The sequence below is a fragment of the Dasypus novemcinctus genome, chromosome 8 (genome assembly GCF_030445035.2).
Source record: "Dasypus novemcinctus isolate mDasNov1 chromosome 8, mDasNov1.1.hap2, whole genome shotgun sequence".
In the NCBI taxonomy this organism is placed as follows: domain Eukaryota; kingdom Metazoa; phylum Chordata; class Mammalia; order Cingulata; family Dasypodidae; genus Dasypus; species Dasypus novemcinctus.
In genome coordinates this window covers 88,936,447-88,994,195 of record NC_080680.1, presented here as the reverse complement: position 1 = coordinate 88,994,195, position 57,749 = coordinate 88,936,447, and the positions used below count along the sequence as shown (strand labels likewise).

The following is a 57,749-nucleotide window of genomic DNA, read 5'->3' as shown; positions in this document are numbered from 1 at the left end:
AGCGAGACAACTGCACACACACTACAGTGATGAAAATTAAAAACCAGCAACTCCAAAGGGTGACGATAGGAAGCAACCAGAACTACTCGTGTACTGCCGGTGGGGAAGTAAAGTGTTAAAACATTTTGGAGAACTGTTTGGCAATTTCCACCCCCAAATGAAAACTTGCCTATAAAAAACTTGTACCTGGTTCACAGCAGCTTTATTCATAATAGCCCAAAAACTGGGAACATGTCCACAACAGGTGAATGATGCTACTCAGGAGTAAAAGGTACTGGCAACAATGTGGAAGAATCTAAAAAACACACTGAGCAAAAGAAACCGGACACAAAAAAGTGTTCTAGGTAAATTATACCTACACCAGGTAAAACCAATCAGTGATGAAAGAAACCGGAATAGTGCTTGACTCAAGAAAGAGGGAAAATGGGAATTGGGAAGAAGCAATAGGCATTTGTCAAAGCTCATTCAACTGTACTTTTTAGGTGCCATGTATTTCACAGTATGTAAATTATACCTGAATAAAAATAGGGGGTAAAAAAAAATGGGGGGAGGCAGAAAACAACCTTCCAGTATCTCCCTTCCCCCCCGGAGACAAAAAGTCCCCATCCTGACCCCGTGTGATCTGCCCACTTCCCTGTGCAGAAACGGGTTTGCCAGGAAGCTCACCAGGCTTGCTCTCAGGCCCCCGCCCCCACCTCCCGCTGGGGCCTGTGTGCAGAGCGCTGCTGGGAGCTGCGGGGCCTCTGAGCCGGGGGAGGAAGCCGTCCTGCCAAAGTGCGGGGACAGAAAACGGCCCGTCTCCAGGGCTCTGGCAGATGTCCAATTTCTTTTCTCATTTTCTTCAGTATTCATTTCCTCACCTAATTTTACGGTCCTCCTTGGTTTGGTTTGGTTTTCTTAAGGCCTCAAAAATGCTATTAGCTTCAGGCTTCAAAAAACCTGGACCCACCCTTGACCTGCCTCCCCTGTCCCTCGCCATGCCCCCTCCAGCCACACTGGCAGCCCGTGGCCCCCCAGCCCAGGCCTGTGCCCTGCCCTCCTCCTGCCTGCGTGCCCTGCCCTACTGCCTGCGTGCCCTGTGCCTGACTTGCTTCCCCACTTCCTCGGGTCCCCACCCAGGTATCAGCCCCTCGGAAGCCGATGTACAGATAGGCACCCTACCCCTCTCAAGCCTCCTGCCTTATTCTGGCAGGCACGTCACCACCTGACATTCTTTATCTGCTTTCTGCCTGTCCCCCAGGACAGGTGCACCAAGTGCTCAATAAAATTTTCAATGACTAACTGCAGAAAGAACCATCCACACCGCAGGCCCCAGCTCTCCCGGGCGCCGTAGTTCTGGGACTCGGGCCACAGCATGTGGACCCACGTGTGAAACTGGCCTGTACCCCTTGCCTCGGTTCGGCTCTTGGCAAAGTGGTCCTCCCCCAACCCCACCATCACCAGGGCACCCGCCCAGGCCCTCGGTCCCTCCGGCTGGGAGCAGGGGCTTCTCGGGAGGAAGTTAACACTGGGGCTGCTTTGAGGTGGGTGAAGCAAGGAGCCTGACCAAGCAAACTGCCCTCAGGGCTGTCTCCTCTTGTCCCTGGATCCCCCCTTCTGGCCTTTACTTCTTGTCACCGCCTTAGTGAGGCCCCACCCCGGACCACTCTATTTAAAATTGGAGCCCCCAGCCCAGCCTATTTTTCTCCCTAGCACTTTTCACCACCAAATGTACTAGTCAGTGGCATTCTGACTTGTCTGTTTCCCCCATGTGAATGTCAACAGCACGAGGGCTTGTCCACGTCCCTATCCTAGGGCCTGGAGCAGTGCCTGGCACCTGGCAGGTGCTGAGTGACCTGTTGCTGGTTGAATGAAGCCCATCCACCTGTCCCTGGGGTGGTAGAGTGACATCCACGTCCCAATCCCCAGAATCAGTGACTATGTTAGGTTACCTGGCAAAGGGGACTTGAGGTTGCAAGTGGAATTAAGGATGCTCATCAGCTGGCCTTAAAATAGATTATTCTGGATTCTCCAGGTGGGCCCAGTGTGATCACAAGGGTCCTTCAGTGTTGAAGATGGAGGCAGAAGAGAGAAGCAGAGCCAAGGCTTTGACGGTGGAGGAAACTTAGAGGCTTAAATAACACAAATTTATGATCTTACGTTTCTGGAGGTGAGAAGTCCAAAAATGGGCCTCATGAGCTAAAACCCAGTGTCGGCTGGACTGTGTTCCTGCTGAAAGCTCGAGGGGAGAATGCTTCCTTGCCTGTCCCAGCTTCTAGAGAGCACCCGCATTCCTGGCTTGCTCTGGCGCGCTGCTCCTGTTGGGAGCACTAAGAGGTGACAAGGAGTAAAGACCAGTTCACGGCCACCGACCAACCTGGTGGCAGTTCTAGGATGCACCTAGCCCCGGATCCGTCTGAGGAGGGGGTTGCAACTGCAGCTCCAGCAGAGCCCTGTAAGCAGCTGGACAGACCCTCCTCTTCCTCTAGGAAGCCCAAGGTCTGTGGGTTCCCTCAGTTGCTCAGGTTTTTGGGCGCAGCATCATAGTGCCTGTCTCTGGAGGCCAGAAGAGTGCCACTCCCTGGTCTAGGGATTGGGAGCCAGGAGAGATGCAGAAAACCGATCTGGCTCCCCCCCTTGGACAGGTGCTGTGATTGTGGAAATCCTTGCTCCGCTATTTTCAAGCTGTGTGACCTTGGGCAAGTCACACCACCTCTCTGAGCCTGTTTGCTTGTCCATTAAGTGAGGAGAATAAGACTTACCTTGGAGGGCTGTTGGAAAGTTTACCTGGGATAGGAAATGGGAAGTAGCTGGTCCTTAATAAACATAGCTTTATCGCCCTGCTCCCCTCCCCCACTCAGAATTCCAAACACACAATTTCTCCCGTGAATCCTTTTCATCCCAGCCTCCCGAGTAAGGAGACTCACGAGAGCATCCGAGAGGAAATCTGAAGCCAGCCTGGTGGGCTGCTTGTGCTGGACTGTCTGCTCGGATCCTCCTTGTGCCTCCTTCCCAAAGCCAGGCCCCTGCCTCTTCTAAGAGTGCCATCTACTGAGTGCACTTAACCCCTCGACAATTCTTGGAAGTGGTGCTGCGGCCACATCCCCACCTGACACGTGAAGAAGCTAAGGTTATGGGAGGGGAAGGGACTTGCCCAAGGTCTCGCTGTCAGTGCCGGGCCTTGAACAGGGTTCCATGGCCCCAAGCTGTTGGGCTGCGTGCATGGAGGTGAAAATAGGGTGGCCTCTGGGAGTGCCAGGGCCACCTTTGGGGACCTTCACCAAGTTGGACATACCCAAGGGACAGGCCCTTCTTGCCTGTCTCAGGCAGGTGACATCTGTTTCCTGGCTGCCTCCCCCAGGTCTGGGAAGCCACGGAGGACCCAGGAAATGTTGCACAGGACTGTCTGCATCCTGGCTCCTGGCCATGTGATCTTGGGCAAGTCTGAGCCTCAGTTTCGTCACTAGTAAGATGGGCACAATACCTTCCTGACACTCAAGGGGCAGGGACCTGCCCGGCTCGCACAGAGGGGAGGGTGGAGCTGAGATTCAAACCGCCTTTGCTGACTCTGAAGGGATGATCTCAACCTGCCTGCGCACCGGATTCCACTGGTGCCAGTGGGGTGGGATGCAGGGGAAGGGTGAGGGGGGTGGCGCCCAGGGTGATGGGCCCAGAGGCCCAGGTGTGGACTTTGGTCCAGACCTCAAGGGCTGAGCAGGAAGCAGGTGCAGCCCAGGTGGCCCCCGGAGGCGGGGCCAGAGAGGCTGGCCAGGGCTGGAAGGGAAGGGCCAGCGGGAGGGGGTGGCGGCGGGGGCCGGCACGGGGCCAGGAAGGGCGCCCCTGCCCTGCAGAGGAGTAAACTGAGGCCAGGGAGAGCCAGAGGACTGCCGCAGTGCTGCCGAGGGGCCAAGACAAGCCGAGGCCTTCTGCCCGTGGTTTCCCAGCACGCAGAGGCTGGCTCAGGCAACCGTCAGACTCGGAGCCCTGGCCCCTGAGGAGCGCTCGCTCTGGTTGTCTTTGTCCGCACGGCCCAGGAGGAGCCCTTACCGCTCCACAGCAGACTGAGGCTGCTGAGACAGAGGAAGCTGGCCCACCCGCGCCAGCGGGGCAGGGGCGAGGGCTCCCCTGGCTGAGCCAAAGAGCCCAATCCTCCACCCTTTCACTTTACGGAAGAGCAAACTGACATCCAGACAGGGCAAGGGGTTTGCGCAAGGCGGCGAGGCTCGCCTCGCTGCACTCCGCTTATGCCACTGTGCTAGTTTCCCACGGCTGCCGACGCCAATCTCCACAAACGCGGGAGCCAACCACACAAACGCGTGCTCTTCAGTCCTGACGGTGGCGAGTCTGAAATCAGTTTCACCGGGTTAACGTCAAGCCTCCTTCGGGAGGCTCCAGGGGAGGACCGTTTTCCCGCCTTTTCTAGCTGCTGGGGGGCCCCTGCCTGTCTCGGCCGGTGAAGCCCTCCTCGCATCGCTCCAGGCTCTGGCTCCCACCGTCACTCGGCCTTCTCCTCGCCTGTAGTCAGATCTCCCTGTTTCCCTCTTCTCTAAGCTTAGAACCCTGGGACTACATTTAGGGCGCACCCGGATAACTGAGGATCATCTATCCATCTCAAGCCGTCAGGACATCTGCAAAGTCCCCTTTACCGCGTCAGGTCACAGTCGCAGGTCCCAGGCTCCCTGGGCGTGGCTGGGGGCCGCTGTTCAGCCTGCCACGCTGTCCCGTTAGGCATGTCCGCCCATCGGAATCCTTCCCATCGACCTGGGAATTGTCCTGAACGACATCACGACGACAGATACAGGCCATTATGTATTCTGCCATAGCCTACAGAGTTGAGTGGGGGAGAGCGTAAACTACAATCTAAACTGTAATCCATGCTTAGCGGCACTGCTCCAAAACGCGCTCATCAATTGCAATGAATGTACCAGGCATTAATGAAGGACGTTGTTAATGGGGGCAAATGTGGGTGATGTGGGGAGCAGGGCATATGGGAATCCCCTATATTTTTTATGTAACATTTATGTAATCTAAGTATCTTTTTTAAAAATTACAAATTAAAAAAAAAAATCCTTCCTATCCGAACAGCTAACAAATTTTGGAACAGGCCTACAGTGGAACACAGCATACTGTGAAACACTATGCCATCACTAAAAACAGTGAGGGAGAACAGTTACTGACCTGGAATATTTCATGATGGAGGAGCTACTGTATGATCTGAATTGTATTTTTAAAAAGCAAAAAAAAGAAAAACCTATCTGAAGAGAGTGGGGCAATATAACATCAGGATTAAGAACACAGACTCTGAAAAAAATAAAAAAATAAAAAAATAAAAAAATAAAAAAGAACACAGACTCTGGAGCCGGGCGTTCCAGGTTCAAATGCTGGCTCTGCCACTGACGAGGTGTGCAACACTGAGCAAGACACTCAACCTTTCTGGTGCCTCAGTTTCCTCATCTGCAAAACGGGAATAATGTTTGTACCTACCTCATAGGGATGTTGTAATGATTAAATGAGGTAACATATGTAAAGTGCTTAAAACAGTGCCTGCCACAAAGCAGGCACCATCTAATGTTATCAATTTTAATATGGACATATTTAAATATAAATATTGTATATACATATATAAACACTATAGACTACATAGAAAAATAAGCTAGAAGGCTGTACTCCAAAAATGTTAAAAGTGGTAGGACTGTGAATAATTTGTATCATCTTTTTGTTTATCTGTAATTTCCATTCATCCACAAAAACATTCCTTATTTACATAAAGTGAAATTTTAAAAACTTAATGACTTGACCAAAGAAAACAAAAGCAAAAAATGGAAGCCTTCCCATCCTTGAAGTCCAGCTCTGGCCCGCCCTCCCCAGGGAGCCTTCCCTGACTCCCAGGGAGGAAGGCTCTCACTGTTCTCACGACTCCCTTTCACTCTGACTTCCTGGTGCTCTTGACCTTGGGCTCTGGAAGCCAAGTGGCGAACACAGCAGGAAGTACTGAAAAGAGCAAGCAGACCCCTCACGGCTGTATAAAAACGCCCCTCACATGTCCACTGTTACACCATCCAAAACAGCTTCTCACTCCTCACCTCACCAACCAACACACCTGTTAAACAGCCACCTCCCAAGGTTTCCTACTGCTGCTTCGCAGGATGGATGGGGTTTGCCCCAGATCACAGCTGGCAGTGGTAGAGTCCTGAACCCAGGCTCTGCCACCATCAAGTCCACAGGGGATGTGCCGTGATCCGAGCATGACAAGGATGGGGCAGGGTTCCTGGCTTGGGGCCCTTTCCCCTGAGAGGCATGGCTTTTCCTACCCACCCATTTTCAGACCCTTACAGACACCTTACAGACACCTTACAGACCTTTTACAGACACCCAGAGAAGGTACATTCCCAGACATGGCCACAAGGAGGCAGCATCAGACCTCATATCCATCCCCTACAGGGCATCGCAGACTATACCACCCTCTGGTGATTGTGGCGAGGCCAGGAGCATTTGGGGAAACTGCAGCATGACTGTCACCTCTGGGGAAGGGAATCCTGGGAGAAGCCAGGCCCAGGAGGTGTCCTGTGGTGGCCTCGGTTTGACGGGCCATTCTCCAGCCCCAGTCACAGGGCATGGGCCTGGCAGGCTCAGTCCTTGCACTTTGCGTGGCGGTGCCCACTCAGTGGAGGTGGGCACAGAGCCCCCCGGCCCCCAGCAGCCCCAGAGAAAGAGCCCCAGTCAGGAGTCAGGCCCCTGTTCCAGGCGCAGCTCAGCCTCCAATTGCATGGCCTTCTGTGAAATGAGGGGAGAAGAAAACATTACCTCTGAAAATGGGGAGGGGAGACGACTGGTGGCTGGGACCTGCCCGTGCTGACCTCCTCAGTGAGGCCAGGCCTCAGGGGGCTGAGGCTGGAGCACTGGGCTGGGCAGGAGTGGAAAGGGCAGGGGGCACAGGGTGGCACTGGGACTCTCGCCAGCCGTGGTGTCTGGGAGAAAGGGCACACACCTGTCCCAAGCCGGGCACATCAGGTGCTCCTTCTGGGGAACTGGGGGTTGAGGCAGAGAAGAGCCAGCCTCCTTGTGGGACTGAAAAGGTACCAAGTAACCCCAGGTGAGGAACGTGGGTGCCCTGTCCTCCCCTTCATGAGGGGTGGCAGGAAAAACCTGTGAAGGGAGAGGAATGTGAGGGGGGGGAGCAGGGGTGCAGGCGCCCAATGGCGCTCCTGGCCTTGTGCCTGCTCTGCAGAGAGGGTCCCTGGAGCCAAGGTTCCTGGACTTGAGGCCTGACCAATGAAGAACATTCTGGACGTAGCGGCAGCTCTGGTGACCTCAGCACCCGTTGGCCCCTCGGGGGCTGCCTCCGCAACTCCTCGTGCCAGACGGGCAGCCGCAGGCACGGCGTCTGTGGGCCTCGCGCTCGACACTCCCAGAAGGCACATGCAGAGGCACACGCGAGGCCTGGCTCAGCACTCGGAGGCGCGAAGGAGCCAGCGCGCCACGTGCTGACGAGGAGAGACGCCCCGACGTGAGTGGGAGCAAAGCGGCAGGCCAGCCCCGTGAGGGGGGCCGGGGCTGCTGACTCCAAGCCTCTCTGCCTCCAGAGCACAGGGCACACACTTCCTCTCTGAATCTTTGTTAGGACAAGGAGCAGGTATTACTGTCCTCAAAAAAGAGGGAAGTGGATGTGGCTCGAGTGATTGGGCTCCTGTTGACCAGATGGGAGGTCCACGGTTCGATTCCCAGGGCCTCCTGATGAAGGCAAGGTGGCCCACATGGAGAGCTGGCCCATGTGGAGAGCTGGCCCATGCGGAGAGCTGGCCTGAGGGGAGAACTGGCCCACGCAGAGAGCTGGTGCGGTAATATGAGACAACAAAAAAAGACACAGATGAGAGACAGTAAGAGACACAGAAGACTGGGGAGCTGAGGTAGCACAAGAAATTGAGCGCCTTTCTCCCATTCTGGAAGGTCCCAGGCTCAGTTCCTGGTTCTGCCTAAAGAGAAGACAAGCAGACACAGACCACACAGCAGATGGACACAAAAAAGAGACAATGACAGGGCAGGGGAGAAATAAATAAATAAATCTTTAAAAAATAAATATTTAAAAAAAATTTTTAATTAAAAATAAAATAATTAAAACAACATAAAAATTTTCCAAGAGATGGTGTGATGGTGTTGCCTGGTCACCCTCCCAGTAGGGAGGGCCCGGGGGGCAGCCCAGCCCCTGGAGGGCCTCCTCGGCAAGGCACCTCCTTCCCATCTGCTGAGAACAGGCAAACAGGGACCCCGACTCAGGGTGCTCTGCCTGGAAGGGGGCTCCTTCCCAGACCCCTGTCCCAGCATCCACCCCACGTAAGGACGAGGCCCAGGCCTGGGACTAAAGCCCAGAGCAGCCGCCTGCTGCCAGAAGGACCCTGTGCAAGGTGCTGTGCTCTCTGAACCTCGGTCTCCTCGTCTGTAAAGCAGCGACTTGAACGACCCTGATCTCTGGCCCAGGAGCCAGCTCTGGGCTGGGCATTGTTCTACTCCTTGGCAAGGCTTGACCCGCTGCTGGTCATTTGTCCCTCACAGCTTTCCCACACGGTGGATACTATCAATATGCCCAGTTGACAGATGAAGAAGCCAAGGCTTAGAGAGGGGCGGTCACTGCCCAGAGTCCCAGTCAGTAGGCGGAAGAACTGGACCCAAACCCAGGGCCATGCTGAGCGTCCCTGCTGGGTGCCCCACAGTGTTGACCCAGGGACTGTGTGACACAGGCCTGCTAAGCCTTCACCCCAAGCCTGGACTGGCCACAGCTCCCAGGGCTGGGTGCAGCCTTCTGACGCTCTCCTTGACCCAGAGCCACACCCCGGCACGCGGCACGCAGCCCCCGTTACAAACCCCACCACGAGGAAGGCAACAAACCGTGTCTTTATTATGACCTAGACAGGAAGGTCTGCAGGGGGCTTGGGAAGAGCAGGAGCGGGGGAGTCGGGATGGGGTGCTCCCCAAAGCAGAGCCTGCCACTTCTCTCGTCCAGGGCTGGAGCCCGGCCTGATTCCCACCCATGGGGCACAGCCACAGAGCAGCCCTGAGCGCTCCAGAAGGGCTGCGGGGCAGGGCGGCCCAGGGCAGGGCAGGGGGCGTCAGCTCCCCTGGGGCTGGGCAAGGGGAGAGGTAGCCCCTCGGTGACCCTCAGGGCTGTGAACGGAAACTGAGCTTGAGCCTTGTCCTCCAGCATCCCAGGGCCCTAGCAGGTGTTCAGTGTTAGAAGAGGGCTGGGGTGGGGTGGCCTCAGATATCAACCTAAGGGGGAGGGGCACACCATTAGGAGAATGATCCCCCCACCCCCACCCCACTCAAGCAGTCACACTGCCAGGGGTGGGCCCAGCGGCCCTGGCACCCGCAGCGGGCGTCTTCCACTGCCCACCTCCTGGTGGGATGCTCAGTGCACCAGGGGGGCGCCGGCGATGGCCTCCTCCACCCGCAGGTACCAGGGCTGGATGCGTGAGTGGCGCATCAGGTCGTCAAAGGCCTCCAGGCCCTCCATCACGCGCAGCACGCCATACACCGCCTGCGCGGGGGACAAGGTGGTGGGGCGGGCACAGTGTCGGGGGGCACGGAGGCCACAGAGGGGGTCTCCAGCCTGCCCCAGGCCCACTGAAGGGCCAACGGTGACTCAGGCTGTGGGGTGCTGTCATTTCACCTCCCCTGCACCCCGACACCCTTTCTGGGCAGCAACCTGCCCCCTGCCTTTTCTTTGGGAGAATACCCTCCGCCACGCTTGGGGTCTGGGGTTTGGGGAGAGGGAACCCCATCTCCTAGCTGCAAGACTCAGGCGTATTCCACCCACGGCTGCAGGACTGCTTCGAGGACAGACATCCAAGCCAGGCCAGGAGGATGCTGTCCCAGGACTTCTGCTGGGTGGACACCTGGACCCCCGGGGCCAGACTTGCCTCAGGCTGAGAGCTGGTGACGGAGCCCGCGCCCTGGTAATGCCACTTGGTCCCCAGAATCCAGCCAGGCCTGAAGCCACCTCCTACCCCTGAACGTCTCAGTTACGGGAACCAAGACGGTGCCCTGCAGTTTGTTTCCCCTGAAGCCACTCTTAAGGGGGTTTCTACCTCTGACGACAGATGACGCCAGGTTCCTCTGGGGGGCAGGGGCTGCGAGAGATCATTACTGTCTCCGCTTTCCCAGCCCTCAGCCAGGGCTCTTCCCGCCACCCCCTCACTCACCAGATCAGCAAGGTTAGGCTTCTGGCCCCCCATGAAGGGCCGGTCTTGGCCCACAGCTGCCACCCACTTGTCGGCAGCCTCGTAGAGGTCCACGCGCACATCGTCCCGGAGGTGGTGCCTGGGCCGGGGAGCAGGGAAAAGGCTTTGGGGAGAGCAGAAAGACCTGGGGCCAGGTTCCCACTGTTGCACCCAGATGGGGGTATCGCACCAGCAGAGCCCGAGAGGGCTCAGTGAGGGGGAGACTGTGGCTCAGGAAGGCACGACTGAGTAAACCCTCCTTCCCCTGGGGTTGGGGAGGCGATCAGGAGTTCTGGGTTCGAGTCCTGGCTCTGCTGTGTGATCTGCCCTGAGCTCCTTGCCCTCTCTGGGCCTCAGTCTCCCATCGACCCCCTGAGGGGTTTGTTGGGAGCGTCTTTAGGACTGAGGATCCGCAGCCCTTGAACCTGGGGCAGGAGCAGTGGGCCCCCAGACGCACGTGCACTCACATGCACACACACGTGCGCACCATCACCTGCTCTTGAGCCGCTTGCTGATGAGATACATGGCCGCTGCGCCCACGTACTTGGCCATGGCGCCCTCCAAGGCCCCAAATTTGCCCTCGTGCACGATGTAGTCAAAGGAGGCCAGGGCCTCTGTGGGCGTGCGGTACACGTTAGGGGAGATGAGGTGCACCAGCCAGTCGTCCGCCCACTGCCGCCACTTCATCTCCTCTCTGCGGGTACAGGACGGAGGGGCGCGGCGGGGAGGGTGAGCCGCCGGCCCTGCCCTGCCGGCCCACCCTCCCAAGCCCTCTGCTGGGCGGTAAGCAAGGCGGGCTTCCAAGGCACGAAATCCAGACCAGCCAGCGCGAGGCCTGGACAGGAAGTCCCGGGCTTCAGGGTGCCGCTGGCCCAGCTCTCGTGGCCGCCCACGCTCCCCCCCTCGCAGTGACCCACGGGGCCGGGCTCCACTCTGGGGAAGACCCCGCCCTCACCTCCTCCCCCCACTGACCCCAGCCCCACTCACGTCCTTGCCTCCTTCCCACCGTAGAGCCACTGGGCCTCCTTCTCGTCCAGCATGAGCCAGTACTTGTTGCAGAATTCAGTCACCTCCTTGCCCTGCTCGTTCTGGGCCTTCATGGGTGGGTAGTAGGTGGCGATCTCTTCCAGGGGCTGCCTTCGGGAGACATCCAGAGCCTCACCCCACACCTTCCTTGAGCAGACTGAGCCCGCACTCCCCCCCCCACACCTGGCCTACTGGCCCCGAGGTGGAGCCAGGACTGACGCACAGAGGCTTTCTGCCCCTTCTAGGGGTGACACAGAAGGCCCTGCAGCAAGAGGAATTTGGGCTAGACACCAGAAGCACTTCCCTGACAAAGGGAGAGGTTTGGGGTTAAGGGAACGTTTCAGAGTAGGACGCCCAGGGAAGTCTAAGCAGCGATCCCACCCCGCTCCTATGCAGGCAACTCAGGTGCGGCCCCCTGGAGACAGGAGAGGGGATGAAACACAGCCTGCACCTCTGAGGGGCTCCTTACCCTGACACCAGGTGGGTCTGCAGGGCGCTGATGATGACGGAGGAGTCGTTCAGCTGTTGCTGGAAGAGAAGAGGCGGGTTTAGATGCAGGGACTGGCCGCCGCAGGCCCACGGGGAGCTCGTGAACAGTACCGACGCCCAGGGACCCCGAGGCCACTGACCGGATGGCGCTGGCTGTTGTTTAGCCACCCCCAGGGGTCCAGCCCTGAAAGTGATGCAGCTGTCCTGGGTAAAGGAGACCCAGGTGTGGAATGAAGAGGGCGTGAGCGGACCTGGGGCCCCGGCCCGCTCCCCAGCCAGGCCTCCCAGGCACTGAGAGGTAGGGCAGGCTCCAAGAAACCACCTACTAGGTGCTGAGCGCCATGCCAGGCAGGCTGTGGCTGCTGTCCCTGTAACCCAGAGGTTTTGCTTCCCTGTTATTAAAGAGCCAGGCCTGGAACCCAGACTGTCCTGACTTCAGAACCATGTTCTCAAGCTCTGCGGTGCTCTCCCTCCCTTAGACCCGGCTGGTGTTGGCATTGGTGGGGAAGGAAGGGAGATGGCATTTATTGAGCACCTACAGTACACTAGCTAATTTCCCCTCATAACTCTGTTGAGGTCTAGAGAACCCAATTTCCTTCTGGGGCTGCAGAGCAGGGCCAGACTCAGGGAAGCTGAGGCAAGCCTGTGGCTTTCCTGGGCTCCAGGATGGTCCTGGGACAGGAGAGGGGTGGTCCCCGAGCTCACCAAACAGTCTCCTTCCTGTACCAGCAGGATGGGCACCTTCCGGTAGGAGGAGAACTTGAGCTCGGTCTTGCGCACAGGGTTTACCTCCACCACCCGGTAGGGCAGGGCGTGGAAATCCAGGAAGGCGCGGACCTTGCTGCAGAAGGGACATGTCTTGTACTGGTACAGGGTCAGCTGCAGGCTGCCGGGTAGGTAGAGCTGGGTAGGGAGCAGAGGGAGGGGCTTCTGAGGGCCCGGTGTCCCCAGGCCCAGGCTCTGTCCCCACCAGCAAACATGTTTCCCAGGGGAGGCTTCTCAGATGACTCTGAGCACATGGAAAGGAACGGGGTAGGTGGCCTCCTGGGAGGTGGGGAGCGCAGCCCAAGCAGCGCACAGTCCAGCTTCCAGCCTCCGCCTCCATCCAGCACCCTCCCCAGGGCAGGCCAAGCAAGCGCTGGGGCTCTGTGCTGAAGGAGTGTCTGCTTGTCTGTACAACAGTGGATACCACCTCTCTCCCTCCAGGCCCAAGAGGACACCAGACAGCCCGTGCAGGGGCCCCTGCCAGAGGCAGAACAGCTGCTTCACTTGGCCTCCTGCCTCCCCCCAACCCTATCCCCTAATCCCAGCTACCCCCGGGCGGGAGGTGCGGAGCTGGGCTGTCATTTTCCAGAGTGGGATCTACCTCAGATCTTCAAGGGGGCAGAGGTGTCTCTGGGTCGAGGAACGAGTCTGCATTTTTGGCAAGAAAGCCCCAGGTGAGCTTGCTATTCAGACACATTCCTGTTTGAAAGCCACAGCTGTGGGCCACCTCCCTCAAGGTGCAGATGGGAAACTGAGGCCCAAACCTCCTAGGTGGGCAGAGAGATACAGCGCCGTCCTCTCCTCCTCCACCCACCCCTCTTTTCCTGGGTCCAGAAAAAGAATGCTGGTGGGCAGGCAGTGGGGGCAGAGCAGAGGGGCAGTGATGTCCCAGGGGCAGCAAGGCCACAGCTGGCGGGACACCTCCCTGACTTAGGACTTGGATTCTAAGCATCCTCAGTACCATGAAAAGACTAGTAATTACACAATTTTAGGACCTGAGGCAATGGGGACACACACACACACACACACACACACACACAATGTTTAAAGTGATAAACTGTGGAAGCTGCTTTCCCTTCTCCTAATCTTTCAATCAAAAAAGTCTTCCTAAAACACGTTAGATAAACGATTTTAAGAGAAGGACAATTCTGGTAAGCAGGAATCCGTGTGCGCCCCCATTTTACAGAAAAGAAAGCTGCGGGCTTCAAACCAAGTCTCTCGCCCAAGGTCACGATCAGGCGGAGGGAGCGGGAGCCGATTCCATGGGTCCCCAGGGGTCCCGGGGTTCCGCGCTGTCGGATCCCAGCGCTCCCAACCGCGGTCCGGTCCCGCCCGGCGCGGCCCGCCAGCCCTTACCTGCGCAGTCGCGCTCTCGGCGTGGAGGTCCTGGGAGCGCAGGTGCCGCCGCAACGCGTGGTACAGCCCCAGGGCGCCCCCCAGGGTCAGCGCCGCTGCGCCCAGCAACCCCGGGCTCCCCCGGCGGGCGGTGGCGGGGCCGGGGCCGCCCGCTGTCCCCGCGAGGCCAGCCCGGCTCTGCGCCGGGACCGCGGGCCCGGGGCGGCCGCCCAGCCTCCAGGCCAGAGAGCGTCCCCCGGGCCACAGCGTCCTCACCGCCCGGGTCACCAGAGCCATGTTCGCGCTGCCGGAGCGGCGTGCCCCGCGGGCGGGCGCGTGAAACGCACCTCGTAAAATGCAGGCTCAGCTTAAAGGAGGCGGGTCTTCAGCGCCCGCGGGTTGCCCGGAGCTACGGACGCCGGGGGCGGAGGCGGGGAGGGACAGCGGAAGGAGGAACCGGCCTGGGACCTGGCGTGCGTGTGCCCGCGCCCGGGTTCGGAGCATCTTTCACGGCCGCAGGGATGCCTGGAAGTCGCTAGATGCCTACGGCTTCTGTGCCTGTCTATATGTCTATGTAACGGGAGTCTTTGGTGACCCCGGGCTGAATGCAGGGACCATCGGGTGGGGGCGCTAGCCCCAGCTCTGTCACTTGGCTTGCTATGTTGCTTTTGAGCTCCAGCGTCTTCGTCTGCAATGTGTAGCTAGTAGTTTCTACCTCTTGCACCCCTTCGGAAGAAATTGTGCCCTTCACGGCGCCAGGGAAAGGCCACAGATTCCGGCCAATGAAGGCCGCGGAAAAGGCCCGATTCTGCTCACAAGTGGGTGAGCGAAAGTGACTCTGGCTTATTTCTGCCCTCCCGCACCACTGCACCCTTCCTTCTGTGGCTCCAACCATAAAATTTTCCCGGAACTGTAGGGGGCCTTGGAAACCACGTGTCTCCGATTTTGTCCGAGCGGAGGGTTCCGTTCGCACACCCGTAAGTTCCCAGCGGACAGAAAAGGGTAGAGTAGACGTCCCAGGCTACCCTCGCCCCTCTGGTGGGCTCGGGCCTCCACTGTCTAGGCTTCTCCGCGGGCAGCCCGGGACTGACCCCGATCCGGAGCAGGGAGCGGGCGGGCCTGGAGGGGCAGGAGGGGCCGGAGGCTCGCGGGCCGAGCGGCGTAGGGACAGAGTGTGGGCGGGGCGGGCACCGACCAGTCTCTGGGTGTCCGGCGGGCGGCGGCGGGGCGTGAGTCTCCCGGCAGCGTTTAGGTCCCGCGGTAGACTCTTCCGGTTCCGCCTTCCACCTGCTCCCTCCATGTTCCCACCCACCCCGGTATCGGTGCTAAGTAAGCGACCCACCGTCCTGCCGCCCCGGCTTCGAGGAAGCAGATGACCGAGGGGGGCCGCTGAAGCAACCCTTGCCCTTCTAGCTTTTCTCCTGGGGCGGGGAATCGGGGCCTGGGTCAGGGCTTGGAAGGAGCCAAAGCGCCCTACTCTCAAAGTGTCTGCATTGAGACACTGCATTGAGATGTATCAGGATTAAATGGGAAAATGAATGTGGGCAGTGAAGCGGCGGCTTTGGAGACCCATATTTCTGTGCCTCACCCAGCAGGGGGTGACTCAACCCTTGCCAAATTTAGGAAGTAATATGGGGACCTGATGTGGCTCAGCGGTTAAGTGTCAGCTTCCCACATACAAGGTCCCCGATGCAGTCCCCGCCCCTGGTACCTCGGGAAAAAAAAGAAGCAATATCAACACACAATTGTTTATTATGAGCCCAGAAGGGCATTGCATGTGTTTTACGCAAAATCTAGTTGTCCAGCTCAGGGAGGGCCCTTCAGACTTCCCAGACTGCTTTCTCCCCAGGCTTCTTCCCAAGGTCCACTCATCTCAAGAAGCACACAACCGTCTGCCCTCAGACGGTGGCAGCCCCTCCCCTGCAGCCTTCTCCTCTCCACTGTCCAGCAGGAGCCCGTCCAGGCCCTTACGTTTAGAAATGTCTTGGCAAGATCTGACCCTAGTCCACAAGCTCCAAGGTCAGAAGTCTGCCTGCTGGTGCTCTGAAATGTCGATCACTTGGCAGGAAGTACCTCCCTCCCTCCCCCTGCTCTCAAGGACTTGCTTTCTAGTAGGGATAATGAAGAGATAGAAGAGGAGGGGTTCTGGCCCAGGAAAAGAGGAAGCCTTGAGACCCCTGGGTACCAGACAAGGCCTTCTCAGTGGCCTCCTCTTTCCTACTGTGCTTAATCTCCCAGCACCCTCTGGGGGAGCCCTGGGGGACGTGAGCATTTGGACCCTATACAAACCTTTAGCCATGTGGGAAGGGAAGAGCAGGGAGCAGAAAGAGGAGGAAACAGTGGCAGAAGGACTAGGGGCATCTCCCATCCTACAGCCACAGCCCCTGCCAGGGTACCCAGGCCCCCAGCCTGGGACAGAGCTGAGCCCTGAAGCTCTTTGGTCAGGGAAGCCAGGGTTCTATGCAGCCCAGCTGCAGCTCCCTATACCAGCTAGGCCACCCACTGCCAAAGGCCCCTCCTGAGATGAACTCACGTGCCTTGTGAGCAGCCCAGGACTGGGGGACCTGGCATGAGGGAAGAGGTGACCCAGGACACGGGTGTCAGGAGTGTGGGTAGAAACCAAGGAGCCACGAGCCACTCCTGTCCTGGCAGAACCAGACTGAGCTCCCAGGGAGGGAAACTTGGGGCTGCACAGACTCTGGGGGGGGGGGAGATATTGCCCATCCAAGTCCTCAGAGGCTTCTGGGGTACTCTCGGGCCCAGAGGGAGGCACCCAGACCCTGTGTCCTGTGTCCTGCCCAGGGTTAGGGTTAGGCCTACCTGCTCATCCACCTCTTCAGAGGGGTTTCCACCCGAGGAATGATTCTGAGAGTCAGGGAAAGGGGCAGTGGGGGTATGGCTATCCTCCCAGACCCCTGACCTGGGCCTCTGAGAATTGGACTGCAGAGAGACAGAGGCCATGCAGAGGCCAAGGTCTTACTGCTGGGATCATCGCCTCTTGCCCTTCTTGCCCCAGATCCACTTTGCATTCCACTTCTTCTTTTCCTTTGCTTCCCGCACCACCTCCCTCCCCCTGCGCCCCACTCTTTACCAACCCTGCTGGGCCTTCCTCTCCGTGAAGGTGGACACCACTCAGCCTTTGAAGCCTGACCTGTCCTCAATGCCTGTCACAGCCCACGGGTGGAGGCTCAACCAGGGCTGTGCCCTCGACCTACCAGCCATCACTCTGGAATAAACCCTTGGTGCCCAGGAAGAGCCAGGACCCAGACCCTCCTCAACCACTGGGCTGAATGGTGAGGGGGGCCGCAGGGCTGCAGGCCTGGCCCTCAGGCCAGGCCAGGGGGGCAGCTCCCCAGTTCCCCGGACCATGGCTGGGATTCAGATTCAGGCAGGAACCTGAGCACCATGTTTCTGGAGCCAAGAGAGCTCCTCTGGGATGCTTATTCTCATTTAACCCTTCCCGTACCCCCTGCTAGGCAATCTTCCAGCCTGTCCTGGGTCCTTAGAGCACAAAGGTGAACCGTCCTTTTGGAAGAGCCAGACCCGTCTTCTCACCCAAGGCTGACTTCAGTGGCATCCAAAAGAGACCTGGCCAAGGGCCTGGGGAGCAGGGAGCATGGGGGTGGCCGAGGAGAGGCTGAGGTGAAGAGGCCCTTCCTCAGAGCCTCCTGGGGTCCTGAGGCCACAGCAGGAGGGATGCAGTTGGGAGGGGCAGAGGTCTTGTCCAGTGCCAGGGCCATGCCAGGCAGAAGCCTATGACAGAAGTGGCTTTTGTCCAACCCTACAGGGGCCCAGTGCCCACCTACCCTCACGGCTGACTGGGAGCAGTGGCTCCCAATCCTCCTGCCCCCCTGTGGTCATCTTGGGCCTGTCACCTCCAAGGAATTCCAGTTCTTGTGAAAGCTGGAGTGACAATCTCAGGGGCATGCGTGGGCCAGGCATCCGAGGACAAGGACCGGCAGGCGGCCCTCGACCCAGGCCCCATGTGGCAGGGCCTGCTTCACCCTGCCCGGTGGGACCCCAAGGGCCTCCCCAGCTGGAGGAAGCCAGTGGGTGCAGTGGGGGGAGGAGGGGTGTTGGGAGGGGCTGCTTCAGAGTTCCGCCATAGGCAGGGTCCCTGTAGGTGGGAGAGGCAGGAACCAGGAGACCCTGGAGACACCCTGGGTGGATCATGGCACAAGAGAGGGGGTGCGTGGGTTAGAAAGCTGCTTCTGGGAACAGGAGACCAAAGGCCTTGGAAGCACAAGCACCTCATTCCTGGAAGTCCTTCCCTCCCAGGCCAAGGGTGGGGAGGAGCCCAGCCCGGCCTTACAGTGATCAAGGAGGGCCCATCTGTGGATGTCACGCGTCTCTTGCTGCCACAACTGGGCCTCCCAGGGGCATCTTGCCTGTAGGCTCTTCCCAGGGCTGGCTCTTGCCTCCCGGATGCCTGTCTCGACCCCACCTCTCTGGTGATCTCTTGTCTAGCCTCCAGACAGGTGAGAGAGGGACACCATTGTGGCTCATTTCGTGTGTCAACCTGGTTGAGTTCCGGTGTCCACTTGTTTGGTCAGACGCTGGCCTGGATGTCGCTGTGAAAGTATCTTGTGGGTGTGATTAGCATCTCCAGCCAGTTGGCTTTTAGTCAAGGAGATCACCCTCAGTAATATGGGCGGGCCTCAGCCAGTCAGCGAAGGCCTTTAGAGCAAGGCAACCGAGGTTTCACAGACAAGAAGGAATTCTGCCTCTAGACGGCTGCATCACCTCCTCGCTGGCCTTCCAGCCTGCCGGCCTGCCTTGCAGTTTTCAGCCTTGCCAGCACACCCCAGTCTTGTGAGCCAGTTCCTTAAAATAAATCTGTTTGTTCTGTTTCTCTGGAGACCCCTGACTGATACAGGTACTTTAGCCCCAACCACCCGTGACTGGGCTGGCCATGGCTCAGGAACTTCTGGAAGCCAGTAGGGGCTCAGACTGGATTTTCCTGCTATGCAGGCACCTCCAGGAAGTGTCTCCCACGTGGGCAGGCAGGCAGGCCATTGTGGCCTCTGGGGAGCTGCCCACTAGGGACAGTGGGGTGGTCTTGAGCAGTTCAGGTGGGGGAGAGAAGACCGTCAGCTGTGATGTGGAGGGGGGCAGGCAGGCGCCTCCTTCTCCTTGCTTCTTGCTACAGAGGTTTTTAAGTGCTGTGGACTGCCAACCCCAAGCAGGACTGGAAAGGCCCAGCCCTGGCTTCTCCCAGGTGGGGCTTAGCCCAAAGCTGCTTCCTGGCTTGTTGAGGCTTAGCTCCTGCAGTTCCCTACAGAGCAGGGGAGGCTGGGTGCAGTGGCCAAGCTCCCGGCCACCCAGCTGGCCGAATCCCAGGACCCTGCAGGGTCAGCCCCGGCCGCCTCCTGCAGGCACCACGGTGGAAACCAACAGGGGGCCAAGAGGGCCTGGGCCAGTGCCTGCTCTTGGCTCCCCGATGCCTGTCTCGGGAGGCGTCCCGAGATACTGTGTGGTACAGACAATTCCAGGAACTCTGAGCCTGGGCAGAGGGAACCCTCCAGTCCCTTCCTTGGCCAGGGGCCCAGGGTCAGGGGGAGGAGGTGGGTAAAGAGTGGGGACCTCCAGTGTCCTGTCCACCCCGGCATCCTTGGAGCTAGCCAGGAGTCTGAACGTGCAGTCTGCCATGGCCCTCCCCCAGCCCTCCTGGCGCTGAATCTCCCAGCCTGTGAGAGGTGTGCACGCGCATGTGCCTTGTGGGTTCAGCCGTCCACCCTCCTCCACAGCCCTTCCAGACTCTGAAAAGGGTCAGCCCAACTTTTCACCTTTATCTCCTACCATGCCTGCTGGACTCCTCCCTCCCTAAGGCAGAATGCTGCAAGGGCTCCCAGCTGATCCCCTGCCCACCCTAGTCTAGCCTCTGCCCCAGCCATGGCCGTGACTGTCCCTGGACCCCCACAATGTCTGGCTGGGATACTGCACATCTGAGATTCAAATCCCCAGAAGGGTCTCGTCTTCTTCACTCGTACCTCTCCCTCGATTCCTGGACCAGCCCAACCTCCCAGGAGGTGGCAGGTGAGGAAGGGGTGATGAGATGGTGGTCACCAGGTATCAGCAAAGGCAAAGACCAACGCAGAAACGGAGGCAGAGACAAGGCTAGTGGGTCTGAGTGTCCTGGAGCCAGTGCAGAGAGAATGGGCCCTGCATGGGTTCAGAGAAACTGAGGCAATCCTGTGTGGAAACACCAAAGTCCTGGGTTCTTGGCTGCACATGGCTTCTTTAAATCCACAGACAGCTCTCTTAATTCAGGGGTGTCAGGGTGGGGCGGGAGGGGCTGGGGATGAGCCAGGATTCAGGCTGGAGACCCTGCGCTGAGCTCTCGCCTCCTGCAGCCAGCTCTGGTTTTCTCATGCTCCAGACCCAGCTCCCCATGCCCTGCTCCTGCTCCTGCCCCACTTTGTGCCCTGAACCCTACACAGGGAGCTCTAACTCTGCCCCTGACTTTCAGAGTCTGGAATATTCTGTCCATCAGCTCCTTGCTCATCTACGACACTGCCTCGCCCCTACTTAAGGTTCTTTGGGGCTCCATCTGTCGGCCTCCCCCACATCCAACAGCCACGGCAGACTCAAATACACCTTTTAAGGTCAAAGACAGGAGTATCTGTGAGCGGGGGTGGAGCTTCTGAGACCTTGGGGCCAGGGCAGCTGCTGGCCCCACTGGAGGTGGGCAGGCGGGTTTTAGTGGCAACATCATTCTTCCCCAGCTTTGCCCATCTTCACTTCCTGCCCTTTCGTCACCCCCACGGCAGGCAAGCAGGGCCTGGGAGGTGGGTGGAGGTCCAGTGGGGGCCATTCCCGGCCTCGGGGAGGCTGAGGCTGTGCTCTACCTGCCAGCTTAGACTCCCTCTAAAGCCCCTTCCCTCCGCCCCACTGCCCCAGAGCCCTGGCGGGGGGAAGCTGCTTCCCATTCAGCAGTTGGGTAGAGCTGAGGAGGTCCCTATTGGTCGCATTGAGGCAAGCCAACTATTAGGTCAGCGAGAGGCCACCAGGCATCCAGGACAGCCTCGGCTCTAGTAGGTGAGCCATGTCTGGGAGACCCTCCCTGATGGCTGTGACCTGTCAACTGCCTCCTGAGAACACTGACCAGGTCCCCAGTGAGGAAACTGCTCCCCTCCGAGACAGGGCTGGGATCAGCCATTTCATGGACAATTCTGGGAGCCCAGGCCTGGGCCACTGAGCATCAAAGTCCAGGCTTATTGCCAATCTACCCGGACCAGAGACAGGGGGATGGTTTCAATGACCTCTCCAGGACGAGACCAAGCCCTTGCTCTCCCTGTGAGTGAAAGCAACTGGTGTCCAGAGCAGCAGGGTGGTGTGCCCACCTTCCCACACGCACCCACCAGGCAAAAGCTGTGTCTGCCCTCACCGAGACAGGTGTGCACCCCTCATCCTCCCCACGCCTGGCCTCAAAGGTGGTCCAGTGGGAACTGCAGCCTCACTGCTCTGCTTGCCAAGCAGCCACATCTGTAGCTAGTGTTCCGGCTCGGGGTCTCTGCCCACTGGCCCCACGAGAGTCCTGGGGTCAGCTGCCCAGGGTGCTGCAAACTGGGCAAGGAGGAGGGGAGGGCTGACACAAGGCAAGGAGCTCTCCCGAAGTCAGCGAGCACCCGAGGTCTCTCTGGCATCTCACCCTGTACTGGGGCCTGGTGAAGGGCTCCCAGGAGAGCCAGGATCTCGGCTCAGTGGGCTCAGAAAGGACGCCCTGACCTTCCCTGCCGGGAGGGTTCACTGTCAGCTGCCACATGCTCCTCTGTCCCTTGTGAGAACCAGGAAGCAGCACATGGTCAGCTGGGTGAGGTATTCTCTGCTTTCAGCAGGTGCGGGCAGAAGCGCTCACCACACACGCCCCACCTGGGCTGGGGTCCAAGCAGGAACCCCTGGAGGTCAGAAGTGATGGCTAGTCCAGCTAGATCTCCGCTGATCCCCACATAGAGCCAAACTCGGAGCGAAGGGGAAGGGTGCAGAGAGCCTGCAGAGGGAGGTGAGGGATCTGGAGACTCCCCTCCCACCACCCTTCCCCCAACCCTGCCCCTCCATCTTGCACAATATTGACCAGCGGGAGAAAGGGGCAGAAATCTTGCCAAGTGTTTCAGCAGGAGTTGCTGGCAATTGCCTCACTTCCTGGATTTGGCAAAGGCTGAATCACACCCCACCCAGAGCTGGGTTGGCAGACAGGTGGGCCCATAAATAGAGTCCCGCAGGCGAACCCCTCACTTGCCTCCTCCACCACCCGCCAGGCCCAGCATCTGCCTCGAGCTCCGGCTTCCTCAGCCCTGCAATCATGTCCCCAGGCCTGTGGCTGGGCCTCACCCTGCTGGGGGCCCTGCACGCCCAAGCCCACGCCTCCACCCCAGGCCTGATCCCGGCCCCATCTCTGCTCAGGGTCCCTCTGCAGCCAAACTTCCAGGACGACCAGGTGAGGGGCCTGGAGGGGCAGCTGCAAGGAGGGCCTGGGAGGAGCAGGCGCAGAGGGGAGAGGAGACAGAGTCCTTGTGGTAGGGCAGGGACAAGCCTTCTCGGGAGTCCAGCCGTGCCCTCGCGGCCCCTGGTGGAGCCCCCACCCCCGCCGGAGCAGACTTCCCAGGGCTACACACCCTCCCCCGCAACTCCCATGAGGCCATTTGAGATATCTTCAGCCCCTCAGCACAGAGGAAACTGAGGCTCAGGAAGGCCAACAGGCCACTTGTCTCGGGTCACCTCATCCCTGCCAGACTTAGGGGTGCCTCCTTGTCCCAGCCCAGAGCTCCCTCCCTGGCCTGGGGGACTCCAGCTCCCCCATTATTCAGCTTCATCAGTGCAGGTCCAGCTCAGGCTTGAATGCCCAGCTTGGGCTCTGCTGCTCACTTAGAGGGTCTCCTGGCTCCAGCCGGGCTGCCCAGAGGTGCTGGCAGGGACAGGACAGGAAGGGTGGCTCCTGGGACCATGCCCGGGCTCTGCCCATCGCCGGCCCTCCTGCAGTTCCAGGGGAAGTGGTACGTCCTGGGCCTGGCGGGAAATGCAATAAAGAAAGAAGAGCAAGGCCGGTTTAAGATGTACACCACCACCTACGAGCTGAAAGAAGACGGCAGCTACAATGCCACCTCCACCCTGCTCAGGTGGGAGCCGGCTCCCCCTGGGGGAGCTGGAAGGGCTGTCCCCGGGGTCTGAGAGGCAGACAGCTGTCACAGCCAAGGCATGACCAAAGCTGAGGGACACTTGTTCATTCATTCATTTGGCTAACATTTTTTGGTCACTTTAGTGCAGGCACGCGCAAGGTACTAGAGGGGAATGGACACAACAGGCCTTAGAAAATAAGACGGAAGTCGCACGCCATCCTGCAGCGGGAGGAGGGGTGCTGGATCTGGCCTGGAACCCCATCCCGTGCTTTCATGGGAGGCTTCAGGGAGGTGGCCTCAGAGCGGGTCCCTGAAGGCGCCCTGGAAGGTGCGCGGCGCTGGCAGCAGGGGGCAGTGGCCACCCAGTCAGAGAGCGCGGCTCCTTCCGGAAGCCGGAAGCACCGCCACCTGGAGGGGCGGGTGGCTGTTCTGACACGGTCCCTCCAATGAGTGGGCTTGATGGGGTCCCTCTGGCTGCAGTTGGGGTGGAAAGTGGCGGGGATGCAGATGAGGGTCCCTGAGACAAGTGACAGTGAAGCTGGTCAGTCACACAGGTGGGAAGGTACGCAGGGAAGGCCCCTGGGTGCAGGGCAGCCTCGGGGAGGGAAGGATCGTGGGTGCTGGAGGGAGGACCAGATCAGGGCCAGGGGACCCAGGTTGGGCCACAGCCCCAGTCCCCACCTTGTCCAGCCCGGGGGCCCATGCCGACATCCTCTCCACCCTCACCCACGCGCCCATCTCTTGCTCCCACAGGGATGGGCGCTGTGACTACTGGATCAGAACTTTCGTCCCAGGTTCCCGGCCCGGCCAGTTCCACCTGGGCAACATTAAGAGTGAGTTCTGGGGAGCGGATGAGGCTCAAGCGGTTGAGCATCTGCTTCCCACATGGGAGGTCTCGGGTTCGGTCCCCGGTGTCTCCTACAAACAAACAAACAAGATACGACAAGCAAACAAATGAAAAAACCAACTCGGGAGCTGATGTGGCTCAGTGGTTGAGTGCCAGCTTCCCACATTTGAGGTCTGGGGGGTACCTCAAAAAAAAAAACAAAACAGAAAAACCCCCAGTGAGTCCTGCGCCAGGTGGGGGTACAGGGATCGGGCCCCTGGGCCCTTCTGGCCAGGGCACAGACGTCTCTGGCCCTCTACGAGATGCTGCTGTGTTGGGGGAGGCCCACGCTGGCAGGGTGGGGGGCAAGGGGGCGGCCCCCTCAGCCCCGCCCGCTGCACAGGCTTCCCCGCGCTGCGGAGCTACACCGTGCGGGTGGTGGCAACCGACTACAGACGCTTTGCCATGGTGTTCTTCAAGAAGGTTTCCGAAAAGGAGTACTTCAAGACCACCCTCTACGGTGCGCCCTCGCCCCCCTCCCTCCAGGGACCCAGCTCCTGGTCCCACGCGGGGAGAGGAGAAGCCCACCCCCCGTGACCGCAAGGGGGGGAGGGAGAAACCTCTCTGCAGCTCCTCCCTGGGGATGGGGCCCAGGGCTGGCTGATGCACTCAACAGTGCTTACGGACGGGCCACCCGCTGGCCTTCTGGCCGCAGGGAGAACCAAGGAGCTGACCCCCGACCTGAAGGAGAACTTCGTCCGCTTCGCCAAATCGCTGGGCCTCACTGATGACCACATCCTCTTTCCCATTCCAATCAGTAAGGGCCGGTCAGGGGGAGGAGGGGGCATGAGGATTGTGGGCATTGGCTGCCGCCCCGCCAGGGAGGTGGCACTCGTGGTCCACTCGTGGGGGTCTGAGAGGGGGCTGGGCCAGGAGCCCCACGCGTTTAGGAAGGGCCTGCCCCACCCCCCGGGGTCTGTGGGGACCCTGGGCATCCAGCCCACGTGCTGCTCCCTGACAGCTGAGCCAGAGGCTGCCCAGCTGCAAGTTTAGGCCCATGTCCAAGGGTCCCGTCTCACTGCCCTGCTCCCCAGCCCCAACCTGTGTCCTGCTGTCCTGGGCCACCTCCCCTCTCCCCTCGGGGCTGGCTCACCTGTGACTTGGGGGGTGGCCCGGCCCGGGCAGCAGCTCCTGCCAGCCCACTCAGAGAGCCGCCAGGCTCAGCAGGGTCAACAGGCAGGAGGCCTGGCTGCCCAGCCTCCCAGGTCAGCCCTTCCTCAGGCCTGTCTCCCACATCTTCCTCCTCTCCCTGCCTCTGGCCCCCAGCATCGGGCCCTCTCCCGCCCCATCCCCGAAGGCAACCCCCCAACCCCCAGATCTGCTGCTGCTAGGCCAGGCTGGAGCCTGGGGCAGCCCCGGGGCAGTGCAGAGGCCCCAGAAGTCCAGGGGTGTACACACACACACACACACACACACTGGCCAAGTCCAGGGGTGTACACACACACACACACACACACACACTGGCCTGCCAGTCCTGACAGACTTTCTCCCCAACAGGCCAGTGCATTGACCAAGCCTGAGCACGCAGTGAGTACGGCTGCTCCAGGGCTGCGGCTGACGGGGTGGGGGCTCAGGCTCCTCCTCTCCCCCGCCGTTGGTCTCTGCCCGGGGCGCCGCGCAGCCACCGGTGAGCGAGCCAGGAGAGCTTCCGCACGGCGCTGCGCTGCCAGCCTGCACCCCCAGGCCACCCTCTCTCTAGCCCCCCTTTGCCTGATTAATAAACACACTGCCAACAGGAATCGAGTCTGTGCTCCTGGACCCCTGGGCCACCTGGGAGGGAAAGGGCAATGGGCGGGTGCACACCTGCATCACTCCGGGGGCCTGCCGGTCCCCAGCGAGCGCTGGAAGCCACCGAATGCAGCCCAGATGTTAGGGCCGCAGAGAAGGCACAGAGGGGAGAAGACAAAGGGCTCTGGCGCCCTGGACTCTCCACCGGTTCCTGGCAGCTGACCGCCCCCGAGCCTTTCCTGACCCTGCTTTGAGTAGGCTTTATCTTTTCTTTAAAAAAAGTATTTTTATTAGAGAAGTTGTGGGCTTAAAAATAATCATGCATAATGAGCAGAATTCCCATCTATCTCCCCTCCACCAACACCTTACACTGTTGTGGAATATTTGTTATGGATTATGAGAGAACATGTTCAGACTATTTCTACTACTATGGTCCATAGGGTACACTTGGTATATTTTTTCCATACACCACCTATTTTTTTTAATCTTTTTTAAAATTTTATATTATCTTTTTTTAAAGATACATAAATCACACAAAACACCCCTGTTATTGACACCAGGTATTAGTATTGTACATTTGTTATAGCTCATGAGAGAACGCTCTGTTTGTCCTGTTAACCACAGTCCATCTTCCACCACATGGTTCACTGTGTTAGTACCATGTCTTGCACAATCCATCCAAAGTGTACACTCAGTGGCTCTCACTTTCATCACAGGGTTGTGCAGTCATTGCCTCAGTAAATTTTTGAACATTTTCCTTAGTTCAAAAGAAAAACTCCCATCCTCCCCATTACTGACCCTTAGCATTGATCTAGTACTTCTGTGACATTGCCGTTACAGTATATCGACTGTATACAGTATATCGACTGTATATATACAGTATATCGACTGGGCATTTCTGAGCTCCCAACCCTAGATCAGCAGCAGCCCTCACACCCCTGTCTTAGAGGGGCAGGAGCCAGATGGGGTCACACCTCATGCCCACAGCAAAATCCTAGGCACAGAATTGACTGTAAGGATTAATGCATTTATGATGCTTTCCTAATTCCCATAGTAATCAAGAATCCTTAAGCGATTCAAGACCTATGGAGTTGCCTTAAAATATTTAGTGCTCTGTATGTCAGCTGAAAAGCATTCTGAATCAGATTCATTCTTGTGGATAAAAATCAAACATACTGTGTACAGCCATACTCATTTTCATAAGGAGATTTGATACAATATTAATGTTACATAAATTGATGAGCATAAATAAATACAAATACATAAGGAATGACTACTGCAAACTGAATATATAACTTTTTAAAAATAAAAGTTAATTTCAGTTTCTGTATCTGTGAGAACTGGAGAAAAGAAAGACTCTGCATAATTAAGAATTATGATTTTGATCCCCAAAGAGTCCTGCTGGATTACAATAAAGGACACAGCTTTTCTTTCCAGACAGCTTTTCCAAATACAAATTTCACACTTTCCAAAGAGGCCCTATCACTTGAGCCACATCTGCTTCCCGGGACCAAACTTTTAAGGCACACAGGGGCATTATGTTTCCTCCTGGGTCGTTGGGTACATTTGTTTCCTACTGCTTCTATAACAAATTACCACAAACTTAGTGGTAGGAACACACATTTATTTTCTCAAAATTCTGGAGGCCAGAAGTTCAAGGTCAGTTTCCCTGGACCTAAATTAAAGTGTGTGCAGGGCTGCACTCCCTTTGTGTGGGAAAATCCGCTCCTTGTCATATCCAACTTCGAGAGCAGCATTCCTTGCATTCTTTAGCTGGTGGCCCCTTCTTTCATCTTCCAAGGCAGCAGTGGAGCAGCTTCAAATCACTCTGTCTGCTGAGATCATCACATCACTACTGTCTTTCCTCTGGCTTCCCTCTTCTATGGACACTTGCGATTATTACATTTAGTGCCCACCAGATAATTGAAGTTAATGTCTCCATCTCAAAGTCCTGGATTTATATTCTAAAAAGTTTTTTGGTGATGAACGCACATCATTGAGATTATACTAAAAGCCATCGATTATACACTCCAGGTAAATTGTATGGCATGTGACTAAGTCTCAATAAAACTGCTTTTATTTCTTTATTTCTTTTTCTCAAGATTTTATTTCTCTCCCCCCCCCCCCGCCCCCCACACTCTTTGCTCTCTGTGTCCATTCACTGTGTGTTCTTGTGTCTGCTTGCATTCCTGTCAGGTGGCACCGGGAATCTGTGTCTCTTTTTTGTTGTGTCATGCTGCGTCAGCTCTCCGTGTGTGCAGCACCATTCCTGGGCGGGCTGCGCTTTTTTTGTGAGGGGTGGCTCTCCTTACGGGGTGCTCTCCTTGCATGTGGGGTTCCCCTACACAGGGGGATCCCCTGTGTGGCACGGCATTCCATGCACACATCAGCACTGTGCGTGGGCTAGCTTACCACACAGGCCAGGAGGCCCTGGGTATTGAACTCTGGACCTCCTATATAGTAGGCAGACACTCTATCAGTTGAGCCACATCTGCTTCCCAAAACTGCTTTTATTTTATTTTAAGATTTATTTTTGGGAAACGGACTTTGGCCCAGTGGTTAGGGCGTCCGTCTACCATATGGGAGGTCCGCGGTTCAAACCCCGGGCCTCCTTGACCCATGTGGAGCTGGCCATGCGCAGTGCTGATGCGCGCAAGGAGTGCCGTGCCACACAGGGGTGTCCCCAGGGTAGGGGAGCCCCACGCGCAAGGAGTGTGCCCGTGAGGAAAGCCGCCCAGCGTGAAAAGAAAGAGCAGCCTGCCCAGGAATGGCGCCGCCCACACTTCCCGTGCCGCTGACGACAACAGAAGCGGACAAAGAAACAAGACGCAGCAAATAGACACCAAGAACAGACAACCAGGGGAGGGGGGGAAATTAAATAAATAAATAAATCTTTAAAAAAAAAAAAAAAAGATTTATTTTTATTTATTTCTCTGTCCTTCCCTCCCTCCCTTGGCTGCTTTCTGTGTCCATTCACTGTGTGTTCTTCTGTGTCCGCTTGCACCCTCAGCAGCACTGGGAAACTGCATCTCTTTTTTATTGCGTCATCTTGCTGCGTCAGTTCTGTGTGTGCAGTACTACTCCTGGGCCGGCTGCGCTTTTTTCGCTCAGGGCAGTTCTCCTTGCAGGGCACACTCCTTGTGCACTGGGCTCCCCTACGTGAGGGACACCCCTGCGTGGTACAGCACTCCTTGTGTGTGGCAGCTCTGCGTGTGGGCCAGCTCACCATATGGGTCAGGAGATCCTGGGACTTGAACCCTGGACCCTCCCACATGGTAGGCAGATGCTCTATCAGTTGAGCCACGTTCGCTTCCCGCCAAAACCTCTTTTAAATAAATAAATAAGCAAGAATAGTCAGAAACAGCAGCTCTGTACAGTAGAGGAAGCATAGAGAGATTGAGAGGTGGTAAAGTTTTTGTTTGCCTGTTTTTTGTTTATTATTATTGAAATAATGAAAATACTCCCATAATATTATGTGGGTTGTATGCTTTATTAATATGTATAAATAAAATGATGTTTTTTTTAAAAAAGATCCTTGATTTAATCACACCTGCAAAGTCCCTTTCTAAGGAAACAGTCACAGCTTCCAGGGACTGGGACCTGGATATCTTTGGGGACCATTATTCAGCCTGCCACGCTGGGCTTGGAGAGAGAATGATGGTGGGTTTGTAAGGTGGAGGGGTTAGAAGGTCCCAGCCCTAGGTGGGAAGTGACCAGAGGCCCCAAAGACAGGACAGCAGGAAGGCGCATACCCCTGCCCCTCAGGGTTGACTGGGGTGGGTGGCCGCTCTCTCCCAGGACCTGTGGGCCATGACAGGAGTGGGCTCCGAGGCTCTCTGGGAATGGAGAAGGGGCCAGCCCTGAAGGGGCCTCACCTCCCTTGGCCCTGTGGCCAGCAGGGCCCAGACCTGTTTTGGGACAGAGTGTCTCGCATAAGCAGCCCCATGACGGATGAGCTGCAGGTGGGCCCCATCCTTTCCCTTCCAGCATCACAAGCCTCCATCAGGCTGCTCTGGGGCCCTGGGTGGAGCCAAGCAAGTCCCATGAACAGAGTCTCCCCAGTGCCTTCTGCTTTGCCTTCCACCTCTCTCCCTCTGCCCTCACCTCTGGAACCAGGCCCGGACCCCTGCTCATGCTCCAGAAAAATGGTCACTCCTTGAATGCTGTGGGTAGAGCTGGCCCCACTGGAGACCTTGAGGGTCCTGCAGACCCCAGCCAGGCCCCCAACCCTGGACCCCAGGCGTGGGTCTCTGTGCAGCCTGACTTCCAAAAAGCCTGGTCCCCATGGCAGGACGGGGGCCCTGACAGGAGAGAGGGGCACTCTCTGGGGCTGAGTTGTCTCCCTGAGAAGGGGGCAGTGCTGAGCCAGAGCCAGGGTCTCAGCAGGGCTGAGAAGGAAGGAGGGGCGGCGCCATTGGACACAGGAGGCTCTGCCTGGGGCACTTCCCTAGCCACGACTGCAGAGCCCTGCCACCCCGGACACAGAAACGCGAGTACACAGGCACACAGAGACTGCAGAAACACAGCGCACACACGCAGACACGAGCCAAACATGTTCACCCCCGTGAACACAAGACACCCAAAGGAAAACAGCAGCATGTTCCCAGATACAAAGTCACCTCCGGGTCACAGGACACAGCTCTGTGTGGGAGCCCACAAACAAGGGAGAAAACAGGCAGCCTCACAGGCGCACGGGATGGCGACGGAAAAACGTGCAGGTCCTCAGAAACGCCAAGAAGCACGGGAGGGGGCGAGGGCTGGCTGCAGCAGGCGCTCCTTGCCATCGAGAAGGGGCGGTTGTGGGTGAGGGACCGACCGCCGCAGTCCTTTGGGCACTGGTTCAGCGCAGACCTCGGCTCCAGCTCAGCCTGGTTCAGGGAGAAGAGGCGGCCTGTCCATGTGCAAGTGGGTGGTGGCCCCTTTAGCAGGTGAAGGACGCACCCTCACCTCTGCCTTCCTCAGGTTAACAGCGGGACCAGGGAGGAAGCCCTCCCCCACCATCGTTACTGTCTAGGAACATACCAGGGCTGATCCCTGACCCCAAGGTTGGTCATCTCTCAGGCACAACAGGTGTGAGGCCAGGAAGGGATGTTGCAGCCATGCAGCCCTCCTCCCATTCCTCAGCTGCGCCCCTAGCAGGATCACACCTCTTGGGCCACCCTACTGGCTGGGTGATCTGGGGCCAGCCTCCCTTTCCCAGGCACTAACTGTGGTGGGGAATGTCAAGGCCAGCCTTATCCTGCAACCATGGTGACTGGCAGCCACCGCAGCACTCGGCCACACAGGCCTCGGGTCCAGCAGCCCACCCCACCTCCTCCAGGAGTGGAGCCCTTTCTTTATTGTGAACATGCCACGCAGTCCTGGGTAGGGCTTGGGAAGAACAGGAACCAGGGGAACCTCACCTTCCGTCCCTGCCCCTGCCCCCGCCCGAGCCCAGGGAGGAGATGTCCCTGTAACAGACTCTCTTTACTTTCCTTGCCCAGGGCTGGAGCAGAGAGGTAGGCAGTCACTGAGAACTCCGGGAGATTGTCTGAAGACCAAGGAGGCCCGGGACAGGGCGTAGGTGAGGGTCGCCTCCCTGGAGATGGCAGGGGGGAGGACGAGGTGGCCCCTTCTTAGCTCTCAGGGAGGTTGTTGAACAGAAATTCCCCCAACATTTCCAAGGGGGCCTTGGAAACCACTCGTCTCAGATTCCGGTCCCGCGGAGGGTCGGGTTCGCCGACATGGAACTCCCCAAGACAGAAAGGGGTAGAATGGGGGAGTCCCAGCCGAACCCACTCCCGGGTACTTCCTCGCCTACATTTCCCTGCAGGCGGCGAGGAAACTGGGGGGCGGGGCTTGGAGCAGGCGGGGAGTGGGCGGAGCCCTAACTGTGAGGCAGGGTGAGGGCGGGGCTTGGTTGAAGGCGGAGTCTGGAGGCGGGAGCCCGGGCCCGCGGGAAGGGGCGGAGCTCTGGAGAAGGGGCGGGCCGAGGGCGGAGCTTGGGCCGCCGGGCTCGGGCGGCGGGGGCGGGGCTCCGGCCGCCCCGCCGCGTCCCGCCCTCGCGTTCCACCCTTCCGGCCCGGCGTTCCACCCACTCCCTCTACGGTCCGCCCGGAACCGGCATTCTGCGCTACCGTAGCCGCGTTCAATCGTCGTGCGGCCCTTGAGGCGCCCGAGCCCGCAATGTCGGGCCCCAATGGGGACCTAGGCATGCCGATGGAGGCGGGCGCGGAAGGCGAAGACGACGACTTGGAGGAAACAGGTGACCGAGGGGCCCCGCGGGAGAGACCTTTGCCTTTCCAGGGCTGCCCTGCCGGGAAGGCGAATCGGAGCTTGGGTCGGGCCTTAGAACGGAACGAAGAGCCGTCCTAGCCCCAGCCACTGGGTGGGTCCCGCGCTGCAGGCGCCGTCTCGAGGGTGCAGGGCGAGCGCCTGTGAGCGCGGCCCTGGAAATCGCAGCATTTGAGAACTATTGGCGACCCGCCCCGTTTTACAGGTGGGGAAACTGAGGCAGCTTCAGGGACACTCGCCCATTTTGGATTTGCCCCAGCCACTTCCTTGAGCCCCTTGGGAGACTGAGGCACCTGAGGGGGTGGGGCTGGCCTGGGCCGCCTTGGATTAGCGCGAAGGGCCCACCGAGAGGGCGCGCCCGCTCCGCTGAGTCAGCATCCCTAGGCCCCTGCCTCACTGGTTTAGCCCCTAAGTCTTGCCGAATATGACCTGTTTACAAAGCAGCCTTTTGCGTGCAGACACTGCGGGCATGGGGGGCGAGGTGTGAAGAGAGAACCAGTGGGTCACCTAGAGCCTCAGTTTCTCCATCTGTAAAAGAGGAATAATGATTAGTGTGTCCTCCATGGGAATATGAGGATTAAATGAGAAAAATGAATGGAAAATTCTTGGCAGGTTTCCAAGCACCTAAATGTTCAGTATGCAGTTATCATGATTCTTCTTTAGCATAATAAAAGATTGGTTTATTAAGATATAAGAAAAGACTTCATAAATGTGGGTAAGTATGGAATGTGCTTTTAAAATTTTTTTTCATGTAAGAGCTTTATTGAGACAAAATTCTTATACCATACAGTTCACCCATTTCATTTAAAGGGTACAATTCATACAATTCAGTGGTTTTTTGTGTATTCCCAGAGTTGTGCAACCTCACCACAATTTTTGAACATTTCCATCACCTGGGGTCTGCTTTTGCATGCAGAGCACTGCAGGGAGGAGGGGCAGACCTCTTGTTTGGGTTTTTTTTTTTAAGTGGGCTTGCAGGTCTGCCTGCAGTAGCCAGATATGTGGAGTCACCTGTGGCAAGAGGGCTGTGGCCAGGCAGTGCTGTACCCTGCCTGGTGGCAGTGTCAGGAAGGGCCTCCCAGGGAGGCCACTTTGAGTGGACATTAGCAGATTCCTAAGTCTCCTAAGAGTGGGGAAGAGAGCATCCCAGGCTGAAGGCAAAGGCTTGGAACTGGAAAGTGCCCTTGACACAGAGCCTGGCTTGGGAGAGGTGAAACACCCCCTCCCCTCCCCCTTCTCCTGGCTATGTCCCATGACACAGAATGTGAAATATTCTTAATTATGACCATCTCTTAAGTACTTGCTGTGGCCAGACCCTGTCTGAGCTCTTGATGTATTTGAGTCCTCATAGCCACCCAGTTGTTATCCTTTTTTTCCAGAGAAGTACAATACTTTGCTGAGACATAACAGAATTGGAACTCAAACCCAAGTCCCCCTTCTCCCCAAGCCTGAGTCTTGGCTTTGCCACTGACCAGCTAGTGGACCCTAGACAGGTCCCTCCTTTCTTCAGCCTCAGTTTCCCCTTCTGTACCATGACAGCGTTAGATTTTGAGATTCAACTAGGACTTCCCAAGATTCTGTTGTTACAAGGCATGTCATCATGGGCCAATGGGTGGGCAGATGCAGTCACCCCCACATCCCAGCCAAGCTTCCCTTGTCCTAGCCCTTTCCAGCCACTACCAGCTGCTTCCCCTTCGGTCCTGAGCTGGCAACTGAGTGTGTCTGAGCCAGACAGCCCTGAGTCATTAACTGGCTCAAAACTGGGTCCGACAGCGGGCATAGGACCAGACGTTGGAGCCAAGAGACATTATGTAGCTGAGAGGTAGGTCAGGAGTGGCAGGGCCAGTTGAAAAAAGGCAAGAGGCTGGAAAGTCAGAGGCTTCATTCATTCATTCATTCAGTAAATGCTTATTGTGTGACTGAGGGCACTGGGAAACAGCAGCAAAGGAGACGAGACTTGCACTTGCACACAAATAATCATAGCGGTAAATCCCAAGATGGGGACTCTGGAGGTGTGAGAAGAGCAGTGGGATCAGGAAGAGAGCAGCTGTCTGGGCATCGAGAGGGTTCCCTGCGGTGGCATCCATGCTGAGACTTGCAGGATGAGTAGGACTCATCCAGGAGAAGAGGAGGGAAGGAAGACAGGAGGAGGATGCAGCGTGTTCCAGGCAGCAGCAGCATGTTCAAAGGGCCTGAGGTGGGCAGAGGCAGGTGTGAGGGAAGAAAGGAAAAGGCATGGGAGGCGGGGTCGAGAAAGGTGCGGGGCTGCGTCCTGATGCAGGGCCTTGGAGAGTCTGCTGGGTGCTTAGTTGTTTGGTTGTGTTTTTTTTTCCATAAAAATTTTTACTTGAAAAAAAAAGTTTTACAAAACACAATCAAAGAAACTTTCCATAGGGTACATGTAAGCCCTCTGCCTTAGATATATAGTATGACATTTAAAGGGGAGGAGTTTTAAAATAGCCACCTAACTGCAAAACCTACAAGATAAGTAGGTAGTTGTGTTTTTTTTAAGTGCCTTTGAAATACTAAAGCAAGTAATGAAATATAATTGTTCAATCTATTTGAAACTTTAAAACTTTCTTTAAAATGATATATATGGTATGCACAACAGCACAGCTGGTACAAAACTGCCTGTATCCAGAAAAACAATGCCCGAGAACAGTATTCTTTAAAAAATGATACGAAATGCTGCCACTGCATCATTAAGGCAGACTTAGACAAGGATGTTACAGTATTCAGGGGATTAACAAAATAAGCTGAATATTAAAGTGTTTAAATATTTACTTTAATTTTAATACCACTTTACAGATAAGAGAAATTGCTGTCAAATTAACCCAGGATTGCTGGGTGCTTTGCACTTTATCCTGAGGGTGGAGGGAGTCACTGAACAGCTGGAGAAAAGGGCTGCCTAGGGACAGAGACCTTTAATGCCCACCTCAGGCATGTGGGCTCAAGGCTCTAGGCAGCTGCAGAAGCAAGTGGAGAAGAAACTTGATACCTGACAGAATGTCCCAGACAGGACACTGGCCGGCTGACCACCCGGGGACCATCTGAACCTTGGAAATGGGATGGTGCACTAAAATGTTTTTTCTCCAAAGCCTGTCCACTTTTGCTCTCCACCCATTTTCCAGGTGTGAAACTGGGGCTCAGGAAAGGGTCGGGACTTGCCCAAGGCCCCTTTGGTGCTGTGTCCCAGCACTAAGGAGGCAAGCTGGGGACAGCTGGGAGAGGGGAGGATATCCATGAGCCCTGAGGAGGCACAGGACCTTGGCTGTGTCTTCCCCCTCCTCACAGAATATGCTGCCATCAACTCCATGTTGGACCAGATCAATTCCTGCCTGGACCACTTGGAGGAGAAGAACGACCACCTCCACGCCCGCCTCCAGGAGCTGCTCGAGTCCAACCGGCAGACGCGCCTTGAGTTCCAGCAGCAGCTTGGGGAGTCCTCCAGCGATGCCCGCCCCTAGGTTCTGGAAACCCCCAACTGGGCCCCAGCCCTGCCTCTCTGGGCCAGGTCTGGCCTGGCCACTCACCACCTGGCTTAAATACCCTCTTAGGGTGGCCTGCTGGTCCCCTGGCGGGTTTGCCTACCTGAGCCATCCTCTGGCACTACCTGGGCCAGCCCCCACCACCTGACAGGCCCTCCTGGGGCCAGGTGCGGGCCTACAATTCACCCACCTTGCCTGCCTGCCCGCCCAACTCCCGGACACTTCCACGCCACCTACGCCTCGAGGGTCCACATTAAACGGGTCTCTCCAGTGCCACTGTGTCCTTCGTCTCTGTACCTGGGGATGAACAGGGCAGCCAAGGCATTCTGGGTGTTGATGGCACATTGGCAGTTCATGGGTTCGTGGTGTGGCTTATATTTCTGGACATGGAGGGTCAGCATTTCCTCCCTATCTGGTGTGCTTGGGCCATCAGCTGCTTCCCCAGCCCTGGCTGAGATGGTGTCCGATGTGCTATGTGACACTCAGCCTCTCCGGGTCCCAGGGCCTTTCACCAAGATTACCCAGACTCACCACTGCCGCACACATACCGTGCTACCCAGGGCATGGGCTTTCCACTCTTGGCCTCGGTCTCCCCAGCTGGCCAGTATCAGGCTTGGCCTGGGTGTCCATCTGTAAGCATCTTTCCAAGTGAGGAGGTAGCAGAACTCCAAAGCTAACCCAGCCTGGACTCAGTTCACTGATGATTCATCACAGAACTGCCTGATGAAGCACTGGGCCCGCTAGTGAACCCAGGACTGAGAGCCAGGAGCCCAGAACAGCAAGGAACCCTTCTCCTGCACATCACCTTCCACAGGCTCCAGCTGGGTGCAGCCAGCACGTGGGGGGTGGGGGGGTAGGGGGGGTGGGGGGGGAGGTGGGGGGGGGGTCCAGAGCTCAGGCTCTGGGGTGGAATTCTGGCCCTGAACCAGCTGTGACCACAGGCAAGTCACTTAACCTTGCTAGGCCTGTTTCTTCATCTGTGAATTGGGGCTAACAAGACCTACTTCCTAGGCCCTTTGGGATGCTTAAATGAGATTTTACTTGAAAGCACTTTCCCAGTGCTGATAAATGCTTACAAGGGAAGATGAGGCAGAGAGAGGTGAAGCGCCTGGTGATCCCAGAGTGCCTGGTCTCGGGGCGTCTCTCCAGCCTTCCAGTCCTGCCACCACACAGCCCAGGGGCACTGGCTCAGATGCCCCCTCACCCCCTCCACCCAGACAGAAGTGCTGGTGGAGAACGCACAGCCAAACTGCTGTCTTTTATTGGATTTTAAGTAAAAACACCCACCATGCAGAGTTGCCCCACAGATGCCTAAGAGTATTAGCAGATCTGGACCCCGAGAGGCTGGGCACGGGCGCGCCCTCTCTCAGGTTTTGAAGCGGGTAGAGCGCCGGGGCGGTGGGGGCTGGGGGGGCCGGGCCGTCACCTTGCTGGGGGTTTTGGCCGTGTCCTGGGGGCCGGGCTGGGGGTGTGGGCGGCCGCCGGAGGTGAACAGGGCAGTCAGGGCGTTCCTGGCGTTGATGGCACACCGGCGGCTCACGGGCCGGGTGGTGGGGCTGGGGTTCTTGGCTGCCTTGTATTTCTACAGAGAGGGTGCAGGTGAGGTTAGCGCTCCCCCACCATCCCCGCCCCCCACTGAGCTCCTGGCCAGTAGCTGCCATCCCAGCTCTAGTGCTGGACGTGCTGGGTGACCACAGGGCTCTCAAGCTGAGGCCTGGCCCTTCGGCAGCCCCGGAGCCTTAACAGAGGGCCCGGCCCCACCCCAGCTCGGAGCCCACTCGTGGGAGGGGCGCCGGTGGCAGCAGCCAAGCACCTGAGGGAGGCAGCCGCGGGCCACCCGTCAGCTCGGAGAGACTGAGCCCCCAGCTAGGGCAGGGGGGCAGGGCTGCCCGGCTCACCTGCAGGTTCTCAAAGTGGGCCAGGGACTTGCAGTGGGAGAGCTGTGCCCCCGAGTTGCTGTGGTAGAACTTGTGGCAGATGCGGCAGACGTACCCCATCACCGGCACCAGGTAGTCGACGCCTGTGGGACAGGAGGGCCTGTGCGCTCATCCCCCGTGCCAGCCAGGTAGCCCACCCTCTCGAGGCATCCATTTGCTCCCAGACATTCCAGGTGGGAGCAGAAGAGAAGAGGACGTGGGGAGAGGCTGCCGAGTGGGTTGTCTGGAGGCTGGGCCTGAAGACCATGGCTCCCACAAGTGGGCTGTAGGCGGGACCTTACCGTACGCAGTGTTGGGGGTGTAGGTCTCTGAGCCCTTCCACTCTTCTATGGAGATATCTCTGGACCTCACCTGGGAACATGTAAGTGTGGGCCTCGGATCTTGCTTTCCCCCAGACCCCTCCCAAATGCAGGCAGCAGGGCCTGATCCCACCTATGCTTTCAAACACACCTGCCCTTTGATTTTTAGGAAGGTGTGGTTGGGACTGAGTCTTTGCACATGCTGATCCTGCCTCCCAGAGTGCTCTTCCCAATCTGTACCTTCTAGGCACAGCTTAATCAGTCCCCTCCTCCAGGAAGTCTTCCTGCTTCTACAGAGGCTATGACCCACACCAAGTATGCCAAACACACTATGCACATCAGCTCGTTGAATCCTCATACAAACCTCTTTGGTTATACCCATTTTACAGAAGAGGAAACTGAGGCCCAGGAATGTTGACTCACTTGTGCGGTCTTACAGTTGCTTTATGGAGAAGCCGAGTAGTGAACCCTGCTGGGTCCCAAGCCAGAGTTCACGCTCTTAACCGTGAGCCCTCCACCAGCTCCCTGAGCTCCTACCTGATGCTGTGGTGGACCTCAGTCCTGGGGAGATGGGCTTCAGGTGGCCAGGGACCCTTCATCCCACCTGCTGGACATGAACCCCTTCCAGCTGAGGCCATCCGACTCAAGCCATGTCAGCCCCACTGTGCCTAGCAGAGCCCTACAGAACTTACCAGGCAAACAAATGTGTCTCCTAAGAATGACAACCATTCCTATTTTCTGGGCTCTTCCTAGGGCCAGCTCCTGGGCTGCAGCCTTTCCTTGCGGCCTGAGATGGTACTATCATTTCTGAGCAGAGGAAGGCAGCTCAGAGAGGCCAAGTGGCTTGCCCAAGATCACACTGCATCTGAGTGGCAAAGCTGGGCCTCGCCCCTAACCTGCCAAGGCTGGAGGCCACCCTGGCAACCCTCTCTTCACGGCCCCAGAACACTCTCTCTTCAGCTGCCCATAGCCCACAAGAGCCCCGGTTGGGCCCTCACCACCCTACGCCATAACTGGGGCAAGCTCTGTGATGGCAGGGGCCAGAGCTTGGTCCCCCACGTCCCTGGTATCCAGGTCTAGGGCCTGGCCCGGAATAGGTGCTCTAGAGACATTTGTTAAACTGAAGTGAATCCAGCCTCCTCCAGTTCCTCACGCATGGGAAGCAGCAGAGCTGGGGCATTAAAAGCGTGGGCTCTGGAGTCTCCTTCCTGGCCGACAATTCAGTGAGATTAGTGCGTGCCTGGCATACAGTAAGTGCTCAAAAAATGCTGACTGCTATCATCGTGATCCTCCTCCTCCTCCTCTCTTATGTGCACCGCAGAGTTTCCCACCTCCATACCTCAGCCTCAGAGGCGGTTTCCCTTATTCAGCACTGGTCAAAATTTCAGCCAGGCTAGAAGGCCCTGCAAACGTCACCTGCCCATTCTGTAACTGTCATGATGTACCTTCATGTGCAGTCATGTGTAATACGGTTCATATTAACAAGACCGAGGCACACTGTAGTGCCTACGGATGCCAGCGCAGGGCCTTGCCTCCTGAGGGGTGGGGTAAAGTCCCTCATGGGCTGGCAGTCCAGCCTGCCTTTCACCCCCCCCACCCCAGCACCTGCTTGCAGAATTCCTCCTCAACCTCGATCTCTTCCTCTTCGTCATCGTCCTCCTCCTCCTCCTCTTCATCACCCTCAAAGCAGCCCACAGCATCCACGGTGATGAAGTGGTCCTCGTCTTGGCCAGCTATCTCTTTCTCAAGCATCTTCAGCTGCCCAGGGAATGGGCGAGGGGCCAGGTCAGCTACTGGGCAGCCAAGGTGCCACACCCTGTCCACCCCACATCCCCAAGAGTCCCATTCCCTCCAGGCCTGCTATGAGTTTGGGCTGGGATCAACCCCGACGTGCTGTGTGGCCTTGGTCAAGGCTCTGTATCTGAGGCAGCTGGGGTTACCTCCTTGGCTTTGTCCTTATGTCCCTGGGACTTCACGTGCTCCACAAATTTGCGGGGGGTCTTGAAGTAGCGGCTGCACACAGTGCAGAATGGTCGCAGGGATTGTTTGGCAATCTGGGGAAAGGAGGGCAGGTCAAGTGGGTGGCAGGCAGCACCCCTGCTGCGAGCCCCTTGACGAGTAGCCTGGCTGTGCCCAGAAAAACCTGGCTTCTCACCTCCAACAAGCCGAGCTGCGCACCGCGCGCCACCCCTGCACCCGACCGTGGGCTAAGAGAAGTAGGAAGGAGGAAGAGGGGACGAGGGAGAGAGGGCAGCTACCCGAAGGACCCCACAAACCCCATGGCCGAGTGGCAGGGTGAGATGGTACCTTGTTGAGAACCACACAACGAGTTACAACCATGTAGAAACAAAGACCGGCATCTACTTGCACTCCCAACCTGGGCTCCCTCCGTCCCCAGCCCTCAGCTTGGAGAAAGCGTGTGCCGCTGCCATCACAGCTAGCAGGCCCTTCTACCTTGTGGTCCTGTGTCCTGCGGTGTTGGATCAGGTCCCCCATGTAGTAGACCTGGCAGGTGTTGCACCAGCGCCTTGGTGGAGGCTCTCTGAAAGATGACAATAAAAACAATTACCGTGTGACACGTGACACTATGTTCTTGTAAAGAAAGCAGCTCTCCCAGGTTACTCCATAAATGCATTTTCAATTTTAAATTCCAACAGGATCTTTTCTAGAAACTTAACAAAAGGCTCTGAGGTTCATCTGGATGAATACCTAAGCAAGAATGACCAAACAAACTTTGGGGAGAACAAAGAGATGTAGAAGCATTTGGGACACCAGCCATTAAAATGAAAATAATAAGCTACAGTAGTCAAGACTGGGTAGCATCTGTACCTTCTGACAGTGTATCAATGGGACAAATAGAATACCAAACGATTTAAATATTGTTAAGAACATAGCTTCTGATAAACTGGTCTTGAAAAGCATAGCATATAGAAGAAATTATGTTGGGGCAATTATTATACACTTGGAGAAAGAACGTGTTTGTTCCCACTAACTACCTTACTTAAATTCAAGCTGGACTAGAGATTCAGGTTTAAAAATCAAAACCATATATTTTTTAAAGGAGGGGAGACAACCACTTATATATTTGATAGGGAAGATCTTTCTAAATATAACACCAAATTCAGAAATCATAAAAGACAAAAATGATAAATCCAATTGCATAAAAATTAAAATGTCTATACATTGAAAAATGTCACACAAAAAAGTAAAAATAAATGTCAGAAATAAGATTTGTGTTCTCACAGACCTGAGTATGTCCTTCATGGAAACGGTTTGCTAAAGAAGCAAAACCAAATACTATGAAAACGTTCCAACTCAGTGAAAATATGGACCCTCTACAAAATACACAGGTACACAATTACTTATAAATTTTAGGGGTTCTTGAACCCCACAATGTCTACTCATGGAGCCCTGTTAAAAGAACCCTTGTTTAGAGACAAGGAAAACGTACATTGTGTAGCATGATTCTAATTCTTATTTTTTAAAATATTGTTTGTATAAACATAGAAAGGATCATGGGACGTTCTAGGCCAAAATGTAAACAGTGTTCATCTCTCACCAATGGGGTTATGGGTAATTTAAAAAAAAATTTTTTTATTTTTTAGAAGTGTAGATTTCTTTTTATTTATTGTCCTTGGAACCTCTTGGACTCCTAAATCTAAGGATTGACGTCTTTTATCAATTATGTAATATTTTCAGCCCTTATTTCCTTGATTACTACCTCACCTTCTTTCTCCCCTCCCCGCCCCTTCCTTAATAGTATGGGTAATTTTTCTCTTCTATCTGTGTGTTTTTGTTTTTGTATTTTTGAAATGTGAAATGTTGTATAACGAACACAAATTATTCTTATAAGCAGAAAAAAAAGGCACCTCAACCACATAATGAGAGTCCAGGTTTTAAGATTTACAGGGCACTTATTCTCAATGAACCCTGTTGACATTGCTGTGAACAAGTCTGGAGCAATCTACAGAACCAAACTTAAAAGCTGCTTGCTCTGGAGGGTTGCATAACTGTGAATTTTTGTTTTTCAACCTTGTAAAGTTTGAAGTGTTTTTTTCAAAGGAGGTACCGGGGATTGAATCCAGGACCTCGTACATGGGAAGCAGGTGCTCGACCACTGAGCTACATCTACTTCCCTTGAATTTTTTAATGTGCATTTTAATATCCTTGCAATCAGAAAGCACAAGAAATACATTTATGGGATTATGAAGAAAGTGAGTGGAGAGAGAACCTGGTCCTCCGACAGGCGGGCAGCCCGAAGCCTCTTAGAAATGGCCAAGGCAGTCGAGGGCTGGAACCATGGAGCCCCTTGTCTAGGCTGCAACGAGAGAGGGGCGGGTCATCTCCATCAGCTGGGCTGGGCTGGGCTCCGTTCTGGGACCAGGCACTCCATCCCCACTCCTGGGAACACTCCAGGTAGCTTGAGTGGCTGCCTAGCGGCAGGCACATGACCCAGGCCTGGCCAATCAGAATGTTCCATCCCTGCCCAGAGGACTGGTTCCAAAATGGGCATGTGGCCACAGCCCGACCATCAGACATCTACCCTAGAAACTGCTGTGCCACTGCAGACACAGATGACTGCCTTTCCTCCAGGGTCACTACACTGGGAGTCTGGGGCTGTGGGGGCCTTGTGCCCACATGGTATCTCTCTAAGAGCTGGTGTTCCCACAACATCATTTGAGGCACAGGGTCCAGCTATATCCCTCACTTTCCTAGGCACATAAGCCAAAACCATTGGCCCTTTTTACTCAAGCTAGTGTGACAGGTTTCTGTCACAACTGCAAAGGATCCATCTGATACAGGACAGTCCTGACGTCCATCTGTTGGGTCCCAGTGTTGGGCAGCCACAGTTTGGGATTCAAGGCTTAGTTTGTTTTACCAATTGTTGCTAAAACTTTAACGCAGCTGGGCTGACAGGCAGTGACAACTACTTCCAGTGGTGTAGCAAGGTGGCTGCCAGCATGGAGATGCAGCTGAGGATACATGGCCTAGAAAACTCCAGTAGTTTAATGCTCCAGCCTTCACAAAGCTCTTTTTTCCCCTCCCTGCTCTTTGGGCTTGTTCCCATGCCAGTAAGCCAGGCTCTGCTCTGGGGCTCCACAGTGCCACTGCCATAGCATTTTCACCATGGGTTAGAAGGACCTTCTCTGTCCCCACTGGACTGTGAGCTCCAGGAGGACAGGACCCACCCTGAATCCCCAGGCCTGCTGCGGGATCAGGCCAGAGTTTGGAACTCTGTTGGATGAAGGAAGGACAGGCGGTGTATCAGAAGGACCACCGTGCTCTGCTTGGCTTCAGGGAGCCAATCAGAATTCAAGGGAAAAAGTCACCAGGAGATGGTGCATGGTCCAGTGTGAGAACGTATCTGCCTCCCCTTTATCCTTCTCCCTCAGGCTTGTTAACAGCTTGAGCTACATCTTCCCAATTTTCTTCTGTCACAAGGTCTATTTTTACATAGTCAAGCTGATTCTGAGTCCTGTTTTAACTAGATATTGCATCATTCACATATTTCCACATTATTATAAATTCCCTGCAATTGTTCTTTTAATTGGTTGTTCTGCCAAGTGGACAGGTCTTAACCAATCTAACCCATCCCCTAGTTCTGGATATTTTAGATTGTTTCCAATTATATTTTTTAACATTACATTAACCCTGCAAGGAACGTTTTTGTGAGTCAAGTTTCTCCTGTGTTTATGACTATTTTGTGTAAGTATAATTCCATGCTCAGTTTAAAGCTCAAGAATGTACTGCAAAACTACTTAAGGATGCTCTTCTTACAGTTGAGAATCAGCTGTCAGAGAGACAAGCTGCCTGTGGAGAGAGCACCTTCGCTCAAGGCGTGAAAGCAAGCCCTTTCTCAGAGGTCTGCAAAGAGCCTTGCTGTCCCCTCATCCCCACTTAGAGAGCTTCGAGCTATGACCCTCTGTAAACTCACAGGCTAGTCCCTGACCACTGACTCAAGCTTGGAGATGGGTTTGATTTGGCCCTGGTCGGGTGTTTTGTTTTAACATTTTGAAATTGAAAGATTTCACGTACACACCTGGGTTCTCCTGAAAATCCAGGAGCCCTGGAGTAGAGCGGCAGCTGTCCCGTGAGACAGAGTCCTTGCCCTGTCCTAGGTGGCCTGCGCCAACACCTCCTTCTCTCACTGATGACACCTCCCTGCCCCTGCAGGCATCTGACTGCCCACAGGATCATGAACAGCCCTCCCGCTTCTCACCGAGCCCTCTCACCCCAAGGGCTAGCCCAGACTCCAGGAGGGCCGACATTTCTGATTGATCGATCCCCCATGACAAAATGAAGCGGGAGGGAAGCGGACTTGGCCCAATGGATAGGGCGTCCGCCTACCACATGGGAGGTCCGCGGTTCAAACCCCGGGCCTCCTTGACCCGTGTGGAGCTGGCCCATGCACAGTGCTGATGCGCGCAAGGAATGCCGTGCCACACAGGGGTGTCCCCCGCGTAGGGGAGCCCAACACGCAAGGAGTGCGCCCCATAAGGAGAGCTGCCCAGGGAAACGGACTTTGGCCCAGTGGTTAGGGCGTCCATCTACCACATGGGAGGTCCGCGGTTCAAACCCCCGGCCTCCTTGACCCGTGTGGAGCTGGCCCATGCGCAGTGCTGATGTGCACAAGGAATGCCGTGCCACACAGGGGTGTCCCGCGTGTAGGGGAGCCCCACGCGCAAGGAGTGCACCCGTAAGGAGAGCCGCCCAGTGTGAAAGAAAGTGCAGCCTGCCCAGGAATGCCGCCGCCCACACTTCCCGTGCTGCTGACAACAACAGAAGTGGACAAAGAAACAAGACGCAGCAAAAAGACACAGAGAACAGACAACCGGGGGAGGGGAGGGGAATTAAATAAATAAATAAAATAAAACTTAAAAAAAAAATAGAAGAGCTGCCCAGTGTGAAAGAAAGTGCAGCCTGCCCAAGAATGGCACCGCACACACGGAGAGCTGACACAACAAGATGACGCAACAAAAAGAAACACAGATTCCCGGTGCTGCTGATAAGGATAGAAGTGGTCACAGAAGAACACACAGCGAATGGACACAGAGAGCAGACAACTGGGGGGGGTAAGAGAGGAGAGGAATAAATTTTTAAAAAATCTTTTTAAAAAAATAAAGCAGGAAAGACGAAGGGGAGCGCTAAACTCTGGAAACAAGATGACCTGGTCCTTACTGTAATGCCTCCATTATTGGGGTCAGCACATATGCCAGGGGAGCAGGGGGCCGTGCCACAGGCCACCTCCCTCCCACGTGGATGGCCACACTGTTCCTACCTGGACGGGACCTTAAGAGACTATCTAGTTGATTAATTTCTGCACCATACCACATTCCTCGCCATTTTACAGATGGGGAAAACAGAGGCCCAATGTGTGAGGAGACCTCTGGGGGAGGGCACTGCTTAGCCCAAAGGCAGACCTTGTAGGTGGTGGATTCAGGGCCCCTCCAGAGACCTCGACCTTGCCTGCCCGTGAGCCTGCCCACCCCCCAGCGCTGGGCCTCCCAGGCTCCCACTCACTCCTCCTCTCTCTCCAGGACGTCCCGGGGTACGGGCAGCAGGGACAGCAAGCAGGCTTGGCTCATGGGCTGGAGCTCCCCGAGCCGCTGCTGGTGCTGGGCCGCCGACATGTGGTCCTGGAACTCCTGCAGCAGGAGGGAGCAAGGCAGGGGCGTGCAGCGTCAGCCCCGGGATGGCGGGGCTGTCCCCGGCTTCACGGCCACCCTGCCACCGCGGTCAGGCCACTTCCCTCACAACAGCCCCGCGTGGGCCAGAGCAGGGATGGGGAACCGAGGCACAGAGTGGCCACGCACTAGCCAGGCTTCTGCCCTCCTGGAAAGCAGCTGTGTGGAGGGAACACCCTGGGAGGGCCTCAGAGACGAGGGGCTCGCAGGTACCCCTGGCTCTGTGGGGCGAGGCACAAGGCAAAGGAGCAGCAGCAGTGGTGGTGCTGGGAAATCTACGCCCTTCTGAGCTCGTGCACACACTCTGGGCTAGGCCCGGGCTCAGGACCTCCATGTCAAGTCCCTGCATTGTCAGAACCACCCGGTCAGGAGGGTTCTAAATGTTTCCTCATCCAGCGCATTAGGAAATGGAGGCAGAGGGGGTGGAATTCACTTTGGAGGCCCACACGGCTGGTCAGGGGCACAGCTGGATTTGAACCAGGTCTGCCTGACTCCCAAACCTGCGTTCTAGACTGGTCAGGAAATGTTTTCAGAGCAAACAAATAGCGGCTGGGGTGGGGCTCAGGGGGCCCAGGGTGGCCTTTCAGGCAGCCGTGGAAGGGGTGGGCTGGGCATCCCACACAGACCCGAGCCCTCCAGCCCAGCCCTCCCTCCCCGCCTGGGCCCGGGTCTGCGGTACCTGCTGGCTGCTGCAGTTGGCCTTGCAGATGTAGCAGAAGAACTGGAGGGCCTGCCTGGCGGGCGTGCTGGCAGCAGTGGGGGGGGTGGAGGTGGAGTCACCGGGACGGGGCCCAGACGCCAAGGGCACAGTGCTGAAGGCCCGGCTGTCACTGCTCTGCAGGATGGTGACCTTCAGGGAGCCCCCGGCACCCCACATCTGCATCAAGAGTGGGAATACCAGCTTGAGCTTAGGGTGGGCCAGCCTCAGTGCTGACCAGCGTCATCTCATCAGCCCCTCCGGATGGTCCACTTTACAGATGGGGAAACTGAGGCTCTGAACCTCCGTTAGGTGACTGGTTCAAGATCACACAGCTAGGAAGTGCTACAGTCAGGAGTCAAGCTCCAGGGGCTCAGTCCCACCCACTCTGCACCTCACATGACAGGCAGGGAAACTGAGACCCACGGAGAGGAACAGGTTTATCCACCGTTCCACTGTATGGCAGATTGGGACTCAGACCCAGGGCGCCAGGCTTCCCACCGTGTGCTCCCCAACATTAACCTCGCTAGGGAACTGGGGGCTCTGGTTTGGGGATGAGAAGCTGAAAGGGGACTCCTGTCACCAAAAGTGCCTCCAGTTCTTCAGAGCAGAAGCATGTGAAAGAAACACAACAGGGAAGCGGATCTGGCTCAACAGATTGAGCGTCCACCTACCACATGGGAGGTCCAGGGTTCAAACCCCAGGCCACCTGACCCATGTGGAGCTGGCCTATGTGCAGTGCTGATGTGCGCAAGGAGTGCCGTGCCACACAGGGGTGTCCCCCGCATAGGGGAGCCCCATGCACAAGGAGTGCTCCCCCCAAGGAGAGTCGCAGAAAAAGTGCAGCCTTCCCAGGAGTGGGGCCGCACACACAGAGAGCTGACAGAGCAAGATGACACAACCAAAAGAGACACAGATCCCCAGTGCTGCTGACAAGAATGCAAGCAGACACAGAGGAACACACAGCAAATGGACACAGAGAGCAGACAACTGAGGGGAACAGAGGGGAGGGGAGAGAAATAAATAAAAGAAAAAAAAAAACCACAACAGCAGGCAGGAATCTTGCATGAACAAACTACTGTGAGTTCAATCTCAAGCTGACAAACCAGTCTGGTCTGCCCAAGCACCCATGTGGGAGGGCTGCTGTCCCATTCCAAGGTGGGGGGAAAGGAAGTCTAGGGCAGAAAAAGGCCAGCCCACTGCAGAGCCTCAGGCTGCCACGTTCATGTCTACCCACCCCCAGCATCTCTCTAGCTCTCTTATCACATTCTCCCACGTCCAGGCCGCTGGCTAATTCCTCGTGGCAATCCTCCTCGCTGACCTGGGTTCTCACCGGCTCCAGTGAGGTTTCCTCCAGGCCTGAAATGACAGAAGTGCTGTTTCCCAGAATCCATCTCCCACTCTGGGCCCACAGGGCTGGCCACCTTCACTGTCCACAGCCAGGGCCTTGAAGCCTCTGGTGTGGGTGGCCAGACCCTGGTTTCAGGCCCAGTCCTTGGTCCCAGGCAGCACCCAATAAGTGTTGGACAATGTCAGGGGAGGGTGAAGGGCCCTGGCAGAGCTGTTCCATCACCAGGGCCTGCTGGGAGCCAGGACTCACCTCCTCCAGCTTCTACTGTATCAGGCAGCTTCTCCAGCACTATGGCAGGAACCGGAACTAATGCTTGCTCCAGCGCTGGCACTGACTCCTGTGGCTGGGCCTGAGGCTGCCCCTGGGTCTGCTCTGGTGGCTGCACTGGCAACTGCACTGGTGGTTGTTCCAGTGGCTGCTCCAGTGGCTGGACCCTTGGCTGTGCTTGTGTCTGTTGCTCTGTCTGAACCTGTGGATATGTCTGTGTCTGCTGAGCCTGCTTTAGGGGCTGTGAATGTGCATGTGGCTGCACTTGTGACTGCACCTGCTTCTGTGGCTCTGCCTTCTTCTGCAGCTGTGGCTGCACCTGCCCCTGTTTCTGCTGTGGCTCTAAGTGCTCTGGATAGGTCTGTGTTTGTGCCTGCTTCTGCAGGTTTGGCCGCACCGGAGTGTCCATTTGTGGTGTCTGTGGCTGAGTCTGTGGCTGCACCTGGGCCTGGATCTGCAGAACCCTTGGCTGGAAGTGTGGCAGTACTCGGGCTTCCAGTGGCTCAGGCAACAGTTCAGGAGTCTGTGTCTGCTTGGGTGCTGTCATCCGCGCCTGTGGCTGGACCTTTGTCTGCAGCTGTCCTGGAGGCTCCTTCTCTGTGGGCTCCTCTGGACTAGGAGGGATCAAGAAAGATGAAATTCATGTTTTCCCAGAGACCCCGGGAGGCTCCCAAGAAAGGCCAAGATCTGGGCTCCAATCCTAGCTCTGCCACTTACAAGCTGAGGATGTGGGTAAGCTCCTTCACCTCTTTTGCCTCAGTTTCACATACATCGACTGGAGAAAAAGCCCTCACCTCCCACGAAATCCTGTAACCCCGCTCAGTGAGGTCCCAGATGCACATCTTCACCCTTCTACCTAGCCACCCAGCCTAGCCTTCAAGTGGGGCTCAGTCACCGTGCAAGACACGAGTCTAGCCTGGGGCCCTCCCAGGTAAGGTGCAGAATTAGGTTTGACCTTCCTCCAAGCCAAAGGCCAAGGCCCTTTCCTTGCTCCAGCCTCCCTGAAGGGTCCTGCCTCCGCAATGCCCTCCCACTGCGAGTACAGGGCACCTCAGCCCAGCAGGTCTTCAGCACCAGTCACCTCTTCATCCTCTTGGCTGGTGGCTCTGATGCCTCACAAGGCTCAGGCTCTGGGGCTGGGTTACGTTTCTCCTTAGAGAGACCATCTGGGCAATGGGGAGAACCTGGGCCTGGAACAGAGGACAGAGACAGTGTGGAGCATGGAGGAGCTCCAGGAGATGGGGCCTGGGCTCAGCCCCCACCATCCCTTCCCCGACCCAGTGGGGCGGATCACCTCTCTGCCCCTGATCTGCCCCCATTACCCCACCAACCCTGCGCCCACCTGCCCAGCCCGTGTCCCCTCTGAGGGGCCAGCAGCCTCCCCCTCTCACCTTCTGGTGTGCTGGTTCTGGGCTCTGGGGTATCCTCAGACCCCTCTGGGGGGTCTGACTTGTCTTCCACAGGCATCGTCTGAGAAGAAGAATCCTGCTTCCTTTCAGAAACCATTTCTTCTTTTTTTTTAGGAGGCACCAAGAACCGAACCCAGGACCTCCCGTGTGGTAGGCAGGCGCCCAACTGCTTAAGCCACATCCGCTTCCCTCAGAAACCATTTCTGACCTCTATGGTCTACCCTTGCAAATACACCCTTGCCCAACAGCAGTTTTATCAGTCTCCCAGGGGACAAAGTACCCAGGGGACCTCTGGCCATCCTGGCCCCAGAACTGCCAGGCAGTGGCTCCTAAACATACCAGGAATTGAGTCGGGGGGGGTGTGGAGGGGTCTACCTAGCTGCTAAAGAAACACTATTAAATAAACTTTATATTTATTAATAACAAATAAATAAACAAATAAGCACAGGTTTGGGAGACACAAAACCTGCTCCATGGTTTTGCTGCCTCAGACCTCCCCATCCCTCTCTTTGCAAAGCAGCCAGGGGCTCTTCCTAAAATACAAGCCTGATCAACTGTCTCTCTAGCTTAAAACCTTCCCAGGCGCCCCATGGCCCCGGGGCACTCCTTACTCCAACCCTCCCCAACGCCTGGCCTCCACCGTCGGCTCTGGCCTCAGCTCCCTCCACGTGCCCCTCGCCCTCCCTGCTGGCCCACACTGGCCTTCTGCCCGCCCCCCCATGCCCCAGGCCTCTTCCTGGCCCCAGGCCTTCCCTCAGAGTCTCAGGAGGAGGACTCTTCCTGCAGGAAGCCCTCCTAACTCAAGGCTAGGTCCAGACCTCACACAGGTCTCCAGAGCCCAGGGCACTTCCCAGGTGGCATTTTTCAATCTCAATTCCTTCATGGACACCATTTGCATTACTGCTTCTCGCCCCGCCCTCAGCCCCAGCCCACGACTTCCAGGAGGGCCAGACCAGATGCATGTCTTCACCTCTGGATCTCCTTAGTCCCCAGCAGGTGCTGACGGATGTTTGCTAACTGAACGCAGAGCACCTCGGAAGGCCCCAGGCGCCCACCTCCAGCCTCCCTCCCACCTGCCAAGGCGGAGGAACCAGCGCTGAGCGGGAAGCAGCAGTCTGCACCGGGTCAGGACTCCACAGCCTGCCCCACGACAGAGGCGCCGCCGGGGGAACCAGGACACCCGCGCCGTGGCATTGCCTGGGCACTGTGTGGGCCGGGACCAGCCCCACCCCACTCTGGAGCCACGGTTTTCTCACATGTAAAATGACAGAGCCCTGCTGGAAGGTCCCAGGCCAGGGACCCTCTCTGGAGGGGAATGCCTCACCTCTGGGGTGGGGTGGGGGGGCCACCCCAGTGCAGTTAGGAAAGGGGGTGCTGTCCCCTTCCCAGAACTGCACTCAGGGGCATCGCGGGTGTGAGGAGCACCAGGAGGTTCAGAGACGGATCAGTCTGGAGGGAGAACTCCCTTTGCGAGTCTCTTTGAAGCTTTCTGTCAGGGACAGGCTGGTTTGGATGCCACCGGCGCCTCTCAAATACCAGCTCGGCTCACTGCCATTTAACAAGGAGCCAGGGGGCCAGGGCTCAGGGCCCTCAGCTGGCAGTAGTGTATAGTTTAGGATTTTATAACATCGTTCTAGCCTGATTCCATTTCTTTTACTTCATGTATGGCAAGTCATACTAGTTTTTGCATTTCAGGTAGTGATATAAAATTTCTTTTTAAATAAATGGAACTGAAAAGAAGCTCATCCAATTAAAGCTGTTATCCCCTACAATAGCCACTAGCCACACGTGGCTTCTGAGCACCTGAAATGTGGCTAGTCCAAATTGAATTATGCTGTAAGGATTTTGAGGAAGCAGTATACCCCCACTAAAAAAAAAAAAAGGAAGGTCAAATACCTCATCAATTTTTTATGTTGATTACGTATTTTTAAAAAATATATTGGGTTAAAGATAATATACTAGTAACATTAGTAAAGAATTTAAAATTACATATATGGCTTACGTTTATTTCCACTGGATAGCGCTGATTTAAAGAGAAATATTAAATAAATAACTGGTGGTGGTTAGACATGGCAACCATCACACCAGGGGTCAGAAATGTTTTAAGTTTGAGAAGCACTAGACAAGTCCAACCCCCACTTTACAGGTGAGGAAGTTGAGGCCCCACGGCCCAGGGTGGGCCCGAGAGCGGAGAGCTGAGGCTGCTGCCCGGGTGGCCCCCCACCCCCTCCCATCCCCACCTGCTTCACCCAGTCACTACTTACCTTGCGATTGGGGTTGGTGGAGGAGGGGGCTCGGGCCTGTTTCTGGGGGGTCCGCCCCGAGAGATTGAGCTGGGAGGTGTTTATGGGGACCCCAACAGGGGGAGGGCCCAGCAGGGACTGGCGAGTGGCCTGGGGAAAGAATTGCTGTAGATTTGGGGTGGCCAGCTGTGGGGGGGTGAGGCTGGGGGCGGTCAGGTTCGGGGTTGCCAGGTTGTAGCCGCGGAGGTTACCTGTGGGCAAGAAGAGGGGAGAAGAGGGATCACAGCCGTACTTGGGTGGTAAAGGCTGGGGCCAGGGGTCAGCCCCTCGAAGCATCATGGGAACCCCACAGACAACTTGGAAGGGGACTCTTCCCTACCCAGGGGCAGCCAGCGGAAAGCGATGAGGGCCAAAGGGTCAGGCCCACCTTGGGCATTGGTGGTGGAGGAGGCGTTAGGACTGTTTTTTGGCTCCAGCTGGGGAGCGGCGGGACAGATTCCTCCCTGGTCAGGGGCTTGAGTGCAGCAGCAGCCCCGCCCACCCCCAGGCTGGTCCCTGGCGCAGGAAGGCCCCCCTCCACTCCCGTACGTCAGGCACCCACCCAGCGGTCATGGGGCAGCGCTACTACTTTACTGATGAGAACACAGAACCAGGGGGAGGAGCGGCTTGCCCCTGGCCTCTGCGAGGGGCACCGCCACCCACCCGCTGGGCCCAGCCAGGGCTCCAGGGGTCCTCCTGATTGCTCCTTTTCTTACCACCCCATCCGTCCATCACCAAATCCTGTCAATTCTACCCCTCCACCTCTGCCTCATGTGGCTGCCCCTTCCTGCTCCCACTCCCACCTCGACTCCTCTTGCAAAGCCACTTCATCCCTTGCCTACCTTTCAGCCACAGATGTCGCACAGGCTAGTAGCGTTCAGTGATCTTTCTAAAGCCACATTCTGACTTTGTTCCTCTCCCTGCCTAAACCTGTCCATAGCTCCCTGCTGCTCAGGCATGAAGGCCACTACTCCCCAAGCAAGATTCAGCCCTCCCCGACCTCTTCTCCGGCCCCTCTTCCCACACGTGGCCCCGCCGCACTCCAGCCACATGCCCTGGTGCACACCTCAGACATGCCTGGCTTCTTCCTGCCTCGGGGTCCTTGCGCCTGCTGTTCCCCCACCCGGGCCACTCTGCCCCACCCGCCCCGAGCTGTCCTTCAGCCCTTCCTTGAGTTGCCGCTCCTCCAGGAGGCCTTCCCAGACCTCCCATCCTGGGATTAGCCACACCATCTCCTCGCCTGCCTCCCACTGTTCACCTCCCAAACACACTGGGCACTTCTAAAGGGCAGGCACCTCACCCAAGCCAACTCCATCTCAGGAGAGACCCCGTGCCAGGAAGTGTTTGGGGCACAAAAGTCAGTGCAAACCCTTGCCCATACGCAACGAAGTGCCTCACTGTGCTGGGACAGGAAGTACAGAGGGTAGGGCATGGGTCTGTTCTGAGTACAAATCCAGATTCTGTCATCTTAAGCATCTTAGGGTCCCCTTCTAAGCCTCAGTCCCCGCATCTATAAAATGGGGATAATAGTAGTGCTTGCCTCACAATGTTTCATGAGGATTCATGAGATATATGAGCATGCCCGGTACATAGTAAGTGCTCAATAAATATGAACTTAAAATAAATGCAGATACAGAAATGCACAGCAAAAGAGCTAACCAGCTTTTCAAAACAGTAAGACAAAAGATGGAACATTCTAATAGAAAAATGGACAAAGGACATGGACAAGTCACAAAAAAGAAATACCAATGTTTAACAAACAAATATAAAATGTTCAACCACACTAGCACTCGAAGAAATGTAAATTAAAGCATTAAAGATCTAGCTTTGTCTGCCAACCAAATTAGTAAATAATATACATTTATATATTTTAAAAAGCATATAATACCCAAAGTTGCCGCGGGCATGGTGAGACCGGTACTGTCATACGTGGCTGGTGGCATTGCAAACTGGTCCAGTCCTTTGGGGAAGCAATTTGGCAATATTTATCAAGAGCCATAAAACATCCATCCCCCCAACCCAGTCACCCCATTTTTGGGATTCCATTCTAAGAAAATAATCTCAATCAAGGGAAAAATACATCCATTCCAGTGTTACTGAAAACAGCACGTTTTAAAAAATAAAAAGGAAACTGCTCAACTATCCAATAAGAGGAGAAGGTTTGGGTAAGCAAGAGTGCATCCCCCAATGGTGTATTAAACAGCTATTCAATAATCTTTGCAGAGACTGCAATACCATATGGTAATTGACCTTGCCATTATATTCAGTGGGAAGGACACCAGGTGTGGTCTCTCACACTTACAATATGACCACAACCAAGTTTGCGCCTAGAAAAAGAAAACGGAAAGAAATACCCTAAAACACTAACCCATGGTTTTCTCAGGAGGTGAGGAAGCATACATGATGGTTTGGGCTTTTCCTATCACTTTTGATTACACGTTTTCACTTTGCTTTAAGAGTATGACTTTTTCAATGGGAAAAGAAAAAGAGGGCAATACACATGCACACATTGTGGGTCTCTGTGTAGGTTTCTCTCTCTTCACCCACCCACCCAAAATGTTAGGTCAGCTTCCAGGGCCAGCTACACCCATGTGGCCCTGGCTGGCTGAAGGCTGATGAGCCATCTCCTCTTCTGACCTGGCTGCTTACCCTGCTGGGAGGCAGAGCAGCAGTGGCCAAGGACACAGATCTGCAGTAAGACCCGGGCTCTAATTCTCCCTCCACTCAGCACCTACTCCGTACATGACCCAGACATGTGACCCCTCTCGGGGCCTTGGTTTCTTCAGCTATAAAACAGCAGTCAAAGAGTTTGAGCTTGTAAAGGTCTCAGCACAGTGCCCAGCCCAGAGGGAGCACCCAGCAAGCCAAGGCTGCCATGACTCTCAACAGCTCTGTGGGAGGGGCACCTCTGGATTACTCCTGCAGTATCTACAAAAGAGCTGAGAGACTGCTCTCCACATGGAAACTGAGGCAAGGGCACAGGTGTAACGCACAGGGCAAGAGACATCCACCCAGAGACCAGGCCCTGGGCCAGCTCAGCCACTGCTGGTGCCATGGGACCCAGGTAAATGACTTCCCTTCTCTGGGCCTCAGCTTCCTCACTCTGTCAAATGGAATGTGGAGGAGGGTGGACAGCATATACCTTTCCATTCACGGGTCCGTCTAATCTGCATGAAGGTGAAGAGCACTGAGTTCTGCCCCCAGAGCCAGCACCATGGCCAGGGGCACGCCTCTCTGATCAGACCTACCTGCACTCCACAGAGCAACTTGGGAATTCTCACCTCCTGGAAACTCCATGGAAAGTAAGGAGCTCCCTCTCAGGGTTACTGTGTGGACTGATGAGATTTTGCACAATAGGGCTGCTGGGGAGTTAACCACTAAAACAAAGAAGGATCCCATAGCCATACCTTGCAACTGTTGCAAAAGCAAAGCTCTCTGTAGCACAGAGCCATTGAGGAGAGAGGCCGAATTGGTGGTCGGGAGATTCAGAAGCTGCTGCTGTGGCTGCTGCTGGGGAAGCCCCCTATGTGTCAGGAGAGGGTGTCAGAGAGCTGTTGAGCAGGTCAAACCCTCCTCTTCACTGAGGCCCCTCACCTCCACTCTCTGCCCCCCAATATAGCAGAGAAAGGATACCCCTGGGGTGGGGATTGATGCCGGCCTCCTCCCCCAGGCCTCAAGCAGGGATACCTCTGGGGAAAAGGACCAAGGTAGGGGATATGCAAGACAGGAGCCTGAGGGCCAGGCCTGGGTCTAAGCCCCCAATGGGGAGCTCACCTGCTGACAGCCATGGGTAGCGCCGCCTGCGGTGGGGACTGCTGGAGCAGTTGCTGGAGCTGAAGCAACTGCTGCTGCTGTAATTGCTGCTGCTGCAACTGCTGCTGCTGGAGCTGCTGAAGCTGCTGCTGCTGCTGCTGGTTGAACATGGTGGCTGGGGGACAGAGAAGGATAAAGCTGGTCCCTGCCATATGTCGATCCAGCTCCCCTCCCGCTCACCAGCCATCCACCCCAACCCACGGCCCTCAAATACTGCCTGCTGAGCTTCACCGCTACACTCCCCAGGCCTGCCAAGAGCATGCCACATTCGCACCCATCCTCAAGACACCCTCGATTCTGCCGTCAGCACCCCCATTCGACCCTCTCCCGCCAATTTCCCCCCAAATCTTGCCAAGAGTCCCTCCAACCATCGCCTCTCCATCCTTCCAGGAGGAGCATCCAATCTTTCAATAATATTCCAATACGCCTCCCCGCCCCCCACCACTCCACCTTTATCTGCGCCAAACGCATTCCTGATGCCAGCCCCTCCCCATTCACACCCCCTATTGATACTCCCACCCTCTCCCCGCTGCCTATTCAAGAACATTAGCACCCCCCAACTTTTCACAAGGCTTCTCTCTACCCTAAATCCACCTCCCCCGACTCCCCTACCAACTCCTCCCTCTGCCGATAAAGCCCACATTTTCCATCAAATCCTGTAACCCAGCAGCCCGCGAAGCCCGCAGGCTCCAATCAAGTTGCCCCTAACCTTTCCGCACCCCCACCTCAGCCCTCCTGGCCTCCCGCACCTCGCCTCCCCGCGCGGCTTTTGCCAAGGGAATTGCACAGCCTCCTCCCGGGACCCCTCAGCAATCGCGTCGCCCCCTCGGGAAGGGCGGGCCGCGGGCCTGCCACGCGCGGGCCGGGAGGCTCGGGCTCCCGGGCTCCGCGGGCTCCGCGGGGGCCTGCCGCCTCGGAACGCGCGTCTGCGGGCCCGCCGCGCCAGCGCCCTCTGCAGGACGGGAGGTCCTAGTGCCACCGGCCGCGCGGCGACAACTTTCCCAGTGCACGGGTCACGCTGCCGGGGCGGCGTCAGCTCACCCGGCGCTGCCGGGGAGGCTGCGGGCGCGTCTCGGGGGTGCGAGGGGGCCCTAGGCAGCGCAGACCCTCCAGCCCGAGTCCTCCGCATCCGGAAGGAGCGGCTATGAGCCCAACGTCCATCTGTCGCTCGAAGGGGTCTGTCTTTAGGTGGGGGCATCGCAGGAGGCTTCGAAGAGGACCGGTCCCCAACCGACCTCCCCGCGCCGTCCCTGTCCCGCGAAGCTGGGGCCCCGCGCGGGCCTGGGGTGGGAGGGGGCGTGCAGCCGGCCGATTTACATTCGGGGGCCGAGGTCCGGCGAGAGGGCGACGGGTCAAGGGCGCACAGCCAGGCACAAGAGTTTGCTCTAGAAAGGGGTGGGGGTGGGGCTCCGTTTGAAGTAGTCTCGTTAGATTTGGCTCGGGTGGGGGTGGTGAGGGCTGAATTCAGTTATAAAAACGGCCCTCACCCAGCCTCTAAAACGGTCCTGTCCCAAGGACCCCTTTATTTAAGCCTCTATCTCCCGCCCCGGCGTCCCCCTTTTTCGTCCCCAAACGTAGTTTAAGTGCCAAACAGCCCTTGGTTACTAAGTAGCAATTACTTTCCGCTTTTCTGTCGCTCAAAGGCGCACTTAGCTTTAACAACCCCGGGGGATTTGCTCGCTCTGCTTTAAGCGCCGACTGTGTGCCGGCAGCGCGCACGGTGGCGCTAGGGACGCGCACACCCGCAGATCCTGTGCTTTGAAGGACCGCCGTCAGGCAGCCAAGACCTGCGCGCCAGCAAATCACTGCAGTCATGTGACAAGCGCCGCCCTAAAGCTCTGGCCCGGGCTCTACCTCGGCCCTGGGCAGTGGCAGAGGTACCCTAACTCAGCCGGGACCAATCTAGCAAGAGCGGGATTTAGAGGCGAAAGTGGCTCGGCGTGGCTAGAGCGCGGCGGGTGGGGGGTGGGGGGGAGGCAGCCGGAAAGGCGGCCTTGCACGCAGCGCTGAGGAGCTGGAGCTTTATCCCCGAAGGGGAGGGAGCCCTGGGGAAGGATGCGAAGTCCTAGAGTGGCAGAATCAAATCCGCGGCTTAGAAAACTCAGGCGGTTGAGAAACAATGGTGGCCCGAACCAAGACAGAATGGGAAAGGAGAGAAAGAAGAGGCCAAGACTAGATAGCTCAGCTTCCAACGAGGTCGAAGCACGTCGGCACCCTGATTTGGGTGCTGGATTCAGAGCTGCCCGGGGTTGAATCCCGACTCCATGCTTTCTGGCTGGACGACCCTAGCCCGTTTCCTGATCTGTAAAGTGGGTATCACTTTCAGGGTGGTGTGAGATTGACATTACACAATGCTTAGCACAGCGCCTGGCACTAAGTGAGTTTAGCAAATTGCCAAAGTAAAATAACCATAATAACCAAAACATTACTATTATTATTATTTCAGTTTGGCAATTTGCTAAACTCATCAATGTGGGAGGACTGGGGGTGGGGGGAGGGGGGAATATGGGAACCTCATATTTTTTAATGTAACATTTTGTGTGATCTATGTATCTTTTTTAAAAAAGATAATAAAATTTAAAAAAATAATAATCAAAACACTAAACTAAAAATAATGCTCATGCAGGTGAAGATCCTGTACCCTCTGTGGGTCCACCTCTTTTGCAAGTAGTTTGCAATGATGTATCAGCATTCTTGAACATGTTCTTCC

At 56.4% G+C, this 57,749-nt stretch overlaps 4 protein-coding genes across 31 annotated transcripts; 2 read left to right on the top strand and 2 right to left on the bottom strand.

Annotated features, from left to right (window-relative positions):
- Positions 1–8,849: 8,849 nt before the first annotated feature.
- PTGES2 (prostaglandin E synthase 2) lies at positions 8,850–14,120 on the bottom strand. 2 transcript variants are annotated; one of them, XM_004453033.3, is made up of 8 exons: positions 13,830–14,120; positions 12,414–12,611; positions 11,689–11,747; positions 11,181–11,330; positions 10,687–10,887; positions 10,176–10,293; positions 9,368–9,511; positions 8,850–9,243 (listed from the first exon to the last, which is right to left on the bottom strand). In XM_004453033.3, exons 1-7 carry the CDS (start codon positions 14,103–14,105, stop codon positions 9,383–9,385), a joined length of 1,131 nt encoding a protein of 376 aa, XP_004453090.2. In that variant the 5' UTR covers positions 14,106–14,120; the 3' UTR covers positions 8,850–9,243; positions 9,368–9,382. The 2 variants fall into 2 exon arrangements, with proteins under 2 accessions (XP_004453090.2, XP_004453089.2); XM_004453032.3 differs by having other exon boundaries at positions 8,850–9,511.
- A 612-nt stretch (positions 14,121–14,732) lies between these two features.
- LCN2 (lipocalin 2) lies at positions 14,733–25,549 on the top strand. Of its 2 annotated transcripts, none has more exons than XM_071216974.1 (7): positions 14,733–14,785; positions 22,067–22,245; positions 22,788–22,924; positions 23,678–23,757; positions 24,154–24,270; positions 24,466–24,567; positions 25,308–25,549. In XM_071216974.1, the coding sequence occupies exons 2-7, from the start codon at positions 22,111–22,113 to the stop codon at positions 25,328–25,330; spliced, it is 594 nt and encodes a 197-aa protein (XP_071073075.1). In that variant the 5' UTR covers positions 14,733–14,785; positions 22,067–22,110; the 3' UTR covers positions 25,331–25,549. The 2 variants fall into 2 exon arrangements, with proteins under 2 accessions (XP_071073075.1, XP_058158340.1); XM_058302357.2 differs by lacking the exon at positions 14,733–14,785 and adding an exon at positions 21,705–21,810.
- A 6,039-nt stretch (positions 25,550–31,588) lies between these two features.
- On the top strand, positions 31,589–35,572 carry BBLN (bublin coiled coil protein). Its single transcript, XM_023587245.3, has 2 exons — positions 31,589–31,782; positions 35,106–35,572. Exons 1-2 carry the CDS (start codon positions 31,704–31,706, stop codon positions 35,276–35,278), a joined length of 252 nt encoding a protein of 83 aa, XP_023443013.1. The 5' UTR covers positions 31,589–31,703; the 3' UTR covers positions 35,279–35,572.
- On the bottom strand, positions 32,552–56,285 carry CIZ1 (CDKN1A interacting zinc finger protein 1). 26 transcript variants are annotated; one of them, XM_071216959.1, is made up of 20 exons: positions 55,789–55,969; positions 55,001–55,154; positions 54,634–54,749; positions 53,115–53,186; positions 51,209–51,438; positions 48,927–49,020; positions 48,617–48,725; positions 47,518–48,149; positions 47,155–47,276; positions 45,900–46,097; positions 45,057–45,181; positions 41,767–41,853; positions 39,990–40,077; positions 39,476–39,589; positions 39,141–39,293; positions 37,518–37,587; positions 37,198–37,319; positions 36,726–36,881; positions 35,848–35,929; positions 32,552–34,003 (listed from the first exon to the last, which is right to left on the bottom strand). In XM_071216959.1, the coding sequence occupies exons 2-19, from the start codon at positions 55,147–55,149 to the stop codon at positions 35,852–35,854; spliced, it is 2,715 nt and encodes a 904-aa protein (XP_071073060.1). In that variant the 5' UTR covers positions 55,150–55,154; positions 55,789–55,969; the 3' UTR covers positions 32,552–34,003; positions 35,848–35,851. The 26 variants fall into 26 exon arrangements, with proteins under 26 accessions (XP_071073060.1, XP_071073063.1, XP_071073064.1 ...); XM_071216962.1 differs by having other exon boundaries at positions 39,165–39,293; XM_071216960.1 differs by lacking the exon at positions 32,552–34,003 and adding an exon at positions 35,490–35,596.
- Positions 56,286–57,749: the final 1,464 nt, after the last annotated feature.

Coding starts and splice junctions, on each gene's coding strand:
- PTGES2 (XM_004453032.3), bottom strand. CDS start 14,105: ATGGCTCTGGTGACCCGGGCGGTGAGGACGCTGTGGCCCGGGGGACGC. Junction 11,748..12,413: donor TACAGGAAGGAGACTGTTTG/GTGAGCTCGGGG, acceptor CTTCTCTTCCAG/CAACAGCTGAACGACTCCTC. Junction 9,512..10,175: donor AGCCTAACCTTGCTGATCTG/GTGAGTGAGGGG, acceptor TCCCCCGCGCAG/GCGGTGTATGGCGTGCTGCG.
- LCN2 (XM_071216974.1), top strand. CDS start 22,111: ATGTCCCCAGGCCTGTGGCTGGGCCTCACCCTGCTGGGGGCCCTGCAC. Junction 23,758..24,153: donor CCACCTGGGCAACATTAAGA/GTGAGTTCTGGG, acceptor CCCGCTGCACAG/GCTTCCCCGCGCTGCGGAGC. Junction 24,271..24,465: donor CTTCAAGACCACCCTCTACG/GTGCGCCCTCGC, acceptor TTCTGGCCGCAG/GGAGAACCAAGGAGCTGACC.
- BBLN (XM_023587245.3), top strand. CDS start 31,704: ATGTCGGGCCCCAATGGGGACCTAGGCATGCCGATGGAGGCGGGCGCG. Junction 31,783..35,105: donor CGACGACTTGGAGGAAACAG/GTGACCGAGGGG, acceptor CCCTCCTCACAG/AATATGCTGCCATCAACTCC.
- CIZ1 (XM_058302347.1), bottom strand. CDS start 56,237: ATGCCCCCACCTAAAGACAGACCCCTTCGAGCGACAGATGGACGTTGG. Junction 41,854..45,056: donor GTCCTGGAGAGAGAGGAGGA/GTGAGTGGGAGC, acceptor CTCTCGTTGCAG/CCTAGACAAGGGGCTCCATG. Junction 37,320..37,517: donor CACCCCCAACACTGCGTACG/GTAAGGTCCCGC, acceptor CCTGTCCCACAG/GCGTCGACTACCTGGTGCCG.